This window comes from Pagrus pagrus (assembly GCF_965226575.1).
Source record: "Pagrus pagrus genome assembly, chromosome: 12".
Taxonomy (NCBI): Eukaryota; Metazoa; Chordata; class Actinopteri; order Spariformes; family Sparidae; genus Pagrus; species Pagrus pagrus.
Window position 1 is genome coordinate 26359591 of NC_140196.1, and position 72089 is coordinate 26431679.

Sequence of the window (72089 nt, forward strand, 5' to 3'; positions counted from 1 at the left end):
GGAGAGCCCACTCTATAATCAGCATTTCATTTTACAATGTTACAAGGTAAATATATTGTCATTTTTTAACACGCAACAGTTTAAAAAACTAAACTATGTTTGAGTCCTTTGTACTACAACTATTTTAGAAATTGGAGTGTTGTTGATAAATTAAGGGGAATGAAGCTGCTCTGCAGTCTGATGGTATGGCAGTGGATACTTCTGGCAGCAGGGTGAACGGACTGTGGCTGGGTGGGTGTTGTCTTTAAGTACCCTTGTGGTTCTGTGCAGACATCTCACTTCACCGATGTCACTGATGCTCTGTAATGGTACCAGTGATGTTCTGGTGGTTTTAATCACCTGCTGCAGAGCCTTCCCGTCTTGGGCCAATGCACAAACCATGCCAGTTTGTGATGTTTCAAGTCAGAATGTTTCTATTAAGAGCCTGAGAGAAGAGTCAACAATGATCTTGATTATCAGCACTCCTCCTCAAGAACATCACTTGGTGACCTTCATGATGTTCTTGAGGAGGAGAAGCTGAGACCAAACCACAGGACCTTATCTAAAACAAATCAGCGCCTGATAAAAATAAAAAAAGAAAGGCATGGTCAAAACTCGATTTGACTTTTTCCTACTTTCACTTTGATATTATTTCTGTAAGTTTACAATGTCACTGAATTTCTATGTCCTCAAAAATAAACAGCACAGAAGATTAGGATAAATGCTGGCTCAAGTTCTGACTAACAATGGAAACTAGCTGTACTGTTAAAAACATAACACTGAACATAAAAAACTCAACACAATGTGCAAACATTAAAGCTGCACTAATAAATATGTAACTTCTGACCATGTGTCCAGAGGCATCAGTAGATGTATGTACACAGTAATGTCAAAGAACTCACTGATGACTACGTGCCTCAAGTCAAATGCAGTTCATGTTGAGCTTGTCATCTGTTATCTGAAACTTGTCTGGCTCCACTTATGTTCATCACAACAGATATCTTTGACTGGGTGCTTGCAATTTTTGTATGACGGATGTCCTAATCCACTGCAACAAGGTCAGTATGGCCTCCTCTGTGTAGCAAATACATTATGTGTATATACTGTATTTATAAATTCCATCAGTTTGGACATAAGGAGAAAGGAAAAACACAATCATCATTCACACAGTTACCCTATCTACAGCATTCAGTGCTGTGTTGAATAGCTTTAGCTCCTGTCCAGCCAGTGTCACTTCCCATTTGTCAGTTAACCTTCTTTTTCAAATAGACAACGGGGAGCAGTTTACAGTCAGACATAATCCATTACCATTGCAACCTGACTGTCGTTCTAGCAAGATCAACATTATTAGCATGGATTTTACAAAGTTCGTTCATCATTTAACAATGCCAGGGTTGTAAAACAACGTTGTGTTGGAGTCCTTTTAAGCTACATCACAGAAAAATAAACTATTTTATATGTAGTATTGAGGATAGATCTTTAGGAGGAGCTGCTCTGTAGTCTGGTGGTACAGCAGCAGTACTTCTGTATTATTTGCCAATGGCAGCAGGGTGATCATACTACAGTGGGGTGGGTGTCTATGGGCTCTGTGCAGACAAAGCACATCACCGATGTCTTTCATAGTCTTGTCATTTAAGTTTCATTTTATGTGTGTTCTGTATGTTTTCTACATTTTTGGTTTTTTCAGTTGCTCTGTTTTGCCTCCTGTTTTCTTGGGCTCCTGATCAGCCTGATTTTCCTTCCACACCTGTCCTGTATCTGTTTAATTAGCCCAGTCCTATTACCTGAGTTCTTCCCCAGTCTGCCTTCCTTTCACACCTGCACTGCATGTCCTTCATCAGCCTTCCGTCTTCCCAGTGTTTTTCTAGCCCGTCAGCCCCTTCCTTGTTTCTGGTGTTTATCCATTCATTAACCTCACCTGTGTTTCTCTGCCTCACTCCATCTTTACCTCTTCCGCCCGTTAGTTTAGTTTATATTTAAGTTAGTTCAGTCTTTGCCGAGCCATCTGTTGAGTTTTCATGATCCTGCTGTAGTGTGTTCCTGATCCTCTTTCCTGTTCCATTGTTTGCACGGATACAAATAGCATGGATATTCACAGTGATAGCCGTCACTCAAATATGAGGAGCTGCAGAGTTTAGTCATGGTCAAAGTGTAACCTGTTCTGTACATTTACTGCCACTAGACAACTTCACTGCTAAAGTCTCCCATTATATACTGTTGTTCATCAAATGGAACTTTTAATAATACCTACACATGTAGCCTTTCATGTTATGTGAGTTTATGTTTAGTTATCAGAATATATATGGGTCATTACTGATGGTGAAATAGGTCTGGATTTGTTTACACTAAACTTAATCTGGACCACAACTGTCTGCTTTAGCATTCAACTTAGAACAAACAACATTAACTCCCCTGCTTATTTTTCCCTATGTAAGTCATAAACAATGACACATATTTCCCTGCACTTTAGCTTGTTGAATAAGTATCCAGCAAACACTGACTGCTAACATCAGTTTGCCAGTTAGCTTGTCATTCACAGCATATTAAAAACTCCCCTGCATACACAAAATCCTTCTAATACTCACATCCTACATAAATAAATGCATGAAATTAACTTTAGACTTTGGATTCAGCATAAGTCAGAAGAGATGTTTTGATGCCATAATGTTGCTTCTTATGCTCCAGTTTATTAAACTCTAACAGCAAACCTTGTGTCCTAATGTGGTCTCTGTGGAGGAGCTGCTCAATAACAAGACAGAGTGGGCAGATGGCTGTATTTCTAACTCGATATTTTGGTTATAGCTGCCAAAGAGATGCAGTAAAAACCCCATTGACACGCACACACACACATATATACAGTACACATACTGGAGCAGAAGCCAGCTCCGGCTGAGCCACAAACTAATAAGAGCGCATTTCCACTTGTTTCGACCCTTGCCTGCAGAGCTAAGTCGTCATGGTTTAGTGTACATTTTAGAGTAAGGTGTGTCATCTGGGACAGACACAGCGAGCAGGAGATTGTTCAGTGAAGAACAGCCTGCAGCAATCAGCTCAGTGTTCATTTATGAGACACTGAAAGGAGAGACGGATGAGAAAGAGAGAAAAAGTTCTGCTGAAACAAAAGTAGAGATGCAGAGATGTGTGCACAATAATTCATCTCCCCCCTTCTGAGTGTGTGTTTGTTAGTGTGTCTGGTGTCTGTCCAGCCTCAGGTGCCTTGAGGGAACAGCACAGCAGAACATATAGAGAGACTACTGGCATTTCACAGTCCACTGCCTCCACCCCTACCAAGCACAACCTCCGCCATGCACAAAAAACAAAAAACTATTTAACTTAAAATAGGTCAAGCCGCTCTCGTCCTGCGCTACTTGTCTATTTCGGGCGCATCTCAAAAGATTAGAATATCATTGACACTGAGTGATTATTGTGTTTATTTGTTGCTGATCTCTCTCCTCCTCAGTGTGGGTGTGTGTGAGCAGTCTCTCCCTGAGTGAGTGAGTGAGTGTGTGTGTGTGTGTGTGTGTGTGTGTGTGTGTGTGTGTGTGTGTGTGTGTGTGTGTGTGTGTGTGTGTGTGTGTGTGTGTGTGTGTTTGATTGAGAGCAGGTTGGACCTGCTGATGGGCTGCCTCAGCTTGATTACTGACACCAGCTTGGTCAGAGGGAGGAGAGGAGCCTTTTTGAACCGTGGATTGACTGCAATCTTCCTCTCCACCAAACTTCCACTTCCAACATGATCCAGTGTCTAGTGTGACTAGTGTTTTGTTTGTGATGTAAATCAGCTAGAGTAGTAGCATAGTAGAGTAGCAGAGAGGGAGAAGCCTTTTTCTTTGTTAACCCTTTTTTTCTCCTGTTTGTCCTCATTTAGGAGTTAGGTAAGATTTTGTCTGATGTTCATATTTTTGTTTTGTGGCAGGAAGATAGGGAAACAGATTATTTTGTTTGTTGTGTTGGCCTTGTTCTCCCTCTGAAGCAAAAATAAGTGCTACCTTGAATGTAACTCCTGCAACACTGGCTTTCTTGGGAGTGAAAAGAATGGGGAGGCAACACATCCTGCTGTGTCCCGGGTTCCCCGAGACCAGGGGCATAAAGTTCATTTTCTTCCGTAACTTGATTAAAAAAAGGGAAACTTTCATATATTCTAGATTCATTACACATAAAGTGAAATATTTCAGGCCCCTTTTTTTGTCGTGATTTATGCACTCAATACTTATATCAATACTTGGTTGGAGCTCCTTTTGCACAAATTACTGCATCAATGTGGCGTGGCATGGAGAGAATATACATGACAATATAAAAGTTTTACTTTTTGAATTGATTATGGAAAAAAATTAACTTTTCCATGATATTCTAATTTCCTGATGTGCATCTGTATATGATGTGGTTTAGTGGATGATACAGATGGTAATGATGACGGTGTAGGAATGTAATGTTAGAATATTTTAGGGGTTTTATTACAGTTAACTGACCATGTAACATGTGAAGGGACTACTTTAATTTTTACTCCCCAAGAGACATAACTAGACAACTAATAAGTCTCAAGAGCATGGAGGAGCTACCAGGAGACCAGCCGTTACATGAGGAGAGCTGGACAGGGTCGTAGAAGGGCATCAACCCAGCAGCAGGACCAGTATCTGCTCCTTTGTGCGAGGAGGAGGAACAGGAGGAGCACTGACGGAGCCCTATGACTTGATCTCCAGCAGGCTACTAGTGTGTATGATTCTGACCTGTCAGAAACAGACTCCATGAGGGTGGCATGAGGGCCCAACGTCCTCTTTGGGACCTGTGCTCACAGCCCAGCACTGTGCAGCTCGATTGGCATTTGCGAGGGAACACCAGAATTGGCAGGTCAGTCACTGGCATCCCGTTCTCTTTACAGATGAGAGTAGGTTAACACTGAGCACATGTGACAGGCTTGAAAGAGTCTGGAGACGCAGTGGTGAACATTATGCTGGCTGTAACATCATCCAGCACGACCGGTTTGGCGGCATGTCCTTGAAGGGTCACACAGACCTCCATGTCATAGCCAACGCTACCCTGACTGCTGTGAAGTACTGCGATGAAAAGAAAGTTGAACGGCCTGTGATTTCAATTTTTTATTTTGATTTTCGCTGTGATTTTGAAACCAGCCCTCAGTGGGTTGATGATTTTAGCTTCCACTGACCGCTGTTACGTCGTTTCGTTCTCAACCAATTATACGATGCACATCAGTAAAGATTTTCAACTACAATAATTCGTTCATCAAGGTCTGATGTGTGATGAGTGTTCCCTAATGTTTGTGTATGTGTACATAATTATTTCTTCTGAAAATGTTTCAGAGTAAGCTACTTAGTATTTTGACAAGTGGTCTCAGAGTGTTTGTCCCTACCGTCTGAACAAGAGGATATTGTATTAAGATAGACTTGAAAAATTACAGGCACATTTCTGCTACTTCCTCCTCTAAGTATAATTCCTCCACTCCAAAATAAAACATGTAATTCTGACTTAAACTACTACTTTCCTTCTTTTCCTTCCCTGGGCGCCGGATGGTTTCAGTCTTTTGGACATTGTGATTCTGCTACAGTATCAATAAATCTCTCTCTTGGTCTTGGGGTCAGGGTCCGGTCAGATTCAGGGAGCTCGACTCTCAACCCCGCCCTCCCCACCCTCACAGAGGGCAGGTACAGTGCAACGAGCCAGCCAGGAACCCAGGAAAAAGGCCTCGCCATTATTTAATAGGCTTTGCTACGAAGTAATTTTGCTGTGGGCTTATATAATATTTCAAAATAATAGAAGTAATAGCGCTGGTAAAAAATAGTAATTTCTCCCCCCGTTTGCGTCGCCCCTCGTGGATGATGGCGCCCTTAGCATTCGCCTATACAGCCTATGCCAAGGGCCGGCTCTGGTTGGCTTCATAAGCATCCTCATGTTTTGAAGCCATAAATTATTTAAGACAGTGTAAAAACTGAATGGATGACTGAAAATGAATGTGTCTCCCTCCCTGTTATTCTTTGACAGGCTGTAGCAGCTTTTTCATGCTTGAAGTAGAGTTAATCCACCAGACTACCAGGACATGCTCCCTGTGGTCCGTCTAAATGTCTTTAGCAATGGATAGGTGCTTTAAGCTCCCAATAGTATTCTGAAGCTCAACCTACATACGGATATATCACTGCAAAATGTATGGCTGCCTCTTGATGGATTTCCTTTGGGGAACATTTTTAAGTTCTTTGCAATCTTAGATTTCCAAAAACAGACCCTTAAAGTATATTGTTACCTGTTGTGAAACAGAAATGAAGACTCAGTCAGGGGAATTCTTTTTTTAAGGAAAACAGATTTTGGCACAAAATGAACCTTTTGTGTGAAGCATCCTCTCAAAATGTCCCTTTCAGTCTGCAGACACAGACACTGGGACACAACAGCTCCCAGGTAATATCCATGCATTTGTTTCTTGACAATACTACTCTTCAATATTCAGAATGCTTTTTATGGGTCTGGGATGGACGCTGATACATTTTGTCAGGCAAAATTAAGGTACCCTGTGGAGTTTTTGAATGGAGAAATGTTCTTCCAAGAAGAATACCTTTTGAAACTTAACTTTTATACCAGCGTTAAATATTAAAGATGAGTGTTTGAAATTCAGGGGAAGTGATTGTTTAGCCTATTGTAGAAACGTGTCACCATGGTTACCAACCATCATCACCATACTATCATCAGCACAAGAACACTATACCCTCTTTCCTGTAACAACAAAACATTTTTCCCCATTTCCTCTCATCTTACCTCGTAATTGATGTTGTAATTGTTGGTCGGTTTGATGCTTTTCTGATGTTTTGTGTTGCTGCTAGCCTGGAAGCCAAACTTCTTTGGCCTACCAGTGACCCAAATCCAGCACATCTGCTTACCAAACTCAAGGTAGACTATTCCACACATTTATAATTGCCAAGTTCTGCAGCTAAGTGGAGCTGATTCTCTGTTCAAACCTGCTCTTGTCTGCATCCCCTATATTTGGCTAGAGCACAGCTCAGTGCACCACTCAGCCTGAAATGGCTGAAACCCCAGGTTGAAGATAATGTCAGTAATAGTAATAGTTTTTTTTTAATTAGTTCAATTAATTTGATGGGTCAAAATGAGGGTAGACACTGCATTAAAAACATGAAAATAATTGTATTTAAAGTGGAAAAAGACACCTTAAGGCTGGCTCTAGGCTACATTATCCTAGCATAACATATTACAATTTCCAACCCACCTGTGAGTGGTTGAGTTGCACTTTGGACAATGTGGGCATCAGGTTTTCTAAAGGATGAGGTTAGGAACCAAAACGATATCTCTGGTTCTGCTGCATCTCTGGTTCTGCTGCATTGATTGGTTGTTACTCAAGAGTCAAACATTGTTGTCAGTGGAGTAGTCCAGTGTGTAGGATTGTATTTTGGATGCCCTGCTGGCGACCTGGACTCGTGCTGCCATTTGTGCCCAACTCTATCAAACCCCAAAGCTGCTTGAGGCTGAAGGGATTGCAATGGTTTCATGGTGTTCTTTATTATGGGGTGTGTACAATATATGTTATGTGCAATGTGTTTTACCATGGGGTGGGTGCAATATTTGTTATGTTCAATGTATTGCTGTGACTGACACAGCTGGTGCTGTTTTGTTTTATATTGTTTATTTTACTGCAACTTGGAGGCATTTATGTGTGCAGCATTTGAGTCCAAGACAAACTTCCCTAAGGGGACAAAGTATATCGTATGGTATCTAATCTATTTGTAGAAATGGAATACAATATTAGTAATGAATAATGTTTTCATTACTGTATAATAACCTAAACTGAAGAATCGTTGTGTTTTCTTTTCTTTGAATGAGCTCTTTAAATCTACAGAGGGAGCAGGTCGTCTTCCTCTGAGTCCACCATGTTGCACTGCCATGTTTCTACAGTAACCCAGAGCGGACAAATCAAACACTGGTTCTAGAGAGGGTTTATTCGTGAGGTGAGGGGTGTTCAGTTGTTTGCTATCATCAACCTCATGACTAGAGGCCAGTAAATTCTACACACTGTTGGGACCCACATGGTTACCATGAAAAAAGGAAGGAATCACATTAAGCTCGTCAGACGTTTCAGTTTCCTCAATATTAATGCGCCAAAAAAGAAAACATAATGATTGTTCACGAGTCCCAAAACACGAGTCCGAGTCGAGTCTGAAGTCTTTTGAGCACAAGTCCAAGTCAAGTCTGAAGTCTCTGTGTGTGCGACTCGAGTCCGAGTCACAAACTCGAGTCCCCATCTCTAACCCAGCTACCTGCAGTCTTAAAGTAAGATAAAAAAATGCTAATTTTATGGAATAATTGTTTAGTGTATTTAATTTAATTACTAGACAATTAACTACTGGTAGATGCCTTAAAGCAGAAACAGATAACTTAAAACAGAAAGACAGACAGCTTTCTATCTTTCCCCCTTATAACTGTTGGTGCCACTGTTCCAGACAGCGTTAGCAACATGGCTACAACTAGCTAGCTCCTGATTTGATCTAGAAACCCAGATCTCAGTGCTACGAAAAGACAGAATACTAGTATTAATAAGTAGGCAGGTTTTGTTACTTAAAGACATTACATGAAAAGTGGGATTTTCATCCCCGTAAACGGCCAGAATTCTCCCTAATTTTCTGCAGTTAATGACAATTTACAGCCTGTGAATGGCGCGTTTGTCTGTGCCACATATTGACGGAAACAAACCATGACGTATGTGGAGCCCGCGGAGGTGCGAATGGCTCCAATTAGCATATGAATAGCAGCGAAACCATGCCTGGCCAGAGAATGTGTGGCCTGACTTGTGGATGAAACCACCAGTGTTGGGGAAGCTCCACACTGTCACTCCTTCTGCTTGTCAAAACTATCTGCAACCTGCTAGTTGGACCGGCCGAGAGGCAGTGCATGTTATCTGCGAGTGTCAGTTGTCAACATGTTCGGCATTTGTTCTTCCTGGGTCACGCCAGCTAGATGGATTTTAATATCAGTGGTGTCATTTACATTTGTGTTTGTGTCTTTTTGCATGCGTGTACGTGTGTGTGTGTGCATGCGTGTGTGCTGTATAGGATTTGAAAGATGTCAAAGTAAAGAAGACTGGATATAAGAGACTTCTTTAGGAGTCAAAGTGTAATTTACCTCAAAGGTGTATAGGTAGAGGCTCAACAACACAGATATTGAATAAAAGAGAGTATTTAATGCCAAAGAGATACACTTTTTTAAAGTTATTTTTAATTCTTATTTTCAAGTATTTGTTACATGTATATATGTATATACATGTGTGTATATATACAGACCCTTTCCAAAAAATTTGAATATCATGGAAAGCTTATTTATTTCCATAATTCCATTCAAAAAGTTAAACTTTCATAGATTATAGATTCAGGGCCCACAATTTAAACGATTTCATTTATTTGTTTATTTGTACATAATTTGGGCTTCCAGCTCATAAAACCCACGAAAACAGGAATTCAAAAATTAGAATACTGTGAAGAAATCAGCCCAAATTTTGCAGGGCATAAATGTTTTAAACTGGGTGTCACACACTAATCATCTACTAAACTTTTTGAATGGAATTATGGAAATAATAAACTTTTCCATGATATTCTAATTTTTTGGAAAGGGTTTGTGTGTATGTATATACATATATATATATAAAAATTATTCATTCATTCACATTCATATGATATGCTATGCACTACACTATTATTACCATCAAGGACATGAATTAATTTATTGAGGAAAGGAAAATTTGCCAGGAACATGCTTATTCAAAGACAAAGCTTTATTAGCAGAAACACACACAACTATGTACAAATCTGCCCACACAACAAATGGGAAGCTCAGGAGAAGTCCTATCCTTCAGCACCGTGAAGTGTCCGTCTGCCACCTCAGAGCTGTGGGTAACTGGCAGCATTCTGTCCGAATTTGTTCCATTTTGCAGACATCTGTGGTGCGGTGGTTGCTCGGTGAGCTCCTGGCTACGAAAGGTCGCACAATCCATCCAGACACCCCGCCAACGATGCCGTCTTCCTCATCGGACATTTGGTCTGTGGTGGCGCACTTCCAAAGCTCCACCTCATTGTCTGCATACACACTCTGTCTCGCTTCCAGCAGCTGTAAAAACAATCAAGAAAGATAATCAGTACTGCGCAATGCAGTGTATGGGCACAATGCACCTGAAAAATAGTCACACTGACCAAAAACGGATCTAATCTAATAAGTCTTACCCTCTTTCTTCTCGATCAACTCCGAGCTCAACTCTTCACAGCTTCCGACTGTGAGACGAGATCTGGCTGTTTGTACCTCCTGCGTAGTGTCTCATAGTACGTCTTACAGGCAACTAAAAAACAATTAAATGAGAGTGGTATTAATAAAAGAACGTAAGTCACAGTAAAATTAAACAAGGAAGGAACAGGAACAAAACAAGAGGGGTCTGGCTGCAGACCTCCACTGTCAGGAACCTTTGTTGCAGACCTGCACTGTGAGGCCACCTCCACTGTGGGGACCGGAAGTTGATTCGAAGCTTTTCAATATAAAAGTGAGAATACCGGAAGCACGTATTTGTGAAGTGTGGAGACTACGAGGTGAGTAAAAGTCAAGTGACAACTTTTTGTCATACAAATAAACAGAAAGAGTCTTTATTCACTAGAACGTTACGTCCTACAATATATATAGCCCTGTCAAGTTGTATTAATTTGAAAGAATCGAGTTTTGGACTTTTGGGTAGTTTTTAGCATTGTTATCGTAGTTAGGCTAATGGTAGCTAGCGCTAACTAGGCCAACTTTAGGATTAGCCTCTAAAGGCACTAGGGATATATTATTTAGATATATCTATGGGATTAGCATGACATCAGGAGGCTTTCACTGTCGTTTGCAAACAGCATTTGTATAGAAATTATTCTGTCCCAGGCATTTTGATCCATATAAACGGTTGATCAGTATCCATGATCAATATAACATTAAAGCAGTTTCCACTGTACAATAACTTGTTGTTGAAGTCGTCTTGTGCACACGATAGTGCTCACTTAAATGTGTTATTTTCCAGCTCAAAGACCAAGAACACTGAGTCATATCATATAATTTTGTTTCACTTATTACGACATTATCTGTCTCTTACAGATGCTTATTAACTCCCGGTTTCGGGACGGCAGAGAGTTGATCACCCTCCAGCCCCAGCACATTCACGCAGCACCCAGCTCTCACCCAAGCTTGCTCAACATCTTGTTCAGCATCTCGGGGTTGGTCTCCATCGCAGTCCCAATTGCAAATTTTATTGGAAAATAAAGACATTTGAAAGTTTGTTTTGTGTCTACCGTTTTCTCCTGTAACAGAGGTTATTGGTTATCTGCGACATATAAGTAGGTATTCAGTAATTCACTTTAAATACACAAAGCTAAGTTAATTTAAAATCAACCCTCACATCCTCCATTGGCAAATCCATGTGGTCTGACAGCACATTATGCCATCGCACATTGAGGTGTATTTACAGTATTGTTTCAAAACGAATTTGTAGTGCAAACTAAACTAACAGCTGTCCTTTTTGCCAATTGAATAAAAACACTGGAGTACAATTATGCATGTTTTGAGTAATAATGTTTTAACAATAGCTGTACATCTAGTTTGCATTGATTATCTGTAGAATAACCCTAGAAGTGGCCATACTGGTTTGTATTTATATTCTTATATTTATATATATATATATATATATATATATATATATATATATATATATATAACATTATAAAGCCCCAAGAAATAAAGTATGTTCACATGGGAAACTAGAAAATATATAGGTTACTTCTGGTATACTCGCTTTTAAATTATATTCACCTACATTATATATATATAAAATAAAGCCCCAAGAAATAAAGTATATTCACATGGGGAACGAATAATACGTGCTTCCGGTATATTCGCTTTTATTTTGAAAAGCATCGAATCAACTTCCGGCCCCCGCAGTGGCGCGCAAGTCTGCAACAAAGGGTCCTGACAGTGGAGGTCTGCAGCCAGACTGTCTTGAACAAAACAGTAAAAGTTACTTACACACAATGGTTTCACCATCAGCGTCGTGTAGCTCTGGACGTGCAAACATAGCTCCGAGCAAATAGGAGGTCACGGCCTCGTTATGAGGCGAGTTTCGTCTGTGAAAACAAAATGAACGGTTAAGATCGGTATCGTATCGGTTTCCTTATACAGCAGGATGAAAGCATATTCTTTAAATCTTACCCTTGCTCCGGTTTGTAGCGCCTACAATTTGTCTCAGAGTTGTGAAGACGGCGCACTGCTTCCTGTAAAACATACACTTATAAATTAAAAAAAAAATAAAACAACTAACACTGGTTCTGCTCACTTGTTCTTTTACAAGGCTACTAGGCTACTTTTAGCTTAGCTAGCAGTCACCGAACATATTCTTACCGCAATCTTGGGATTGTGCACCCGTCTACACTTCTTACTCGTCTTTTGCACACGCTTTTGCGACTCCAAAGCGGCCAACCTATCGTCTATGGACAGCAACGTGGAGTTGACTGCGGTGAACTGCTCATTCACATCGGCAGTAAGCAGAGAAAGCTGACGAGACAGCCCACCGATAGCATTCAGCAGTCTCATCTCGGCGGTCTGCGGACTGGCTGAAAGGGGCTGATCGCGTCCATGCAGAGGAGGTACATGACTCCCGCCGGTCGGGTCATGACTGGATAGCAGCAGGCTCTGTCCGCTATCTGACTTAGCCATTGTGGAGTTTTTCTCCCAAACTCCATTTTTGAAATAGCGCTTTCTGTGGTCCAAATACTGTGTATCACTGAGCTCAGTGTTGCAATGTTCACAGAGGCGCCGAGGTCTCGGGACTTCCATCTTTCAACTGACTGCACTGTGTTTATATCACAGAGCTTCATAGGCACAGTATTTATATCACAAACACATGCGAGTTCGTCTCGCGAGTTCTTCCGTATAACAATAACCTCGCATGTGATTGGACGAGGTGCCCATGACCTCGCACGTGATTGGACGAGGTGCTTATGACCTCACATGTGATTGGACGAGGGTCAGATAACGTACAGAGCCTACAAAACATAAAATCAACATTGAGGGGAGGAAGATTATCACTTATTTTGAATTCAAAGAAAAGAAACTATGTACTATAGTCAACCTTTATATATATATTATATTTTATAAGGGAAATTTCAAATCCATAAATGTAAATTTCAAAATTCTTCCATCATTTAAATTGTTTTTGATTGAAGTTGATTATTATTTTAAGTCTCTTAAGTTAATTACAAATAAGAAATGTATATCAATAATGAATAAACACTCAGAAATGTTTAACCAATAATCTGTCACAATACTTATAATAATAAGAAATTTCTTTTTTTTTATTGCTAACTTGATTGTTTCCCTCCTTTGTTTAACTCTTATTATGCTATTTTATATGTATAACTGTACTGTTACTATTGTACGGAAATGTGAGCTGGAATGACTGATTTGTTTGTTATTGCTTTCAATAAAAAAACAAAATAAGGTACAGAGCCTGCTGCTATCCAGTCATGACCCAACCAGCAGTAGTTATGATAACTTGGTTGGAGAGATTGGTGAAAGTGAAATGCACTCCGAGGACCCAGAAAAAGAAGTGATGGAAGAATCTGAAGAAATGCACCCAGCGACTGACCATTCAGACAACGGTGAGCACCACAATTTACCTGTTACACCTGTACAGCTGTGGGCTAAAGATATTGTCCCCTTTAAATTGTCTAGTTAAAATGTGGTTGCTTTTCACTGTTATTGTAATAATAATAAATAATTAAATACGAATATCGCATTATAATGCATAACTGTATCGGCTTGTTTTCCAGACGAAACAGCAGATGACCAAAGCAGTCATCTTTTCCTGGACTCCAGCGATTCAGAGTCAGTGCAAGGTGATGAAGACATCTCCTGTTATGTGGTAAGCATGAAATTACCTTTGAATATTCAAGTATAAAGTTCCATACATGCTGATCCAGAGCTCAAACAGGAAAACCCAACATGTTTCACCCACATTATTGATTTCCACTCTCAGTACTACTACTGTTACTCTCAGTGTACAGTTTAAATTTCTGTTAGGGAACTATGAAAGCAACTAAAATAAACAATTGGATTATAAACAATTCCAAAACCCCCCTGAATGAAGTTCCCACAGAGTACTTTTAACAGGTTCATTGCACTAAAGCTGGCTGTTTGAGATGCACATGATCTTTTCAAACTACAGCTTTAAAATCTTTTCATACTCAAATGACCATATTCATGATGGTCTTTTCACTCTCAAATGACCATATTCATGATGGTCTTTTCACTCTCAAATGACCATATTCATGCTCTGAGTACGGTCGTTTGAGTGCTGAGTATGGGCATTGCATGCGTTTTAAATGTGTACTTTACATTTGCATAGGATGAGTTTGTGACTGAAGAGGATGAAGAGGGGGGAAGCCTTGCTGAGGAGCAGAGTGAAACCTATCCTCACATACAAGATGGGGAGGGGCATGGAAGTGATCAGTCCAGAAGAGAAAAGCCAGAAGACTTGTTGATGAAACTTCTGGCCATGATGCTTTTGTCATGGCAATCAACCTTTAAGATCTCTGACAATGCCATCACATCACTTCTTTTGTGCATCAAACAGTTCATGTGGATGATTGGAAATGTTCTCTGTGCTAATTCCCTCACTGCCTTTGCAAGCAATATTCCAAAGACTTTATTCTCCTTGAGGAAATGGACTGGTATTCTCCGTGACAACTTCTTACAGTATGTGGTTTGTCCAAAATGTATGACAGTATACATGCTTACTGAAACCTACGAGCTCAGACGGGATGGCACAAAGGTTTGCAAGACTTGTGGTCACATCCCATTCTACAATCACCCACAGCAGAGGTCTGCATTAAGGAAGAAAGGTGGCTCTGCCTTGTTAAGAAAGGCAAAATCTTCTAGCGGTAGAGAGTATGTCAAACCAATACATTCTGACTGTTACATCAGTGTTGTGCAGTCTCTGGAAGGACTTGTTAAAAGACCTGGATTTGGAGAGAAATGTGTTAGGAGACGTATATGATGGTCAAGTATGGCAATGGAGAGCCTTTTTTAGCAGAGCCAAATAATTTGGCCTTGATGCTGAATGTGGACTGGTTCCAACCTTTCAAACATGCACCTTATTCAGTTGGAGCCATCGACTTGGTCATTTTGAATCTACCTGGTGAAGACCGTTTTAAGGAAGAAAATATGATTCTTGTTGGACTAACACCTGGACCAGAAGAGCCATCACTAAACATAAATGCTTTCTTAGACCCCTTAGTTGATGAGCTTCAAGAACTTTGGCATGGCATGATTCTAGAAGACAGCTCTGTCTTAGGACATCAGGTTTACAGAGCAGCTCTGCTTTGTCTTTCATCTGTAGTAGACATAATGCTGCTTTTAAATCATCTGTCCCATTGGTTAGGGGAAACACATAAGTGGAACAGACTTCGACACAACACTGGAGCACTCTCAATCGAGTGAATGCTGCGATGTCTGTTCACTCTTGTTTTACCTCTGTTTCTATCAGTCTCCCTGTTCACCTTCTGTGCCTCCTCAATCAGCGGGGTTCTTTTCCTTTGTTGTTTCCACATTTTATTCCAAAAAGATGACGTTTAAAACACAAGTTGATTTTGTTTTTAAACTTCAGAGTTTAAAATAATTGGCCACAGGAGCTACATGGTGAACATAGTGTTCAGTCCTGTTAATGTACATTTTGGTTCAATACATGAGAAATTGACAGAGCTAACAAATAAGATCCCATGGCGGGAGCGAACACAGTGTTTGTGTAGCAGAGAGATGAGAAATCTACCACTTGTGTGTGCTATAATGACTGACAACTGAAAACAAACTTCCTTTGTCCTCACATAACAAAAACAGTTTTCCTCAAGAGTATCACTTTCAGAAAGCTCTGGCTCCAGTTGTAGTGAAGAAAACCTTTTCTGCTACTGAGCTGACTGACTGTGACTGAACATCCATCTTGTTTCTCCTCTGACATTTGGACAAAAATCCTTTCAGCAGCTTGGAAACAAAAAGCAAACTACTGATCTGTAACCAAATCAGAGTCCCCGAATATCGCTCCGTTCTGCTCAACAGAACAGAGAATCAATTTTGTGAGAGAAAAGTATCTATACACCAAAACTAAAGGAGCCTGAAGAGATTACAGGAGAGAGTTGCACTCTCAGCACTACACCGTTCGCGAACGAACCAGCTCTTGCGTCAGCATTCTGCAGCCTGTAGCTTAAACACTAAGTCTTGCAATAGTACTTTGTTTTATTATCACAGTATTTTGAGTTTTTCAGACTAATGTTAGACTGGTGTTATTTTTCTCAGATACTTTAAAGCATTTTCTGCACAAGCTGTAGTCTGCGATAACAGAATTAAGACAATGAAATACTATATTCCCGTTCCAATGTTTCATCTTTGATGTGAAAACTTTGAATGGAGTTTTGGGGATTAAAAAAAAACAGTTACTTGAAAGAATTAGACACATTTGTTCTGTTTTTCCAGGGAAAAAGTTTAATCCTTTTCATAGTGAACATGGTGAGTCCAGAGCTGAGAAATGGTTGACACATGAAGACTAACACCGGAGACCACAGCCATGTTTGGGTCACATATTAGACACACTGCAAAGAGGCTACTCAAAACAAGATATTTGAATGTCGGCTACTGACTGAGCTGGACTTCTCTTCATTTACTATTACAATGCATCATTAATAGCTTACATGATTAAAGGGAAAATCCACTCAGTTTGGGAAACCAGATACAGCATTACTGCTCCAAGACAGCCCAATAAATGTGTCATGGGCCTTTTAGTGGGTTGAAAACTGCTCTACCTTTTAAGAAACCATTTAAAAAATGCATTGTCACAAAGCTGAAAACATGATGCCATTTAACCATAAGAGGGCTTGTCCTGGATCAAAGTAACAACTTGTACGGATTCTTAAAGTGAGTGGGATTTCCTGGTGGCAGTGAAAAGTAGCAACATGTTATTGGGAGAGTTTCAAGACGCAGGTGTGCACAGCTGGACAAACTGCATCATTTCTTTGTTCAACAAACAGTAATTGTATATCTATTGGATGAAAACCACAGTCTATATGGACGATGTGTTAAAGAGCCAATGTCAACATTTCAGAATTGCGTGAAATGGTCAGATTTCTATTGAGCATCAGCACGTGTGACTCCAAAACGTTCATTTTAATGTAACTCTGCATGATCAGACAAACTGTGCTCCTGGCGCTTGAAATCTCCCAGCAAAGAAAACTCGAGCCAACAAAAATCTACAATTGCCATATTATTGGACATGAACACCAATTTCAGGTGAGGACCTGCTTGCTCAAGAAAATGTTGTTGAAATAATGCATAACAGCCTTGTTTGAGCCGTCACCAGCACGTCTTTACGAAGCATGTCTCACACACGTGATGTACTGTGATGAACCGTGTGTGAGACAAATCAAGTAACATGTGTTGCGTCTATGAAATAAATCCGTCATTCTCAGCGTCCCGCCTGAAATGTCTGATTCCCACGTTGACCTATGCTGATTTTTACATGTTTTCCCCATGTCTGGAAAGTTCAACACCCATATAAAATTTGATTTTAAAAGATAATCACAGTGCAATAAATTCTGAGAAGATTCATCAAAAACAATTTCCCCATCTATCTAATCTGTGTCCGTCCCGCTTCTGTTTCACACTGAGCTGAGATCAGTTATGTGACCAGGGACCACTTGGAAAAATGCAGAGCATCTTTTTATTATCCATATCAGTGCTGCACTAGAACCGTCCTCCAGCAGGTGGTGCCGTTACACTGCGCTGCATATGATGACACACAGAAACAAATGTGGGAGCTGTGAATACAGAACATGAAGGACCTGTGTCTCAAAACTTCATGATTGTGTTACAAAAACATATGAATCACCGACTAGGGGGAGGTTTTCCTTTATTAGTGCATATACAGTTTTAATTTATATTAGTGTGGTCCATTCTTTCAACGATAAACTGGGATACATAGAATTTACTGCATTTGTCATATTCCACTGTCGTGACTTTGTTGCAGGACAGAGGTCTGACTTTCTAAAGCATGTAACAGAAATCCAATTAGAGAAACAGGGTTTAATTCTCCTTTTTAAATGAGAAAATGGCTCCCTGATTCATCTTATCAGGTACTCAGTAAAAGCAAATATCCCCAGGTTTTCAAACAACGTGAAATACTCTACATTTCTGAGCTAAATTGGGCCTTGGTGCTGCCTAGTCTGTGATAAATCACCTGAAAAAGATCAGCAGCTGAAAATAATAGCTGAAAAACTGTTTATCAAATGTTGAATGTGACACTGAAGTTATTTCTTGCATAATGGGACTTAACCTTTCCAGGCTGTGCCTCCAACAGCTGCATTAAGAAAAAAACACTAAACCAGAGTTCTCTTCTAGACTGACTTTGGTAAAGGAACTTAGTTTACACAATGCATTATGTTATGAGACTTGTGCACTAAAATCATCTGTGTCCACAGTAGATCACTGGCTCCACTGCTCAGCCAAAACATTAACAAGTGTGATGGATTTTATGAACACACAAGTGCCCACTTTTTGTGGAAAAGGGGAAAGTTATGTAGTATTTCAAAGCAGTATATTTGCATAACGTTTCATCTTCCAATCTCCAGAATAATATGGATTGCATTTCGGGTAACTTTTAACCACTACAATGGACTTTAAAGGGCAAGATGATGTATATATCCTTATTATTGTCAACAAATGTCATGTGCAGAGCCAAACCAACAATGAATCATCACAAGTACTGTGTTGGTATCACAGCCTGATATCTTACTTTTGTGTCATACAGCTCCACTTTCAGTCCAAAAACCATTCAAATCCATCAGTGAGCCACATTGAACATACATGTTCTTTCTTCATCATGAACACACATACACACACACAGACACACACACAGACACACATACAGTTATTTTTTCCTTTCAAAATCAAATGAAATATATATATTTTTTAGATATAAAGTCTTGGTTTTGGTCTTTTCATGAGATTTGTTGACGATAGCAAAAATAGAATATCATTCCTACATCATTCCCACTTTTGAGGTAAATGCATTATATGACAGTGTTAAGGTCTCAGCATGTTTCAAAAGTGCTTAACAGAATCCAGGACAGTTTTTTTTAACTCTCTGGAACAGATAATGAGACAATCACTCCCTCTTGACACGAGGATTGATCAAGTGTGTGGATATGGAAAGTAGCCAGGTTTTTAACTTTCAAGCTCCCTTTTTTGTTAGAGTGTACAATTGAGTGCGACATCATGAATGCCTTTGTAGGAGACAGAATGTCCGAAGATGTACCCCATTATACACATTTGTGCATTTACTTCATCATGTCGAGACCTTGTAGTCTAAGGCCTTTACTTTCTGCTCTGAAAACATTGGGGTGAAGTGATTTTATTGAAGCTGTAATAACCTGTTTGAAAGGTTATTACAGTAAGGGCCATTTGTTGTAGTTTGCCTTTGGCTGCAGCAGAGGGCGCTCTTTGGAAAAAGTGACAGCCATTCTAAAGACTTTTCCAAATTCTTGGAGCGCTTGTTGCCATTTGCAAATGGTATAAACTAGGAATGCAGTGTATGTCATTGGCAAATAACCAAGAAAATTGAGTCATTGTTTCGATAATTACAACAAATAATTATGTATAATAATGTGAAGCCTTGAGTTAATTTGAAGCATACTGAGAACTTAAGATTCAGCACTGGAGCCAGAAATTAGAGACACCATTAGATGATTTTGGTGTCCAAGTTCTTTCCACTGTGGGGTTCAGCTGACTAACAGGCCATGTAGTGTATTCCTTTAACCACACTGCTGTGATTTGAACTGAAACCTTTAAAAACACCCGAGGCAACAAACAGCGGCCGCAGCCTCCTGTAAAGTGCAGCAGCAGAGCTCCATTCAACAACAGTAAGTCTGGAATTCAGTTTTAAGTAGCAGTAATTTCCTCATACACATCCACATCTAATGCTGCCCACCTTCCCGGGTGAAATTATGTTTCCGTGTGTCCAGCCTCAACATACAGATGCCATCAGAAGAGAACTGCCTGACAGCCGTCTACTGTTGCTACACATGAGGCCCAGAGACATAACAGCTACAGCTGAGGTGTATGCTTCAAAGCCTAAAGCAAAGTAGAAAAAGAAGGAGAGATTTACCTCTGACAGGCAGAATGCAATGCTGCATCTCCAGGAAATAATCAGTCTCACACAATGAACAGAAGGTTTGCTGCTCCACGCGTTGTTTTTTTAACTCCTTGTGGGTGTTGGTCAGTACACAAAATTTGGGGGCTGTGTTTTGATGGACTTCTTAAACCTCTAATCTCCCCAAGTTGAGTTCCAGTCATCACGCACATCCAATCGATCGTCTCAAACTGAGAGGGCTTGGAGGATGAAACCTTGGAGAGGTCAAAGGAGAAGGACTGTCCTCTCCAAACTGGAAGCTTCATGGTTCATGGTAGACTTCTGTTCTCAGTGCATTTCATTCGATGAAGACGACTAGGATATTCCAAAGTTAAACAGCTCAGAGTGAGTTTGGGGATGAGCCAGAGTTTAAAGTTTGTTCCTCTTTTCATCTCGTCTCCCCCCACATAGTCCTCATCCTCGTGTGAATCACAGCGTCTCTTTTGGAGGCACGAGAGTTGGTGAAAAGAGGCATCCATTGTGTGTGTGTGTGTGTGTGTGTGTCTGTGTGTCTGTGTGTGTGGGGGGGTTAATGTTACCATATGTGGGATTCACAGTGAGTCATTTTAATGACGCCCACCCCTCCACCTAGCCGGCGGTAGTTCATTCCTCCATACAACCTGGAAATAGTGAGTGAGAGTCAAATTATGAAGAAGGAAACATACAAATGTTCTTTTGTGCAGTAGAGAGAATATGTTTCAAAGTTCTGGTGCGACAACTCGAACCTGCCCTTTGCTATTTTGGATGACCTATAGATCTCAGTGTGAACTGTGAGTTTATAAAGAAAGTCCTTCTTCTGAAACAAGTGTTGACAGTGAGGTTATCAGAGAAATGTGGCCATGGATGTTGCTGTTGAATGCAGTTTTTCTCTGTTGCCAATTTGGACATAGTGATAAACTCACTAACATGCTGCAACTTTAGATTTTAAACACACAGTAAAAGTAAAAATATGTTTCAAGTTCAATAGGTAAACTGGCTGTTTCCAATATTTCTAGGTAGAAAGGTCTGAATCATGTTGAACAGGTTGTGATCATACAAAGCACTGCGATATTGTGTTGCCTTATGTCTAATTAACTTTCTTTCTTATTATTCAAATCCTCGTTTTTATTTGTTTCACAATTGTACTTAGTATTTTGTAACATCATCTTTACCTCCATGTGTTGGCATCCGGGTCATAGACTTCTATAGTTTTGAGATATGTCGTCCCATCAAAGCCTCCCACTGCCATCAGCTGACCGTTCACCACAGCCAGGCCCACCTACAGACACACAAGTATACTTCAGCCATGTACACAGATTAATGCCCAGTGCCAATTCCCCCCCTTGGCCCTACCACTTTGTTTTGTGTTTTCACTTCTAGGTGTAGGGTGTCCTGATTATGTTGGGGCATAGGGTTAGGGCGGAGTGTTACTCCAGAATTCCACTGGTTGCATGTGCATTGTGGAACACTTGTCCGTCAACATCTGCCGGCTGTGTTTTGAGTGCAGTACAGCGCAGCACTGCCGGACAGCTGGAGTGGCAAGACCAAGAAGTTCCCACGGCAATTACATTTTTAAACAGAATTCTTTGCTTGGATAAAACTGCACCACAAAATCATTAACTAAAAACGCTTTCCTGTCTCGCTCAATCTGAATTTGGCTGCATTGACGTGCTGTGCTCCGGCAAAAATAGAATAGAAAAGAAAAATAGCGCATCTGCTGCAGAAGGGTCTGGACTGCCGGAGCCAACTTCAAACTGAGGGTTACGAGAACGATCTGCCATTTTAATGTATTATGGTCCTTTTCTTTATAAGGGTCTGTGTCAACATAGCATTATATGTAGCATAACATAGCATTGTTTGCTCAGGGGCGCTGGGATGAAGTGTGTGCACTGAGCGAAAAAAACACTGCACGTGCGTCTCGTCTCTATGGCAACCATATCTTGACAACAGCTGTATGATCGACACTGTCCCTGGTTTACTATCCATTTGTTTTTTATCTGACACTGGGAGGGTGTGCAGCATGACACGATTCATAAGAGACAAAAATACAGTGAATATTATCGCCTAAGTCAGGAAAAAGAAAAAGAACGATGGTGCCGCGGATACTCGCTCCTCATCTGGAACAACTGAAAAAAGATTCTGTAAGCCAGTTTGCTGATGTCTCAATAGCTAACCAACTGGCTAGGTGATGCTACATTGTTATTGCTTATGTGTACATAACAGTCCTGCATTTTGACATATTTCAATGTTGCATTACCCCTTTGATGGCATATGAGACTCAGATTTGAACTGATGTCCAGCAGCAAAGTTGCTGCAATTGGAACCGCTCGTCTAATATCAGTGGAGACTGGCAGGGTAGCAGCACGGGTTGCTAATATTAGCCTATAAAGCACCGCTAACATTAGCGACCAGTAACAAAGCAGCGTTCTTTTTATTTGGTTGATAACGTGAAGTTGTAGATGAATTGCAAGCGTCCATGCTTTTCTTTCTCCATCAGATAAATGGCAAATGGTACTGTGACAAAACAGGATTAACGCAGGAGAAATCAGCGCTGTGGAAGACGTCATACTGGAAAGTCCAGTTGTAACGTAAACACCGTCAACGTCAACTGATGACGTACGAGGGTAGAATGGTTGTCCCATTTCATAGGGGGAGATTTCAACCACTACACCCATTGTAACTTGGTTCTGAGGGGCAGGGGCACACACACACACACATACACACACACACACACACACACCCCGCTCCGTCTGGACGTCATGGCCACAACGGGGGACCACTGATTGGTCCTGGGGTTGTATCGCTCTGCACTGCTCAGCTCTGTGGTGTCGTCTCTCCCTCCAACAGAGTAAATCATGTCCTGGTAGACCGCACAGCCCAGGTGCTTCCTCCTGGTGCCCATGGGGGACACTGTGTGCCAGCGGTTCTCTTGAGGGTTGTAGCGCTCCACTGTAAAGGACAGAGTGATTCAAAGAAACAAAGGAAAGGAGGAGACAAATTAAAGGACAGAAAAAATAAAAGATCACAGTGAGCATTTTGACAATGAACCAGCTGTGTCGTGGATACATAGCTGGTAACTTTTACTTTCTACTAACGACTGGTGTAATGGAACATAGCTGATCCGTGATCCTTACGGTCAATTTAGGATTTTACTTATCACATGACTGAGAACAATACCTGTATTTAACGGTGACGTCCCATCAGACCCTCCTACAGCATACAGGAACCCCCCCAGCACAGCCACAGCTACACCCAGTCGCCTGGTGCTCATGGAGGCCACACGAGTCCATTTGTTCTCCTTAGGATCATACCTATAGTAAAAGGAAGGATGCCATTTTATCATTTCATATTTAGCATTACAGAGAAAAAATCAAAACAAGGTTATCTTCCATATTCGTCAACTATTTATGATTCACGGTTGTTGATACGTGAAGTGTCAATGGACTCATCCCACCGAGGGGGATGAAGGTAAGACATGATGTACTGAACTAGCTCAAGGCTGAAGGTTTAAATTTGTCAGTTTAATTTCAGATCTAAAACAACAAACATAATATAAGATGGTTTTGACAGATACCTTTCTACAATGTTGAGACAGGAAACCCCATCCTGCCCCCCTACAGCGTACAGATAACCACCGAGGACAGCCACTCCCACACTGGTACGACAAGTGCTAGTGGGGGCCACATCACTGCTCCACTGATTGGTCTTTGGATCATATCTGGACAGGAGAGAGGGAAAAAAGATAATCTATAATTTTATTTCCAGATCTTTTCGTGGAAAAGACAAGGGAATGACACATAAAAAAGTAGAGGAAAATCTCCAGACAGAGCCTGAGTGATCACCTCTCTACAGAATTGAGGTACGATGAGCCGTCATGACCTCCCACTGCATACAGCAAGTCATCCAGAACACTGACACCGACTCCACATCGTCGTTTACTCATCGACGCCACCATCCGCCACTCGTTGGTCTGGGGGTCGTATCGCTCCACACTGGAGATAGCGTCACCACTGCACCAGCCACCAACTACAGACAAAGGAGGTCACAATACTTGATAAGGACGCGATCATTGATAATGATGCGAGGTCAGTAAGATGGTGGCAGTGGTGTCTACACACATATACATTTTTGCAAGTTTTTAGTCTATTGCCTAAAAGGTACTGACCTGCAAAGAGCACCTCGCCACAGCGAATAGGTTTCCTTGGCCGAGTTCTAGGACCCTGCATCAGCGGCCTCTCCTGCGGCAGCAGCAGATAATTCTTCGCTTCATCAACCAGGTCTCTGAAACAGTATATGATGTAGAATGACCATTAAATGTTGCTCCTGTCAGTATTTGCAATTCAAAAACAAGAAGAACTCCCGGATCCAGATCAGCACCAACAGCGTTTTCCCACCAGAATCATTCAAATGGTTGACGAACAAACAGCACACACCTGCACTCCTCGTCACTCTTAATGAGAGGGTCCGACCCGACGGTGCCCACCAGGAACTTGGGGCTGAGTAGTGGCAGGCGGACGTGCTGCAGAACCTACAGAACACATGAAACCCACACCAGTCCCAAAGTACTCTTCTGCTGCAACGGCAGTCTCAAGTGTTTAATATGACTGGTTTGTATAACAGAAGCAGAAACTATTGTGGTATGTTCATCCACAAACCTGCGGCAGCTGCGGTCTGCGTTCCTGGATGCTGTACTTCACCCAGGCCATCACGGCGTTGAAAACCTGCTCCTCGCTCCGCACATTGAGCTCATCACTGGAAATGATGTCTATCAACTGGTTGGCAGGCAGTAGCATAAATTCTTCACTTTCCATTACCTGAGACAGTGAACAGTGAGTGAGTGAGGGAGAGCAGTGAGTCAGCAGTTCTGCTACAAAGAGAGAGCAGTAAATTCTAATTCTCCTCAATGTTGATGAAGGTTCTCAGTCATCCAGGTCATGGTACATCCGACACTCTCTTACTCCTGGGCTCACCTAGCCTTAGCAACCAACATGAAGGCCAGCTGAGTCAACCACCCACAAGTGGCCCTAACGACTCTGAAACTCAGAGCTTACACGTGTCCTTAACGACTCTGTAAGGACACTCCCACACAGAGTGTAAAAGCCTGCAACTCCTCCAGTTAGTTAGAACTGAAGAAGCCTCTTTGATGAGAGGTGAAACATCTTCAAGAAACTGAAACAAGTCCAGTGCCTACGATACAGCACTTAGATTCTCCTCAATCCACTACATCAGAACCACTCCATCATTACATTATCAGAAGTATAACTGCCTTCCTCAGCATTACGTTTTCATCACAACACAAGCACCTGAAAAAAATCTTCAACAAAGCGATACTTTATTGATCCCTGAGGGGGAAATTGAGTAGAAAATCGAGCAGGAGCACACATAACAGGCAGCATGTACCTAGACACATGCACACTTGAACTCAGCATACTGGCTGCATCCTATTTTGATTGACCTGTTGCAGGGCTTTGGCATAAAGCAGGATGACACACTGGTAGGACTGCCTGGAACCCTCAAACAGAACACATGTGTAATGTTCAAAGTTCCACCCATTCTGTGGAAAGTGTCAGAATGTCTGTCTGGAAAAAGGTCTATTACAAGGTCAGCAATCAAAATGATCCGTTGTATTTGTAGTATTTGTACTGCACACTCCTTGACAGAAATTAAATTATAGTTGTATTATTGCAGTGTAGTTTCACATGTTTCAGGCAGTCTGACAAATGCTGCATTCTCACTGAACTTACAATGAATGCAGAATGTTGCTGCAGACTAACACATCTCTACCAAGCCTGTATGAACAGGAACATTCAGGCTACCACTGCTACATCTGTAACTGCATTACAACTAAAATAAATCAGTGTTCATATTCACCCACCACCAATATATACAACAATATATACGCAACAATACGCTGATGCACCAGTCTGAGAGGTCTAATTAGACAATAGAAGTAAAAACACCTGTGTGGACAGAACATGGCTGAGGAGGTCCTATCAAGCTACGTTGATTACGTCACCATTTTACTTCATTTATATGCACAAAAAAATCCAAAAGAAAAGCCACATGTAAGTTACTAATCCATGTTTTCAAAATAATCTTTACATAAAATTACTATGAACACTATACAGATGCCAAAAGACTCACATTCCATGGATCTGTTCCTCTGCACAGTCACAGAATCTGTTGTTTGTCAGAGATGTCATGAATGTCTCAATTATTACCCGAGGCAGCAAACACAAGTCAGATGCAGGACGAGGAGAGAGTCTTTGTGTCTGTTGCGCTGCAGCCCACACAACTTAACAGCCTGAAGCCTGGTTCCCCTTCTATTGACCCACAAGCTGCAAAGAAACTAAATCTTTCTGGCTGTCTAAATTAAAATCTCTGGATGAGGGATTACTGATGCAAGATTAAGGAAGTTTGTCTTTATGCTTGCTTATTAGTATTGCTATCATACAACTGCACAAGGCAAAATCTTAGTCTGTGTTTCAGTTCCACTCTAGTTTTATACACCCACTTTTTCCAAGTGTACATAGTCTTGCTTACTCTTTGACTGCATACCAGTATTCTGATAGGCAGTGTGCTGTGAAGCTACATGTGACAGCTTCCCTCTTCTGTGCTGTCTTAGCACACGTCTCTTAAGTGTCACTATAGTCATGAGTCGATAAGACTGTCTGGGCTTCTTCCATGTTTACAATCAATGTGACACTATGCTGTCAAACAGATAATCATACCAATAACTGTATTAGTAACTGCTGGCACACAGCCTGACAAAAAACCAACTGAGCAGTGCGCATGTGACAAGATTTCCTGCTGATTACACTATGTAGCATGTAAACACAGAGCTTGGTTCCACATGCTTTCCATAAGAAGTAGTTGGTTGCATACATGCAAAGGATCCATGTTATTGCTAATTTTCATGCAATAACCAGATTCCAAAGTTTTTAACTATGTTTTTATATGCACATGTGCACGGCAATGACTAAAGACACAGTTTGCAAAGCTTTAAAAGACATTAAGTTTAAAACACAGATGTGTGAGTGGTAAAGAATAACTATTCTTGTTACTGAGCGTTTCCCTGTCTGCACCTTCAGTCTAAATGTAAAATAAAGATTATGTGACTTCTTACCTCTTGAAAATTGTGCTGGGTAAACTTGTCTGCAATGCGGAGCAGCTCGCGACAGGAGTGTGTGTCTGCGAAGGCCCTGATGCCCAGACAGTTGGACGGGTCCAGCTGTCTCTTGAGGAACTCACAGCAGGCCTCCTGGATCTCAGCCAGCTGGAGAAGGCAGGCAGCAGGGAGCAGTGTCTGCACGTTTCCCTCCTCTACAGTCACCTAGGAGCAGGGAGGAGAGGATGTCATATAGCCATACAGCTGCAGAGTGTTAAGGCCCCTGAACCAGAGATTCTCTCATTTTAACTGTGGTTCTCTCATCTTTTCAGTCTCCTCAGGCCTCTTGATCGGGTGGTACCGCCCCCTGGGGAGAGTTAGGAGAGTGTCGGGGGACGTTGGAAGCGATACTTTATTCTTGGGGGCGTTTGCAAATTCACGACAAAACATTTATTCAATGTTTTTATTGCTTTTTTTATTGCTGTATTTCTGCTGCTTTCACTCCAGAAGAGAGATCTCTCCTACGTTATTAAGGATCACACTCGCTTCACAAGACCTGTCCTACTCCACCTCTGATTGGTTTTCTTCATTAGCTGTGTTCTCTAAGTTCGACTCAAACTTTTACCTCACACAGAAGCCACGCTCTACTGTGTCGCTGGGCTAGTTAAATAGAGCTGCCGCCGGCCGCTGCTCCACTACCCGGCCTGTCCACTCTTCCTAACGAGCGAACTAGTTTACTTCACAACTACAAATTAATCAGGTTATAAATAAACTTCAAACAAAAAAGTTAATCGAAAAGTAAATCTAAAATGTAAAATCTGAACATGAAGGCTAGAGTGAGTAAATGAAAGGAGTCAAATATAAAATGCAAAAGGTGAAATAGAAATGTTCAAACTAAAAGCATTTAAAAGGTGAAATTGTAAATGGCAAAGGAAATAAGACAGGGAGACATGAAATGTGAACTCAAAATGGGGAACAGTTAAGCTTAATGGAATTTTAAAAAATTCAATTAAGGGTAAATAATCAGAAGATCTCAGCATTATATATTGTTTAGGCTAGAACTGCAGTTTTTATTTGGTGTTATTATCCTCAAGGAAAAACTGTTTCCTGCTCCTGTTACCTGTGAGGTGTAGGCGAAGTCAATGAGCAGCTCCATGGCTCGCTCATCGATGTCACGGATAACCACTTCAGTCTGCCTGCTCTCTGCCAGCTCTCCAGTGAACATCGCCCTGAGGAGAACATGGAAATCAAGAGCTATTACTCAAAGTCCTCCACCTGCTCTATTATATTTATTCATTAGCCAGTGGATTCATATTCTTTAGATGTGAGCTGAATATGTTTGGGTCTTTGTACCTGAAGTAGGGGCTGCATGCAGACAGGATCACACGGTGAGCATAGATCTTCTTGGCGCCTACCACCAGCACCACGTCACAGAGCTCACGGTGTTTCCTCAACAAGTTGATCACCTCCAGGGTCTGTCGTGGGTGTTTGTCCGACACATAGGGCATGCGTGCAGGCTGGGGGACCCCTTCAGGGAGCTTGTTGGGGTCCCCCAGAGTACAGCGGCTGGTGATGTCCATTCCAGTGGCGTCTTGGCGTGCGCTGGTGGCCCTACACGTCAACCAGACAGGTAGTTTAGACATGTTTAGGTTGTTGATGAAGGTTCTCAGTCATCCAGGTCATGGTAATTCTAGGTGCTGTATTGTAGGCAACTGGAGTTCACTTCAGTTCTAACTAACCGGAGGGGAGTTGCAGGCTTTTAAACTCTGTGTCGGTGCGTCCTCAAGCAGTTGCCCACGATACAGCACCTAGAACATGTTTGGGTTCTTGTAAATTCAATATATGTTGATATATGCAGTTAAAGCCCCCTCATCATCACACACACCTGATCTACTGTCTCAGTCTGTGGGTATCAGCTGAACCAGATATAGTTGGGTCACTGGCCACTAGATAGCCAGTGTAAACTTATCTACAGCAGTCAGTTCAATCAGCGTTGCCCTACATGTTTGTAGCTGTGGGCATAGGACCATTTTGGTTCTGGGACAGGGCTTCACTTCAGATCATGTTCCCAGTCCCAGCCAACAACCCCTGTCATCTGGACACATCTAACAAAACACATGGCATAATCATCATAAGTGAGACAGATAATGTTCACTTGAAAACTGATATCTGGAAAGGGCTACCCATAATGCTTAAGGCTCTAACCATTTTATAAACATGTAGGGGTCTACTGTGAATATTTACCCTTAAAGGTTGCTTGTTGAAGTTCTTAATATTTAAACTATTATCACAGATCTTAATTGTTTACATTTCTCTGGGACGCTTTAAGCACTTTAAATGTGGTGAATAAATATTAATTCACTGGCCAAATAATTAGAGACCACTTTACAGTATAATGTTATCATATACAGCAGACATCAACATTTGTGTCTAACAGGTTGTAAGGCAACTCTGTGGTGATATTAAAGATGCACTCCACCGATTTTACACATGAGCATCAGTTTAGTCATCACAAGGAGAACTATTCAGCCTGTGAAAAATGTTGTATAATGTGTTCTGCAGCTATGGAGAGAGCTTGTTGAAATTAAAATAAATAACTATAAGGGTCATCTTGAGTTTGGTTTGACACTTAAAAATAAGTGTGTATTTATCAGGCAGAGGATCGACTGAAAGATGATATCTATTGACATGATACGACTTGTAAGATCTTGCCTCTATGGAGTTTAATTCATACTATCGTTAAAAAAAAAAATCTGGTAATGTCAGCCTCTGACCATTCATTTTAATTCATTTCTATTGAGTCCTCCAATTCTGTGAAAGTGCGACACTAAATTGCTGAAGTGACCTTTTAAAAGCTGGACTTTATGGGACTTATGTGTTGTTTTGAAAGATGTATCCACAAGGAGGACAGGCAATAAATTAGCAACACATTAGCACGAGCAATGCTGCTATAATGGCTATCATATTGAACTATACCGAAAAATTTAAATTGTTTCGCAGTTTAACAAAAAAACATATTTTACTATTTTAGGAAAGTTTTCTTCTTCAGTTAGCACGATGTATTTACATTAGGGCAGCCCCTAAAAGTAGACTTGCACGTGGTCAGCGAATCACTGCACATATTTTCTAGTTTCGTCAGAGCAATGCAGGAGCAGAAGCAGGGCAGGATTTAAACTTTACAAACTGTGTCTTGCCCCGAAATCACTGAACCACAAAACTAACTATAATGGAAGAAGAGAGGGGCAATTGAAACAAGGAGCAGTATGACTGTCTGTTGACTGGCTGCTCTGAGGTTCTCACCTTGGTGCTGACTGGCTGTAAAGTCAACTAAGCTAATTTTAAACCAGATGCTGGTAGAACCTCCTCTACTGCTGCCCAGAGTGACTGAGTGTTCAAATGACAGAGTGTGTGGTGAGCTAGGAGTTTATAACTGGATATGAACAGGTTGCCTGAACTATGACCTGTTTCAGACTGTGGAAATGTGATGTTTTCACCTCACAGATGATGAACAAATGCATTCAAATGTGGGTCTCGCAGGTAAAACATAAGACTTGTGTAGGCTAATAAAGGGGTTGAGCATGCTGCTGTATTTTCTTTTTGTTTTCAAGAAACAATGGCAGATATTTACATATTCATTTCACAGCATGGAGCATGCTGTCCTCCAGCTAACTAAAAGTCAAGGACAAATTAAATACACAAGCAGAAGGGAGTCTCATCCCTTACAGTTACTCTATTCAAAACTGTCAAGGTAGGTTCTGTGTGAAGTCTAAAATGATTAGCCTTTGATCAAGAGCAGGGATTTGTCTGCCTTGTAGACAAGCTTATGTGGTGACATAACAGGATGGGTGACACAGAGTCATGGGGGTTCACACAAGTTCTCTAAATAAGACTCATTTCAAAGCATTTTTTTCCCTACTTGTTACAAAATATATATATATTATTAATAATATAATATAAAACTATTCATGTCTAACAGTGAAGGCCCTCAACAGTAGAAAGAGTTTGGCAGAATAAAAAGTCTGTGGGTATTATGTTCAAAGGATCATCTCACTTTGATGCCACACCTACCTGCGCATTGGCTTCGCGTCCATGCACTGGAAAAACAATGTTTGGTCCCACACCTTGAGGTTAACCTACAAAGACAACAAAACAAACCACACTCGGTTTGTTAGTCTGCTCTCAACACAAATGTAACAGGACTTCAGAAATAGCATGTGAACGCAGCAGTGTTCACCAGAGAGCCCTTTCACAAATGTTTTGTTTTACATTTAGTTTCTGATGTGTTCATTATATATTCATTATGTGTCATTATAACGTATTAATTTTTAACCAATTCTAGAAAAAAAAGGCATTAAAAAAATAACGCAGAATAATCGCACTTCTCATGCCCCTTGACCTTACGTCACTGAACACATTCCCTTCACATTCCACAGTAGCTTTGTAAACATGACGGACGCAGATGACTAAACACTGCTGAGCAGTGGCATACTGAATGGAAGTCTCACTCCAATGGTTAACATTCTTTCTCAAACTGAGAATGGGTTGTGGTTAATAGTCAGATATTATACAGACTGCCATTTCAGCATGTTTAACATTCTTTGCATGGATAGCAACAGCATAGAAATAAGCATGGATACAAATAGCATGGATACCGCAGTGATAGCGATAGCTGTCACTCAAACATGAGGACTTCTTGTGTAGTAAGGAGCTGCAGAGTTTATTCATGGTCAAACTGTAGCCTGTACTGTACATTTACTGCCACTAGACAACTTCACTGCTAAACTTTCTTCTGCTCCATCGGCTAACAGCTGTCTGCTGACATAAAAGTCCCAGAGTCTACTGTAGTCCATTCAATAGTAGCATCAGCTTCAATTCTCTGTTCAAGTTTATACGCAAAATTGAGTTATTTGTCAAAAATTATAAAACATTGTCAGGGAAGATCATGATTTTTTTTTTTTAAATACACACACACTGGAGTGGGGCTTCAAAACCAACCCTGATGGAGCTGTTGACTGGAGCACTGTTGTGTGCAATTTATGCAGCAAGGAATTTTCATGCCATTCAAACTTGAAATATCGCTTCCTTTTAAAGCTTTGAATGTCCATTCATTCATTGATTCACCCATCTACCAATTGAAATATTTTTTAAATGCTTGCAACAAATACTGGTACATACAATTAATTTCAATTAATTAATCACAAAGCTGGTTATTAATGTGATTCATTTATTTAGTCACTTGACATCCCATCCATTTTTTGGGAAACCTAAATCCTTTACTGTCGAAAAGGCTCGACATCCTCTGTGAGGGCACACACACTGTCCTGTCACCTTCCTAATTTGATCTGCAGCCATTTCTCGAGGCCGGACTGAGATCAGATTGATTGCTTGCTTACGCTGAGTGACCAGTTTATTAGACACACTTGTGCAATTACTTTGTACACCTGTTGCACTGCAATCAATGAGCATCGCCATGCCTTTGCAAAGTTTATGATGTACAGTTTTTGTTGACACTGACGCAGATGTTTTATTATCTCTGTGGTCATTTGTAGAAGTTTCTGCCTTTACCTTTGGTATGGTGAAACACATTTTAATATAATGTAGTACCATACAACACTACCACAATAGCCATACATTAAAACCATCTGCTTTATGTTCAGCTTCCCTTTGTGACGCCAAAGCTCTGTCACATCGAGGCAGACACACAAGATTTCTGGGGTTGTCCTCGGATGTCTGGCATTTTAATATCCTGTGGGTTCAGGGTTGGGGCCTCCATGGATCGGACTTATGCTTGTCAGATTGGGAAATGGGGAATTTGGGGATCAGATCAAGGCTTTGGGCTCTTTGTCAGATTTCCTTGGGTCATTCCTGAGCAGTTTTTGTGGTGTGGCATGGCACATCGCCCTACTGGGCGGCCACTGCAATTGGGGAGTGCCATGGCCAGGAGGTTGTTTACGTGGTCTACATCAGTGTTTGGGTGGGTGATGCAGTAGCATCCACATGAATACCAGGACCCAAGGGTGCCCAGGAGAACACTTCACCTGTCAGTGGTCTAATGTTGTGGCTCATCGGTGTCTGTCTAAGTAGTCACATGCACAGAACAGAAATTGTGCGAACTTTACCAGGAAAGTTTTGGCATTGCTCTAGTTTTTGTCTATCAGCTGTAGCATGCTAGACAGTTTAGCCCCATTAATTAAGTGCTGGCTGCCATCCAAATCGCAAACATAAATAAGAGATCAGAGCTGAGGGATCGTCCCTTTTCATCCCATGATCACTGTATGGAATCGTTACAGTTTCTGTTAGCCACAGAGAAAACAGAACACAATAAGTGTATGAAGCTGTAGACGGCCATCGTTCAACTGAAGTCAAATGTGTCTGTGGAAACACTGCATACATCTTGAGTGATTTAAGACAACATCACCCAAATGTATCCATTAGCTGAACGAGACAATAAAGACCTGAGGTCGAGTGCTTTTGTCCACAGTGTTCAAGCAGCCGCTTACTGCAGATTCAGACGCTGACAAAGCAATAACTAATGCTATCAGAGTGTTTATTCTGTGGACATGATGAGACTATACTTGGTCCCAGAGAATACAGGATGTAAGTATATGGTCAAAGTGCTTGAACCACAATACAATGTGCCGTCACATGTGCATGTTAGTCTGTTGTGTCTGCCCAGTATAAACAAGCACAAGCAGCAGGTCAGTTACAATGGAGCGTTACTTCTGTGTTACACTCGTGTCATTTATATTTTCATATTGACAATTTGACAATATTTAAGTGCCTCAACTGTTACAGTAAGAATTACAGCCAAGAAGCCACTGTTGACTGTTCACACATTTTAAAATGACTGATGAGAATGTTATTTTCTCTTATTGCAGGTTATTGTATTGAGCTGCAATAGTCTTTACTGATACAACTATTGCACAGGACATTTACTGAGTCCCCTAATTACACTCAGGTGTTAAATCTGCTGTGATTCGTTATATTGTGTTCAAAACATTGGAGTGCAGCATTTGCATACAAGTGATATGTAGTTGTCATATTGAGCTAATCAGTGAGGTTAAGACAGGTAGAAGACATTACTTAGCTCCACTGTGGGTGTGTGAAAGGGTTCATTAGAATCCTGTTTCCTGTTCAACCTTTAGCATCTTCATCTGTTGCTTAAATAATCAACAATCTAATAGTTCAGCCTGCTGGGTGGCTTCAGCTGTCACAGAAAGCCCCGGCCACAGTTTTCAGATAACAGATATAGATATAAGTCAATGCACGGTCGCCTCTTGTGAGTTATTTGTCTCTACTACATTCTTAACATAACTAACAAGTAGTTAGGACTTGGGGTAACTGTTTGTTGTTCGCAGTTTTCAGTAGTTAGACTGATCCGGGTGCGAATTCAACTAACATTAGCTAGCTAGTTAGCTAATCACAATTTCCAGTTGTGTGGTGAGAATTAGGTTCCAGAGGTTGATCAATGGTTGAGGCAAAAACAAATGAGCCAGCTAGAAACATTGTGTTCTTCCGTGACTATTTTTATTCCCGCAGAACTACACAGATCAATGAGCTAGCTAACGAGTTGGATCATTTCCCGAGGATATCTGGAAACGCTATGTGCTATCGCTAGCACCTGGGAGCAGAATCCACAGGCGATTCACAGGACAGTAACTTAACTAACGTAGAACAATTAGGTTAATAGGTACCACCAAGGAAAATGTAATGGAAATGAAGACATCCCGTTGTTAGCCAGCATGTAGGACATCTGTGGCCGCTTGAGAGTCTGTCTCAGTATCATGTCAGACTCCACGGAAAGGATGTTATTAACTCGAATGCTAACGATTACTAAGTTACAGACAGCGCTTCCGAAACTGCATGTGTTGACACTGTTAACACTGACAATCATCCGATAAAAAATAAGACAAGTTTAAGGCAGGCTTTACCTTATGTTTCCATCCCAGCTACACGGACAAGTTGCCTAGGTTGTTAATGTTTACAATTTTATGCCGACGGTGAAACGCTGCTGCTTTTCTTCCTTGGTATTCTTATGCGCATGCCAACTACTAAGCGCCACTTCCGGACAGTGTGTTTTCAAAATAAAGTATGAGATTACGTCATTGTGTTTCATTTATACATGTCAGCAACATTATACAGTTTGCACAGATCCACAATTTATGAAATAGTAGAATTAAGACAAAGGGAATTTGCACAGTGTTCTGTAACACCAAGTATGTAATCATGTTTGCTACCACATAAAGGTAGCACCTCCTGTCCCCCAGAGAGCGCTGCAGGCTGTGTGCAGGTAATCCAAGGTGTTTATTACTACCTTGCTTTTGGGGAAACATAACGCGCTTTCTTGAAGAACAATATTTTACAAACGTTTTTAAGATGAATTGCAGCACAGAAGTGACACATATGACACAATCACACACAGACTAATTCAAATATTACCACTGAGCTTCAAAAAGCCAATGTTCAGTTTCAGGACTACTGTAACATTATATGGAGTCGGTGTTAATTTTGTGTCCACCATGGAAACAGCACCTGCTAGCATGCCAAATTATATTTAATATACTTTAAAGTCAGAGCCACTATTCTGTCACTATTTTGTTGTTAATTCTGGGAGGAGAGATTCTCAGACCAAGGGTGTCTTGACTGTTTATTCAATAAAGCACACAGGTGACCAATCCTAACTACTTGTCAAAAATACATAAGAACTAACAAAGAACTAATGACTGACTACATTCTCTTGAAGTTTGTTTATCTCAGCTGAGTCATTACTCTATAAAATATCAACAAACAATCAACAAACATAGACGCTAGTAAGTTGCAAACAATAGAATGGAATAGTAACTTGAGGCTCGTGGTTTTTTTTTTTGGTTGTTGGGATTAGAGATTCGTGGTTATCTTGAAGGTGCCAGTGTCCACTGTGAGGTGGGCAGCATAAGATCAGCACCATCAATAGCTTTTGTTACGGAGAAACAAATGAAGCCATGGATCCCTTTAACCCTCCAAGAATCTCAGCCTTTACCAGCACCAAGGCACCCCTGACCATCACATATCCTCCACGATGCCTGACAGATGGTGTCAAGCACTCCATCTTTTTCATTTTGTTCTGCTTCTCACTGATGTTATTCTATGTGAAACAAACACCTCAAACTTAGATTCATCTATTCATAACACTTTTTTCCCAGTCATCCTCTGTACAATGTCTGTGTTCTTTTGCCCATCTTAATCTTTTCCTTCATGCGACTTTACCTTTGCTCTCTGAAGACCAGCATCCTGGAGTCGCCCATCACCTTTTACATTGAGACTGGTGTTTTGTGGGTACCATTTAATGAAGCTGCAAGTTCTTTTAATTTGAGTCATCTGTGTCTTTTCCTGTTTTCTATTGATACTTTTCCTCATGTGTGCACCAGAACCTCACACTCCTTTTCTATTCTGGTCAGAGCCAGTTTGTGCTGTTATTTGAAGGGATTTTTACACACCGTTGTATGAGGTCTTCAGTTTCTTGGCAATTCCTCACATGGGATAACCTTCATTTGTCAAAAGAGTCATAGACTGATGAGTTAAAGATTAAAGTTATTTTGAGACTATAATCAAACCCACAAATGCTGATGCTTGAGATACATGCAACCCAGTCTCACATTAAAATGTAGTAGTTTCACAATAACGGCTCTTAAATTGTGGGACGTCTACATTTTTTTTGGCCTATTCTTTTCTGTTGCCTGCGTCCACGTCACGTGACCGTCAACTTTCTGGCTGCAAGAACAAAAAAAACATGATTCCATTCCCATTCCTTTTATTTAGAGTGAAAAATTCAGTATTTTAAGATAAGTTTTATATTAAAATGTGTTTTGATGACATTTTCATCGAGAAATATGCACTTTATTTTCATAAAATAACAAAACTGCACAAAAGGTTTTCCAATGATTAATTAGCCTTTTAACCCAATTAACTTGGGTTAGCTAACACCATGTGCAATTGGACCACCAGAGTGATGGTTACTGAAAATGGTTCTATGCACACCTACTTAGATATTCAATTAAAAATCATCCAGTTCCAGCTAAACAGTCATTTTCCTAATTATTAATGTCTAGACAGTTTCTGATCAATCCAAAGTTATTTAAATTAAAAATAAGTGTGCTTTCCAAAGATAAGGACATTATTTCTCAGTGACCCCTAACTTTAGGGAGTATGTGTGTATAAAATATCAGTAAAAATAGCAATACCACACTGCAAAAAATACTGCCAAAAGTATTAATGTGCTGTTGGGCAGTTTAATCTCTAACAATGCATCATAATTAATTAACTGATCATATGTATGGTCTTACCAAGGTAACTAGTAACTATAACTGTCAGACAAATGTAGCCGAGTAAAAAGTACATTTCCTACTAAAATTTATGGATGTATTAGGAACAGAAAAAATACTCCTAAATTGTGTTCAAGTACTCAGAAGACCACAACTGATTCCAGGAAACCAAGTAGATTTTAATCAAGAAATAACCAAAGCTTTGTGGTGCAGCCATGAACATTAATTCCCAGTATCTCAAACATTGTGAAAGTCCATATTTTCCCAGTGTGCATTTCATACATGGCTTCTATTGTCATCTAACACTTACAATATAAGGCAACATTTACACATTGTACTGCTTTGTCTTTGTATGTGCTACTGAAAAGCATCTTAAGAAATGTTTATGCAAAATTAAACATTAAACAGACCTGGGCACTCACAGTGGAAAACAGTCTGAATTAAGTGTTTCTACACATTTGTCGTCAAAACACAGCAAGGAACAGACTCTATGGATGATTTGTAGTGGGTTTAATTTGCTGTATAAACTCCTGAATTTTATATAGATTATTTTGTAAGTGGGCAAACTGTCATTTCTCTCATCCTCAAACACATTTTTAAATAAACTCTAAAATCTAACTGAAAACCAGATCTATACTCCGCTTTATCATCATTTTCCAACAAAGTGCCATATTTTCATCATATTCTCCAAATAAATTAAACAAAGAAATTCATTTCACATACATATTAACAAAAGTTTCATCTCACATATGCCCATATTTTACCTGACGCTCTCACCTGTGAATCTGTGTATGATTGAATGAAATGAATTGAGTGACTAAACAGGCTGACTTTAAAGTGATATTTAGAGTCTTCTGATGTGGGATTGTAGGAAGTGCTTCTCCCTAGCTGATGTATTGCCTGCAGTAGATGACTGTCCGCTTGCCCGCAGCGTGGGAAAGCAGCATGTAGTGCCGGCAGGGAACAGGAGCATTGTACTTCTGTAAACTTTACCAGCAGCAAGACATGAAGCCACATTAATTTTTGGCACTTTAAATTGCTATCAGACAGCTGATGAAAGTCCGACTGAAACAGCTGATCTGTTGCGCAATACAGTGTGCAGCAGGCACAACTGCGCCTGTGTGTAGGAATACAGACGTTGTAGTGTTGTGGGAATGTACTGCCAAAGGAAAAGTGTGACGGCAAAGTAAAGTGCCAAAAAATATATTTAATATAGCGTATACATATTTTTTATGTGGGCCTTCTTTTAGGTGGCTAAAATATGTATTGCTGCCGGTACCGTTTACAGCAGCGCAATGCTCTGCTTCCTGCTGGTGCCATGTGCTGCTTCTTCACACAGGGGCCGAGCTGACAGTCATCTACTGCAGGTAACACACTGACTAGGGATAAGAACCACATACAACCCCACATCAAAAGACCCAAACTATTCCTTTAAGTCTCCACTCGCATAAGGCAGTGAAACAAAATGAGTTAATTGCAGTTATTTGACATTTCATGAATTAAAGTCATCCAGTCCTCCAAGGATTTTACATTCATGAGTAATGGTTTTGCTCTTCATTTTCCCCTCGAGGTAATCACTGACTATTGTCTTTCAGGAGGCGGGCTGTAGCTCAGGCATGGCTGACTGGCAGTTGTGTCAATGAATGAGAAATGAGCGGCTGCAGCAAAAGTGGGTCTGGAGTGTGGACTGGGGAGAAAAAAGAAATAGTGAATAAACCACAAAGATTAAAAGTCAGATTTTGGATTTAATAAACACTCATTTATTTACTGCAGTAAAAATGTGATTCCTGCAGGTATGGGCAAGACACTGATTTTCCTGGCAGACAAAGCTTTTACCATTGAATCATAATTCATCATTGAGTTAGCTGTGTATAGTCAGTGGGGGTGAGGCGTATTCTCTGTATCAGCAGTGTGCTGGTGTGTTTTCATGTGTCTTACCATCCATATAAGTCAGTGCAGTGAGGAGGGGTGCATCTGAGGAAATATAGGTGTATTGCAGATCCTCCATTAATGGTGGTGTCAGCTGACCAGGAGCAAGAGATGTAATCATAGTGGAGGAAGCAGGATTTGGGCTGATATATTTCTTTTGACGAGCTCGACAGTTCTGAAACCAAACCTGGATGAAGGGAGAATTACTTTCATAACTAGTCTGAAGTCATATTATTCACTTACAGGTGCTGAAGCAGTGTCTGCTGGTTCCACAACACTTCCCTTCTCAGACAGGGAATAATCAGACATAAAGGGAAGTCAGAGCCATTTTCATTATGGTGAACGTGAACACACTAAATACAAACTTAATTTAAGAACCCTGATGGTATTACAATATAAAAAAAGATTCTAGGCATTTGTCCAACAACAAGTGGATCTAAATTGGCCGAGCATGTATATTTAAAGTTTTTCTGCACTGATGGACAAAATATGAGTGGCTTATCATATCGTGCCTATTTACAGGACTTCACTTGAGACCTACAGCTTCACTGTACAGAGCTATCCATCTATCAAGAGAGCTTATCCTGACCCAACTGCTGAAGTCAAATCCTTTATCAAACATTTGTGTTCACTAGAGCAGCTCTTCTAGAGGGAGTAACATTTGCTTTACCTGAATGACCCTGCGGCTGAGCCCAGTCCTCTCTGCCAGTTTCTGGAGAGTCTGAGCATCTGGGTTGTTATCTTTAGCAAACTGAGTTTGCATCACCTGCATATGTAGAGATAGTAGAAGGGGATATGATTACATGGTTGAAAGTTGATGGTGTTTGAAGTTTGATAACGTTATTCTCAAATTATATAGAGGAGTCAGCAGAAAAGTCAGAGTGCACACAGTCCGTGTTCAAATACACTGTATTAACTACCAGTGCCACTAGAGGGCAGAAAACATCAGATGAACGTGACCAAATGTCACAGGCCTATACTGTACATATACATGAGCTTATTTACACACTGAGCAGATCCACAGCAGCATTAGCATTCACAGGTCATGTTTCTGACCACCTGACAAATGTAAGTCAAACATTCATTCTCTTTTAAACTCTGTTTTGGATTCTAATAAGTCTTTAGCTTGTCAAGATGTAATCAAATAAGACTATTCATTTAGTAGCCACAGTAAATCAATGGCACTGCTGAATATTTGAATTTGGTTGTGTTTAAGTGTTTGGCTATTAAAAATGTAAACAGAACAAGTTATCCTATCAGGTGGCAGCAGCTCACACTTCTGGGAAATTTAATACATAGTGAGAAGGAAGGCCCAGTAATCACAGAAGCCACACTCACACACACTCACAGTACCTGTAACTGGTCCACAGTGAAGCTGGTCCTGGCCCTCTTAGCAGGTCTGGGCATGGGGCTGGAGTCTTCTTTGTCTGCCCCCTCTTCATCTTCTTTTGGTTCCTCTTTAAGACAGGACACATAACATTTATAGAAGACCTTTAAATTATCTTTCTGAGTGTCCTGCTATTGATCTGCCTGTCAAAATTAACAGCATCGTCCACCCTGTCACAGTGCTATGCTGCGCATTGGCCCCGGCACCTGAGGAGTTACATGACACACCAACCACCATTGCAGACCAAGCACACACTATGACTTACTGGCCAGACTCATGACCACCTGGACTGTACATGGCTTAACCCTTACAGTCTCTATTGACAAAGGTATATAACAATCACTGCAAAGATTTTCTTCATTAATAGATAGAGGTATATGGGAAAGCAGTTTTCTCAATGATTTGTCTGATCTGACACTAAACACCCCAGAGTTACCAGAGGCAAATGTTACTCACCTTACCATTTCATCTTGTGCTGTATTGTTTTTATAAATCAATTTACTGACTGTTGCTTGCCATCATTCACTTTGATCATTGTCACCCATCCCATCCATATACTCACCATTTTCCTTAGCACGTTTGATATTCTCCACCATGATGTCATAATGTGGCCGGCAGAAGACCCTATTCTCTAGTAGTCCACATTCCTCTCCAGTGGACAGCTGGCGCCTACAAGAGGTGCAGGAGAAACATGCCAGGTGGAAGGTGCTTCCTCTAGCCCGACGAACCCAGTCACTGGAGTGGATGTTACGGCCACAGCGAGCACAACGGGTCCCATATCTCCTGAAGAAATACAGGAAATGGGGAGAGGTGAGTATGAGGAGAAATAGTCAAGTTTAGTTTGAGGTTAGATGAGTTGTGATTAGGTGATTGATGATCAGCAATAGTTTCCCCCCTAGTGTTTCCACGTGGTATTTCCTCAGTCACAAATAAAAACAACAGGACAAAACATGAGTTTATTCAATCATTTAGTCTATAATAGAAAGGGACTGCCAGTTAACCTTCCTCTTCCTGGTCACTTCGTGCCCGGTGGGAGATAAAATTGTAAATTAATAGCAAGGTTTATATGGAACCAATGTAAATGCCGATGGTTTCATTATTATATCCATTACACTGTGTAATCAACATTTACTTAATTCATTACTGATACGTTGAAGCAGAAAACTTGTCTATTGTCAGTTTAAGCAATCGGCATATAAGGGTAAGCTCTGATGACAACTTACCAGGTCGGTTTCATTTGGCCTCTAATCACACTGACCCCCAGTCTGTGCTGATATATAATTCTTTAAAACCTCTTACACCTTCTGTGCCAATATGAGCCTACATGTGTTGCATGTGAAACTATCAATGCACAAACTCTCAGTCTGGATTGGTTCAGAACAGGACGCGATCATATAGTAGACTAATTATAATGTGTCTCGAATTAAACTATGCAATAGGGTTGTACCTGAATGCAGAAAAGTATATGAACAGACCATCATATGTGAACAAACATCTATTTTGGAGTAACAACATACATTTAGCCTTAGGACAAAGCTGCACTACAGCCCTTATTCCCTACTCACAGACACATACATGTGTGGTTGATCCACATTTGGAATTGTTTGTTATTCAAAAAAAAAAACCCAATTGAAAATCTTCACAACTTTAGCAAATTAAAAGAAAAAGAGGCAGCCCTGCTGATACTGTTTTAGAACATAAGATTTTGCTAAATGTGCAGAGGCATGCTTAATCCAACATTTAAAATCAAGTTTGTTTGTCACCCCCGAGAATCCATTAAAAAATAGTCTGACAATCATTCATCACAGTTAATGTTTGAATTCTGTCATTCAGTAATCATGAACAGAAGCACACATGCAGCAGGACAGTCCTCATGTTCCATTGTTAACTGGACAGGTATTATAATAATTAAAGACAAGAAGGCTACACAAACAAAACTACTGAACACTATCGATAGAAAAACCATAAACCCATCAAACTTCTGCTTTTCTTTTGATTATCTAAAATCTGGGTGTTTTGTAATTTCTAAAACAAGGAGACAGCCCCACCCACAGAAAGGTTGGGCCCCTGAAAAGGCCCAGTGAACAGGCCCTACCCAATCTGCTATCATGTGTTTACAGCGGACAGGCTGGAAGCAGAGGATGCCAGCTTCCTCTTGAAAGTTATTTTGGTCGATTGAGTGTTAGGGTGATTGGTGGTTGATTTGATAGTTGGAAACCTATCAACCAATCGATTAAAGGTTGCAGCTCTAATGTAACTAGTACTTTGACAATGAGCACCTGGATAATAGGCCAATGTTTCACGTAAATATAGGATCATAACGTCATTCAGTACCAAAGACTGCTATATTATTTGACTTAATTTTTAGTTTTGTACCATACCAGAAAGCTGAAATACAAAAAAATATATAAAATATGTTGTTGTTGTTGTGATGAGTATTTTGGGTCAAAATAAAATGGGTTATTGTTGCTTATGTTTAGTATGGACATGATTACACTGGCCTACATGGGCCCCGCACCCCCGATTTACCTGAAGTAGTCAAGTTTGCAGAAAACTTGTTTATCCTTGATGTAGCAGCTCACATGTCGTCCCAGTGATGTATTACACACACTGCATGAGAGGCAGCGCACATGCCAGCACAAGTCATTCACCTGATATGGGAGGGGAAAACATTTATTTTTTTTAACTAAATATGGCTTGCAACTGCCATGTTTTTAAAAAAACACCCCCTAATAGTATATTTAATACTAGCCTAAAGGCAATAGAGATTACCCAAATTCTTGACAATACATTCATTATACTGGAATTTGAAGTAGCAGTTAGAATTTTAGGATATCCTAAATATGTGTTATTCACTGCAACTTCTTATGGGCTACTTGTGCCATTATACACTTTTACCATCAGGAAAAGAGAAAAAATCTACAGTCAAGAAATGTAATTATGAATATACTGTAATCCAATATTCACAAAAATCATTTGAGCTCAGAGAGTACTGCGGTGCATTGGTTTGCAGTATAAAATCCAGGTAGCCAGTGTCCTCAATTACAGGCTGTAAAGGAGTCATTTTTAAAAACACACAGCAAACTTACATTTACTAAGTAAATGTGTTTGAGAACAGATTCGTTTTGAAAAGGATTTAAAATGGTCACCTTTTAGCAGGAGCCACAAACCACATGAATGTTAAAGTGCAGTAGGGACTCGGCTGAGAGGAGTCTGTCTACAGGCTGCCTGAACACACCAGAGGAAATAAAGGCAAGTGGCACTTGATAGAAATTGCCTCAAGCCGTGGGAAGGACATTATAATGGCTCTGTGGTCGCTCCCTCTTTTGGCTTTTGTTTACCCTAATTGTCCGTTTTGTTCTACACGGGCCTTATTCTGCACTTGTGTGAATGACATCTCGCCATTACAGCCTTCTGACCTTGAGCAGGTATCTGTCCACTATCTCCAGGCCGCAGGAGGTGCACGCAGACCTCCCCGGCAGGGAGGCCACAGGCGGGACGGACGAGGAGGAAGAGAGGGAGGACGGAGAGTAGCAGTCCTCCTCGAAAATATCTTCAGGCCCAGAGGAACCCTGTCAGAAGATAGTGGAACAGCAGCTTATAAAAAAAACTTTTTCATAAAAATTCTTTCACAAAATGTAGCGACCGACGTCCCGTCAACGAAAGCGAAGCGGGTGACCGAGTTTTTACAGTGCAGGCGACAAAAACTGCTCTCAAACAAGGCCGTTGAGTTAGCGCGGGCTAATATCTGAGTTTTAAATGTCACCGTTAATGTTTGGATTCATTTAGCTGCTCTAAAGCGCAAACACACACATGAACTACATGTTGTCCTAACCTTTCACACTTTGCCTTAACTCTTCACCCCACGACTATAAGCAGGTCAAAAGGGGTTCATTCGACATTGGGAACACCTACTGTGTCGACAAAAAAGTGTCCCTGCTGCAGCGGAGTGAAAACAGCGTCCGTCGGTCCTATGTGTCCCTCCGACATGGTGTGAGCGACGAGTCCGGCCGATGCGCAGCTCGCACTGAGGACTCGGTGCTGCCCCGTTCATATTCCACTGACCGCGGTCAGTAAGACGAGGCTCAAACCTAAGTTAAATATCCGCTCTAACCTTTTTAATTGTGGCGCCTTATTTTATTTATGTGTGGTAATAATTCAGTTTGCGCCTGCAGCGGCCCATGTTCTCATTTGACAGAGGTATGCATGCAGTTTGACGTGTGCCTTCGGTCACAGAGAGAGAACCACTGTGTGAGTACAACGAGCTGATCAGACCTCAGCCTCCTCACAGCTGGATCTATTCTGACTGATCAGACCTCAGCTGAATCACATTCTGACTGATTGTGTCAAGCCGCGCACGAGCACATGATAAGGAGCCTTCAGCAGACGCACGACACGGTGGTGACGCTGCAGGCCCTGAGTCTGCACCTCACATCACTCACACAATGACCAAAATGCACACATTTAAATAAAACCATCTATTCCTTTATTTAGTTTTTATTATTATTTACTCTTCACGTTAGGTAATATTTTGAAATGAATGAATTTTATTACAATGATCAGCCTTGGCTGCTTATTTTTATGTTGGGTGGATAATGGATATAGGCCTTTACTGAGCACGGCCAAGACCATTCAGGCTCATCTGCCTCTCATTGAGAGACAAGGGAATTTAATGCTTAATCCAAATAGTAAATCAAATAAGAAATCCTGAAAACATTTGCGCTGATTTCCTGATATTACTTTGGTTTTGACCTCTATATCACTGCCTGTAAATAAAGGCTATGTCAGATTATACTTTCTGAATACAGTCATTTATACAGGGTTAGTGCCACTTTCACTTTCAGCCACTTTAGGCCCTTCTTTTCGGTTAGACTATACGACACGTACAGTAATACGCCATTCCCACTTAGATTTCCTGTTCTTTATTAGTGCAAAAAAATGTATTTCATTGTATCAAACTGCTGAAACATTTCATCTCCTCCAAAATAACTCAAATATATGCTAAAAGTTAATGTGTGTTCCTCTGGACGAAAACACGTATAGTGTTATTAATTCTGCAATATAAAATCTGTAACAGTGACATGAGGACATGTTTGGTTTGCTCCTGGACTGTCAAATTAATCAAGTGTGCAATGCAAATCATGCATTAGTTTAGATAAACTGGAGAAATATTAGACTACTTGAGGAAACCTACTGGTAATTCTAGTAAACATCTTTGTGAAGCTGTGGCTTTATGAACTATTGATCTACAATATACTCACCACGCTGTTGGAGACCGTCTTAAACATCTCAGTGAAACATCTGTCGGGTCCTCCCGTACACCCCCTTCAAGCCAGATGTTTTTATTCCACAGCAGCAGCCAGGAGCCTGGCGTCTGACCCCGCTGATTCTCTGCTTGCTCCAGCTAGTCAGCCCGCTCGCTTCTGCTTCTGTTCCAGCTCTTCTGAAGACTTTGTTCACTGAGCACACACTTATATCTTTGTTCTGGTCATTTGAAGCAGCGCATTGGACCGCCTACTGACGGCCCGGACCCGCCCGGACCCGCCCGCTGCAGAGTCACCAAGGACTTCAACTGGAAGGGATGATGATTCTGATTCGGACTTTTTCTTTCTTTCTTTCTTTCTTTCTTTCTTTCTTTCTTTCTTTCTTTCTTAAATATCTGGAGGGTAGGCTACTGACTCCACGTAGATGTAATCCAGATTTAAAGCACCACAAAAAAAGTAGATTATGTAAAGCAGCAAACTCTTCTCACTGCTATCAATGTGAAAACTTCAATTCAGGCTAATTAATTATGAAATCACTCAGCAATTTTTAATTTTTTTTTAAAAGGCTACTCAACAAGATTTCTGTTTATTTGTATTAAATTCTCCACAGCCCACTAATTCTGCCATGCTTTAAGAAAACCTAATCTTCTTAAGAAGTCCAACATCTTTTCCTGTGAGAGGCATTCAGATTGTTAGCCCAGTCTGACATTATCAGTATCCTCATCTTTTCCTGTCTTGCCACCAGGGACATTATGAACACAGCACAGGTCAGTCTTGGGGACTGAATTCTATTTATTTAGACATCCACACTGTCTGACAGCAGCACACTCAGGGCAGCACACCAACACAGAACAACTTGTTCATTTAATTCCCCAAACCTCATCAGTATATAGTATGTTAGATCAGAGTTTCATGGAATGAATTACCTGAAGGTGAAATTCAGTTTTTTTCATGTTACTCTGAAGTATCTTTACCTTCATAAGCATAAATAAATGCACTCATTCTCGTTGTAAAATGTCCATAGGCCTCATGGTTAAAGACTTTTGAACTAACATTTTTATCTATTGAGAAATTGTTTTTTGCCTATTTTAACCTCTCCAGCTTTAAGGAACTGTTTCATAAACAATGAAGCAGGGGGGGTCTGGTATTAACAAGTGCCCCCCACACTTTAGAAAAGAGAAAATGCTCTTGATTCTACAAGCTCACCTCCTCATCCATGATTACCTTGTCAGACTTTAAGTGAAGCCGACGGCTAACCAAACACTGGGGTCAAAAAGGCAAGAATGAAAACATTCTCTGAGGGCACTTTAGTGAATGGCAAATCTAGAATCCCTTTGGTATTATCTGCATATGTCTGCAACCTGATATCTCGGTTCCCCAGCCATCTAAACTGGGTCTTTAGGACATAATTTAATGGTGTAACGTCGACTGGGTTTAACCTCTGACAGAAAAGTGCAAAGCTGACCACTAACTAGTCTGAAAACTGAAATAATCAGCACGACAAAAAATATGTCATTTGTTATTTTACAGATCTTATTTTGCAATTATATCTGCATCAAGATGATTTTTTACATATATATATATTTAATATTAATGGATAATTTCAAATTAAATGTACATTTTGGATGTCAAATCTTTGAGAGTCTTCACAAGACAGAGCATTATAATTGTAAAATGCAAGTGTGTCTCAGTCACCAATATTTTTGGCTTACAAAATGTGCCTTTTATTTTTGGGACTTTAAACAAATGTAAACACATACACATTCCCCTGGCTGCTGTAAGAAGAAATTCAGAATACAGTAATACCTTTGTTTTTGTCTGAGCATGACAAAAACAGTCTGGTCTTTAAGAAAAGATAAGATGTACCTTTATTGGTCCCCGTAGGAACAAACAGTGTGCAAACAGTACAACGCACAGAGTAACAGTGTTAGGTAGGAGTTGACTAAGAGAAATCTAAAACTGGATAAAATAAAAAAATACTCAAATAAATTGATAAAGTACAATAGAGTAGAAATGCTTTATACATGGATGGATCTGTGTGCATATATCTGTGCAATGTTCATATAAATGTGCAATGTGCAAAAAGATCTGAGATAAAAATACAGTGGTAGCAGGCTCAATTGATCCTCAGCACTATACCATAAAAACCACTTTAAAAGGTTAACTTATCAGACCTGGATAAAACACACTGGCTACAGATATTAAAAATAACTAGAATAATTATACAGAAATAGTCAATCTTCTTGCTTATGTAGGTCATACAGAGGCATCAGTATTAAATTGAGACTGTTTCATAACCAGTTCAAAGTTGGATGTTTAACTAATGTAAAAAAAAAAAAATCTCAGAGGCCTCTGAATGAAATGAAAATAGAAGATTAACAGAAAAAGGTGAGGACTATCTTTAATTTAAATGTTTTGACATGACCATGTGCTAACCTTCTGCACTGAGGTCGGCAGAGTGGTTATCACTGTCCCGTCACAGCAGGCAGGTCCATGGGTTCAGTTCACATCCCTGTTCAGTGGGGATTCTGATCATGAGTTCTGAGTTTGCAAGCATATCATGATCATTGGTAGTAACGGCCACAGTGATTGTTGTGCCTTTTGCGCAGCCCTTCCAACACTTTTCAGTAAAACAGTGAAAATGTGGGTCACAACATTGTTACACTGAAATGGGCCTGACTTTTAGCCATGTTGATGAATGTAGCCAGAACTGAATTACTGTTGTGCAAATACTGTATACTAAATTGGCATTGTTGAGTTTGTCCACATTTGCTTCCTAATCAGTTCTTGTGTATGTAACATTATTGGCAAATGTAAACTCAGAGGATTTGTTATAATATCGTGGCATATTTGAGTATGTACGTTTAGGGAATGGGTGTTCTGTTGTCTATATTTAGAAAGATACAAACATGCATTGATAATATGATAATATGCAATACAACGATGGAAAAGTGTAGTCGCATTTCACATCCTGATCATTTAATCCTGTTTCAGGGAAAATGCCCTGGTACCAGCCCTGGTGCCTGTAATATATATAATAGACAATACAAGTCAAAGTAAGTAGGTAAAAGTGAGTAAAAGTAAGTTTGTGGTATTTTCCGCAACGAAGCAACCAACCACCTGTTAACCTCCAAGCCATCCTGTGAACACCAACATGCACAAGCTTAGCGTACGTAAATGGTCATCTGAAATGCATTTTCAGCCTTGTTAGTATGGATAGAGATTATTTCTGAAACGGTGCTAAATCGTTCGTCTGGACCACATGTTAGTGTATGTTTGGATTAGGCCTTAGACCGGAAATATAATCTTTCCCTATTGTGGCAGACTCGTCCACTCCACTGCTCCCTAATCCAGCACTCTTCACAGGGGTGGAGGATTTAGGACAGCACTCTTGTAGACAGCATCTGCTGATTTATTTTGAAAAAAAAAGAAGAGGGGTGTTTGCTGGGGTGGGGCGATCAGCTCTGGTGGCAGCAAGACTTCATGTTGAAAGGACTCTTGGCCTTTTGTTGAGACCACTTAGTTTTCTCTCACATAATTGCCCGATACAATGTGGATTATAAACCTGTCAGTGCTGCTGGAGACTTTGACAGGTAACCAACTCAAGTTAATTGACAGCTGAAAAATAAAAATGGCTGCTAAATTAATTAACCTGCCTGGCCAGTAAACATGCATTATTTACATTACCAATTGCACAAGTTGAATGATATTACGTGGTTGCTTTCATTACCTTTTGTTAAAAAACGTATTGAGTGAGTTAAGAAGGTCTAAGAGCTCTGGACAACACACACACACACACACACACACACACACACACACACACACACACACACACACACAGCAGACACCTGCTCCTGCTTCATGAGAGGTAGATACTTTAGCTGTCAAATAAACCTTTTATTGTAAGCGCTCGTCAAACAGTCATTCAAAGCAGGATTAATTAATGACATCTTCCACAACAGGAAAAAAAACATCTGCCAATCTTAGGTTTGATGAAGTCGATCAAGAATCTATAATACTGTATTTCAAACTTTGTGTTTAGTTAGTTTGATCATGCAGAACAAAACTGACCACTAGTGCTAGTCGGTAACAATTGATCTTGTGTGTGTGTGTGTGTGTGTGTGTGTGTGTGTGTGTGTGTGTGTGTGTGTGTGTATCTTATAACAAAAGGTCATTGCCCCTTTCTACTTTCTGAATTGCACTGTGACACGTTTATCGTCATGATGTCAGGGTTCGTGAGCAGTGGCAGTGTTTGTCACTGGGCTTGGTTTCCCCCCTCAGCCGAAAACATCCCAGAATCCTACAAACACACAGTTGTTTTTGGTTTAAAGCAGCAGTTGCTTTTGGTCTGGCAGTGACATGCCAGGCTTATCTCACTGCCTGAAGGGTCACAGTATGGGTGTGTCACCATTCATGAATCTGTGTGTGTGTGTGTGTGTGTGTGTGTGTGTGTGTGTGTGTGTGTGTGTGTGTGTGTGTGTGTGTGTGTGTGTGTGTGTGTGTGTCTGTGTGTGTGTGTGTGTGTGTGTGTTTGCGTGTGTGCATGCGTGCGTGCATGCATGTGTGCATGTGTATGTTTTCTTGACAAATACATTAATTGTAAATGATTTTCCAGCACTGAAGCTGATCACATGCCACAGTAGATACTGACCATCCTGGCTGAAGGAATAAAGACCTATAAGATTAGACTTCTATGAAAAACTTCCCAAGAGTTTTTTATAGGTGTGGCCAGATAGGGTCCCTGAAAAATTTTGGGGTGCCAACCAAAATCAACAGGCCGAGGGGGGACAGCAGCTGGTTTGTTATGCAGGAGTAATGCAGCAGCTCATGTGATGATGGAGGCTGTGGCACACTTGCTGTAGGAACATGAATACTTTGCATTGAGATAAAACAAAAGCAGAAAAATTAGTCCGGATCAGAAAAAGTTTTGGGAGACAAGGCTGGATTTTACTTAATACAGAATTGCATTGCATGCTGAGCTGATGTCAACAAATAGCATTATGTTGCAGCTGTTCTTACTTTCAAGGTGTGTGAAGACTGAGTGGATAGCAGTAGATATGGCATCCTCTGCGGATCACTTGGTTCTGAATTAGGTAACTAATAACCAGTACTGACAATAACCGTGATATTCAAAAAATTAAATCTTGATATTGTGTTAATGATAGACATATAATAATACCATGTCAGCGCCTCTTAAATCGTTCCTGTTTCTTTCTGTACTCGCTTTGTTATCGTAGAAGGCATTGGTTGCCAGCCACTATACAACGGAAAAAGAAGAAGAAAAAGCTGTAGTAATAGTTAACTGTTAGCTAGTGTGGGAATCTAGGTCATACGTGTAGAGTAGAGTCCCCTAACTAACTAATCACACGAAAACTCAATATGACATCAGACTGGACCTGTACTCCAACTGACGGTCAGTTACTGATTGCCTACCAACCAGCCAATAAGGTAAATAGTGTGTGTACATGGACGTACACATGAGTATATTTGTTTCTGTCTTCCCCATCATCTCCACCTCCTCTTTCATCTCAGTTACAGTACCCCATCACGAGGACAACCAAAATAAACAGCTGGATTCTGGGTAGTGTATTGAATTGTGGATAAGGAAGCCTGGCCCAATGGAACCAGAGGAGTGCCACATCTGGGTTTCATTAGAATCACAGGCCAATGACAGATGACTTGAATTCTGTGCGGCATTCAGCTGGATGGTGGCCTACTCTGAAAGAGAGGTAAATTACATCATCAACGGAAACTGATGTTTCCTGGGACTCGGGGAGCCATTTCTGGACCTGCAGGGATTTCCTTGAGCTGAGTTTGATTAGAATTGCCATTAACTGATACAGTAGTGACAGTTGTCCTGTGGTCCAGAACGATCTTGGTGAGGTCAGTAAGTTGAAGTGTGTGTTTGTGTGTGTACCAATCGTTCACACAGTGTCGGTTGTCGTATGAATATGGTATAAATGTAAATACGTTTCCTTTGTTTTGTCTATCCCTCTCTTATTTTTCTTTGCCAGTTTCGTCCTCATCATCTCCAGCTATTGCCACACATGGAATATTTAACATTGCTGGTTTCTTAGACAATATATGTTAAAGAAATGTAATGTCTAACCCGCTCTGCTGTTGATTTATTGGCTCTCTGATATGCTCTATGTAAGTGACACGGAGCAGATGGATGGAAGGAGTGATTAAGGAAGGGCTTAAAGAGGAGGGTAAAGGAGGCAGTTGCACTTTGACCCTGTCCTCTAGAGTCATCAGGACTTCGTAAACAGGATCAGCAGTAGGTTGAGGAAGATGATGAGGGAACATTACATTTGAAGCTTAAGAGTCAAAGCAAAATAAGTTAAGTTATGGCAGGTAACCAATAACTTTGGTACAGATAAATATCTGTACGCATGTGATCTTCCACTGATTAGATTCCAGATTTAGCTGTGATATTATCATGTTCTATTGTGTTTTCTTTACCCTCCATCTGCAGTCAAAACTCACTGGATCTCTATTTCAGTCGGTGGGTTTTTCAGGTTCCCTCACTGCTCCAAAGGAAACAGTGTTTTCTCCTCAGAGGCTAGCTAGCGTGCTAGTGCTCTACTGAGATTGCTGTGGCCAGTCAGCGCCTCTGGATTTCAGTGGTTCTATTGCAACACAAATGGCCTTTAGAGTCCCTTTGATGTGGGCACTCAAATACTCACATCATGAATTATGGATAGAGCTGTCATTTGTCTGGTGAAGCTCAAAAACTGAGATTTCTTGTTTTTACATTAGTCACATATAAGCCATTGGACCTGTAAGCTAAAGGTTTTGCAGTCACAACATCCACAGGGTAATATATGTTTCACACTGAAAGTGAGACTCAGGCAACAGGCGTCAGCCAGTAAATGACTTGGAGAAATTCTAAGACCACTTTTGAAGCGCAACAGATGATGTGTGTCAAATACATGCAATGTTTTTTATGGAATCCCACCAGCCCGGTCTCATTCCCAATGCATCAAATACTGACATTTTTTCACCCCCTTTGGGGTCTCATACACTCACACAACATACCCTTTAGTGTCAATATGAGACGCACAAGGCTTTAACTAACTCCAGTGTAAACCCATCCACCACAATATGGGACAATCAGAGCAACTGCTGTACCTGAGGCAGTGTACAGAATGACAAAGTCCACAGGACTTTCACCCAGGAGATGGGATGCTTGTCTTGTGTGAAACCAACATTATCAATCTTTGCCAAAACCTGACCAAATGATCTTCTCCTAAACTTATCCAAACAATCTTTTTCTAAACCTAACCAAACAATCTTTCCCAAAATCTAACATATTTTCTTAAATCTAACTAAACAATCTTTTCCTAAACCCAAAGAAACAATCTTTTCTTCAGCCTTACAAAGTATATTTTTCAGAAGCCTAACCAACCGCTCTTTTCTTAAACCTAACCAAGTAGTTTTTGTGCCTAAACCTAACCAAACTAGTTCTGTGGCAGAAAGGGTCACACAGATGCTAAAGCAGGGGTGAGGAACCTTTTTCCTATCGAGGGCCATTTCAATTTCATACCATCCCTCAGGGGCCATAACAAAATGATAAGGTACGCAGCTCACAACATATTTTTATGGCCTTTTTAACTTAATTGTAATAACATAAATATCATGACCATTAATTAATGTTTTAACCAATTTTAATTTTATCCATCTCAGTGTTTCTTATTGTTTTAATGCAATTCATTTTTTTTATAAACTGTTCCTTTTGGTTTTAAATTCACTGATGTTAAGTAGTTTTAGCAGCATTTAATATTATGACATGATATATATATATTTTTAAAAATCTTACTTATTAGTATCATTATTATATCAGACTGATCTAATGCCATGGCTGGAACTGCTTCTCCTTGGTGAGACGTCTGATGTCAGGTGGCAGTGATGACGATGCTACTCTCAGCTGGTTTTCCAGGTTTGGGTCTTGAGCAATTTGCTCAAACAGATCCTCACCTTTAGTAGAATCCCCTTGCACAAAAATGGCTAGTTGAGCTGTGTTTGTTATGTCAGTTGTCTCATCACAGGCCAAAGAGAAAAACTGGAAATCTCTTGCAGTATCCTTCAATGATTTCTCAATGTCTTGTGCCATGTCAGTAATCCGATCTGAGACGGTTCTCCGAGACAAACTGACACTTCGGCGCGAGCAGCTCCACAGCAGCAACGAGGCACTCCTTCATAGATTCACTGTTGGCATGAGGTTTCAGCTTCTTAGCAATTAGCTCACTCACCACGAAGCTAGCGTGCATCACTTTGTCCTGGTTTGCTCGCGGTTTGGATCAAACTACGTCGAAGAGCGGCAACTTTATCCACACGCGCTTTTCCTTTCAACACATCCAATTTGACATGTCTCGCGCTGTAATGACGCTCAAGGTTTGCCTTTTTCATTACCACCAGCGCGTCCCCACAAACCAGGCACACAGGCTTGCCTTTCACTTCCACAAAGAAGGGGCATTTAATTGCACATTGGAAATCATTTTTCCTGAATTTTTTTTTTTTTGGGTGTACTTATGGGTTGCCTTTCAAGCTGGACCAAACAGTCTTGTGGGCCATATACGGCCCGGAGGCCGGAGGTTCCCCACCCCTGTGCTACAGGGTGCCCTGTGCATCTGTATTAGACACCATGGGGCATGACAAAGTGGTGTTGGTATTTGACAGCCTGGGATGAGATTTTGTTGAAGTATCAGGATACACTACCCATCTCACTTCCTAGAATTGGCAGGCATAAACTCTCCAGAAAAGCTGTAATTTTAACACAAGGCTACCCTTTTACTACTGTGCATTGACTCACATGTCAATGTAAATGTTAATGATATATGACAGCCAAATTAGGATTACATGTGCAGATATAGGAAGAGTTTTCATGTTAGTTATGTGTTTTGTTTTATGATAAAAAAAAAAAAAAAACAGTTCAAGTAGAACTCCAAGCAACAGAGTTTTTTTGTAAAATCTCTTTCCAAATAGGGCTGGAGGCCTCACTGTGGTGCTTGGTGCTGAAGTCACAGCTTCAAAGCTCTGTCTGTCAGCTGGTTGGCTAACACAGCTAAAAATCAGACTCCAAGCTCACTGAGAGCTTGTTGTTGGTGATGACAGACCACTTTCATCCCATTTCTGTATGCCTCTACTGGCACACGCAGATATGTTACAATACATCTGAGAGCTAAGAGCAAAAATTCCACTAAATGTCTGTGTGTATTGGCTAGCATGCTTGATACCCATCAAGATACTTCCTACCTCTGTCACTCGGTGTTACAAAACACAGAGTGCACTTCAAACAAGCCATAGAAAGTATTTGAACTTCAGTATGTCAGCATGCGATACAGAGGCTTTCTAATTGTCTGGAGACACACAGTAAAGCTAAGTAAACCTTAAAGACGCTATTATAGTCATTGGAAAACATTATCTTTTCACTTAAGGCTACATTTGCATGGTCACATTCTCTTTTATGCTCCCTACATCTGTGAGTCTGAAATGTGTGTAGCCTGTAAAGCACATTTTCCATTTGCACAGACTGCAAATACGCCTGCCTTTGAATTACACTTTTCTGAAACCATGAAAAAAAGGGAATTTTTAACAAGAATACTGCTTGTTGTTTCTTTCATGGAGTCTTTCAGATATGTCTTTGCCTTGTCTTAGTCTCATTTAGTCACAACAATGTTATATGTTGAAAACTTGTATCTTGAAGTGAACATGTATGTAACACTGTGATCCTACTGAAGTTGCTGTACATGGTGCAGTACTCTGGAGGCCAGAGTGGCTGAGACAGAAACACCATTCACCTGACTACAAGACACTGTACTTGTCAAAATAATATGAAAGCTGTTGTTTGAAGATAAGAAAACAAACAAAAACAAATGTTTGCTTTAAGTTGACATGTTAAATATTCTCATGTTTGTTTCCTCCTGATGAATGCTAGTCCAATAGTCCCCCGCTTTTAGCTCTGTCTTGGTCTCTACCTGAGGGAACTATCTGACTCTTTAGCTGCTAAACGCTCCACTATGCTCACCAGCTAGTCTCTGACAGTGTCTGGGATCACAATGATGAGGTTCTTCTGGTGCCCCAGGACCAACAAGCTTCACTGGTCAGATGTTGTCTTTATTGTGATCCCGAGACTGTAGGTCAGAGTGCTACTTCATTTTGGTCTTTGAATACTTCAGATCTTGTAATTCATTATAAAGTGAATTTCACAATATGTTTTTTTTTTTCAATAATTAGATGAATGTAATATTCTTCAGACGCTGAGATTCAAAGTTGCAGATCAAAGCTGTGTCTGTCAATCTGCTGACTAACGCTGTTAAAAACCAAAAGCTTTGACTCACTTGTGTTATTAGAAAGCTTTCATCACTTGGTCTGTCAGGGCACTCTCAGCAAGCCACCACTGTTTATCAAATCATATCACCATCACAACAAACCACTCTCTATCTAAAAGTGGACTTCAAAGCTGAAGTCGGAATGTTTTTTCTTTATTTTGTTTCATTTCTTTCTTCATTACTCCATCTGTACTTTTTTGTTCTGTTGTTCCAGCTTTCTTCCTCCTCCGTCTCACTCTTTCTTCCTCGCCTCTCTTTAAGCCCCCCCATCTCTCCTCCTTCTATCTCCCTCCATCTCTCCCTCCTGTTCTCTTTGACATGTCTCTGTGTTTCCTGTCCTTTGTGAAACCCTCCTCTCCGTCACATCTTGTTTTCCTCATTCTATCCTGTTTTAATCCAGTTCCCGCCCCCTTGTCCAACAGAGTCACGCTATTGGAGGAAATGGGTGAATAGTGACTGCTGAGTGACAGGTTATTCTGGGCTGACTGTGGAGGTAAACACAGCGAGGTAATGGAGGTAAACGTCCGGTCAGTTGGCCGGGTGGTACACAAACAATAGGCCAGTAGGTTCCAACTGGGCAGTCAGAAAACCAAACCAAATCAAGACATGAAGGTTTTCTCTTGTTATTATTATTATTATTACTATTATTATTATTATTATTATTATTATGATTCTATTATTATTATTATTATTATTATTATTATTATTATTTTTATTGATGTGTCTAACAAAACCTACCTTACCTTGTATTTGACTTTCTGGATTTTTCTGCAGCTATGCACATGGACAAATCTTGAATTTGGTGCTGCCTTCTTAAAGGTGCATTAGGTTCTTCATTCTTTGACTGTTTAACCAACGAGCACTTGTTCACTGTTTTCAACCATGAAGTATATAACTTTGCTTGTTTGGCAAAGCTCCATTTCCACCCAACATGTCTACCAATTTCCAAAAACAAATGTCTGATGGAAACAATGCTGACCAAAATATATTTTCAAGCAGTATATTGGGTCATTTTGTTCATTGACCAGCCCAGTTTACCTTGCCAGGAAGCTGGATTTGCAAGATTATGTGGTTATTTTATCTCGAAACACTAAAATGTGTTAGGATTACATCTTTAATAGAAAAAATTAAAAAACTATGAATGGATGATGATGTATGACTTGTCAACCTTGTTTTTACAGTCTTCTGTTAATATGTCAGTATGCATTATCATAATAATAATAATAATAATAAGGCTCTTTATACAAAGTAAGATTATTTTCCTGTATTATGACTTCAAGTTCACAGTCCGTAAAATTATGCTTCACCTTCTTCAACTGCTTCTTTTCTTCTGGCATTCTCTCCTCAAAACTAAACTAAATTCTTGCTATTTATATGCAAACCAGGTAATTGGGGGGGTGTTTAAAGCCATTAAAGCCAGTAAATTGTGCTGATGGTCAGGTGGCTTGTGTACGTCGATACTATAGGTATGTCTCATTTCTCTTCTCTTTCTACTGTGTGCTGTGTATTTCTACTGTGTGTTGTCTATTTCTACTGTGTATTTCTACTGTGTGCTGTGTTTCTACTGTGTATTTCTACTGTTTATTTCTACTGTGTTGTCTATTTCTACTGTGTATTTCTACTGTGTGCTGTGTTTCTACTGTGTGTTGTCTATTTCTACTGTGTATTTCTACTGTTTATTTCTACTGTGTGCTGTGTTTCTACTGTGTATTTCTACTGTTTATTTCTACTGTGTGCTGTGTTTCTACTGTGTGTTGTCTATTTCTACTGTGTATTTCTACTGTTTATTTCTACTGTGTGCTGTGTCTTTCTACTGTGTATTTCTACTGTGTGCTGTGTATTTCTATTGTGTGTTTCTACTGTGTGCTGTGTATTTCTGTTGTGTGTTTCTATTGTGTGCTGTGTATTTCGACTATGTATTTCTACTGTGTGCTGTGTATTTCTATTGTGTGTTTCTACTGTGTGCTGTGTATTTCGACTGTGTATTTCTACTGTGTGCTGTGTATTTCTATTGTGTGTTTCTACTGTGTGCTGTGTATTTCTATTGTGTGTTTCTACTGTGTGCTGTGTTTCTACTGTGTATTTCTACTGTATATTTTTACTGTGTGCTGTTTCTACTGTGTATTTCTACTGTGTGCTGTGTATTTCTCCTGTGTGCTGTGTATTTCTACTGTGTATTTCTACTGTGTGTTTCTACTGTGTGCTGTGTTTCTACTGTGTATTTCTACTGTGTATTTCTACTGTGTGCTGTGTGTTTCTACTGTGTATTTCTACTGTGTGCTGTGTATTTCTGCTTTGTATTTGTACTGTGTATTTCTACTGTGTGCTGTGTATTTCTATTGTGTGTTTCTACTGTGTGCTGTGTATTTCTACTGTGTATTTCTACTGTGTATTTCTACTGTGTGCTGTGTATTTCTACTGTTTATTTCTACTGTGTGCTGTGTGTTTCTACTGTGTATTTCTACTGTGTGCTGTGTGTTTCTACTGTGTATTTCTACTGTGTATTTCTACTGTGTGCTGTGTATTTCTGCTTTGTATTTGTACTGTGTATTTCTACTGTGTGCTGTGTATTTCTATTGTGTGTTTCTACTGTGTGCTGTGTATTTCTACTGTGTATTTCTACTGTGTATTTCTACTGTGTGCTGTGTATTTCTGCTTTGTATTTGTACTGTGTATTTCTACTGTGTGCTGTGTATTTCTATTGTGTGTTTCTACTGTGTGCTGTGTTTCTACTGTGTATTTCTACTGTGTATTTCTACTGTATATTTTTACTGTGTGCTGTTTCTACTGTGTATTTCTACTGTGTGCTGTGTATTTCTCCTGTGTGCTGTGTATTTCTACTGTGTATTTCTACTGTGTGTTTCTACTGTGTGCTGTGTTTCTACTGTGTATTTCTACTGTGTATTTCTACTGTGTGCTGTGTGTTTCTACTGTGTATTTCTACTGTGTGCTGTGTATTTCTGCTTTGTATTTGTACTGTGTATTTCTACTGTGTGCTGTGTATTTCTATTGTGTGTTTCTACTGTGTGCTGTGTATTTCTACTGTGTATTTCTACTGTGTATTTCTACTGTGTGCTGTGTATTTCTACTGTTTATTTCTACTGTGTGCTGTGTGTTTCTACTGTGTATTTCTACTGTGTGCTGTGTGTTTCTACTGTGTATTTCTACTGTGTGCTGTGTATTTCTGCTTTGTATTTGTACTGTGTATTTCTACTGTGTGCTGTGTATTTCTATTGTGTGTTTCTACTGTGTGCTGTGTATTTCTACTGTGTATTTCTACTGTGTATTTCTACTGTGTGCTGTGTATTTCTGCTTTGTATTTGTACTGTGTATTTCTACTGTGTGCTGTGTATTTCTATTGTGTGTTTCTACTGTGTGCTGTGTATTTCTGCTTTGTATTTGTACTGTGTATTTCTACTGTGTGCTGTGTATTTCTACTGTTTATTTCTACTGTGGGCTGTGTCTTTCTACTGTGCATTTCTACTGTGTGCTGTGTATTTCTACTGTGTGCTGTGTATTTCTACTGTGTTGTCTATTTCTACTGTGTATTTCTACTGTGTGCTGTGTTTCTACTGTGTGTTGTCTATTTCTACTGTGTATTTCTACTGTTTATTTCTACTGTGTGCTGTGTCTTTCTACTGTGTATTTATACTGTGTGCTGTGTATTTCTATTGTGTGTTTCTACTGTGTGCTGTGTATTTCTGTTGTGTGTTTCTATTGTGTGCTGTGTATTTCGACTATGTATTTCTACTGTGTGCTGTGTATTTCTATTGTGTGTTTCTACTGTGTGCTGTGTATTTCGACTGTGTATTTCTACTGTGTGCTGTGTATTTCTATTGTGTGTTTCTACTGTGTGCTGTGTATTTCTATTGTGTGTTTCTACTGTGTGCTGTGTTTCTACTGTGTATTTCTACTGTATATTTTTACTGTGTGCTGTTTCTACTGTGTATTTCTACTGTGTGCTGTGTATTTCTCCTGTGTGCTGTGTATTTCTACTGTGTATTTCTACTGTGTGTTTCTACTGTGTGCTGTGTTTCTACTGTGTATTTCTACTGTGTATTTCTACTGTGTGCTGTGTGTTTCTACTGTGTATTTCTACTGTGTGCTGTGTATTTCTGCTTTGTATTTGTACTGTGTATTTCTACTGTGTGCTGTGTATTTCTATTGTGTGTTTTTACTGTGTGCTGTGTATTTCTACTGTGTATTTCTACTGTGTGCTGTGTATTTCTACTGTTTATTTCTACTGTGTGCTGTGTGTTTCTACTGTGTATTTCTACTGTGTGCTGTGTGTTTCTACTGTGTATTTCTACTGTGTATTTCTACTGTGTGCTGTGTATTTCTGCTTTGTATTTGTACTGTGTATTTCTACTGTGTGCTGTGTATTTCTATTGTGTGTTTCTACTGTGTGCTGTGTATTTCTACTGTGTATTTCTACTGTGTATTTCTACTGTGTGCTGTGTATTTCTGCTTTGTATTTGTACTGTGTATTTCTACTGTGTGCTGTGTATTTCTATTGTGTGTTTCTACTGTGTGCTGTGTATTTCTGCTTTGTATTTGTACTGTGTATTTCTACTGTGTGCTGTGTATTTCTACTGTTTATTTCTACTGTGGGCTGTGTCTTTCTACTGTGCATTTCTACTGTGTGCTGTGTATTTCTACTGTATGCTGCGTATTTCTACTGTGTATTTCCACTGTGTGCTGTGTATTTATACTGTATGCTGTGCATTTCTACTGTGTATTTCTGCTGTGTGCTTTGTATTTCTACTTGAAATGTAAAAACGGTAACATTGTTATGTGAAGTAATTCACATTCGGTTAGTTTGCAAGCTGAGCTGTCCCGCACTCCATCGGCCGTGACCGACTCGAGTGCGGCTCTGCCTGGCCACTGCCATGGACGCGGTTATGGTCAGCAACAAGTTACCAAAAAAAAAAAAAAGTGTCACCTAACGTTGGTCGCTGTCCTGTCCTTCTTGACAGGAAGTAGCAGCACTCTATTAAATTAATGGAGCTAGCAAATTAATAGTATTAATTTGCTAGCTATTAGGGTAGAAGAAAGTAAATAAGCAAACTTATGTTCTAAACAAATCTTTGCTTGGGCCCCAACAGACTCTAGAATCGCCTCTGGAGACAGGTGCACTTCTCTGCTGCAGCAGACACCACCGCCACCCCACAGACACACACACAGGGAAAGGAGCAGGTGAGGGAGAAGGGAGGGGGGAAAGGCAAAAAAGGGGAAAAAACACAGAACAACAGAAAAACAACCTGACTGCCACAGTAGCACTGTGACAATAAATACACAGTATAAATACACAGTACACAGTATAGATACACATTACACAGTATAGATACAATGTACACAGTATAAATTCACAATAGAGTTTAAAGACAGAGCACACAGTATAAGTAAACAGCATAGATATACAGTACACAATATAACTACACAGCACACAGTATAAATACACATTACCCAATATAAAAACACAGTACACATTATAAATACACACTACACAGTGTTAGCAAAGTTTCTAGGAACTGAAGACACATGCCTTTGTCGGGGGATGTGGTTTCTGACTCGCCACTCTTTGTTTAGAACAATCACGGAGATCTGTTGCATGTTACATTGCATCACATCCATTTATTTTTGTGATGCACCGCGTTCAGTCTCATGAACATAAACTTTCTCCGTACAACAAAAAGTTTGCCTGGGTGTGTGCGGTCATAAGACAATACCGAGCTCCCCTTCTCACCATGAATTCAACACCTGTCTCCAATTAAGCCAAACATTTAGACGATTTGTCACTCCGACCTGGCTACCACAGATGCAATACCTATTAAAGGACAGCAGGGGGAGACCTTCAACCATACACATCCATAAATAATATCAAAATAATCAAGTAAATACTCCAAAATATTATCATAATAGTATAATAGAATAAATCAGAATGAAGTAAAATGGCTCTAACACACAGTATAAATACATATTACACAGTATACATACACAGCACACAGCATAAGTACACATTACACAGTATAAATACACAGTACACAGTATAAATATACAGTACACAATATGAATGCACAGTACACAGTATAAATACACAGTACACAGTATGAATACACAGTACACAGTATAAATATACAGTACACAGCATAAATACACAGTACAAAGTATGAATACACAGTTCACAGTATACATAGAGACTGCAGCTTGTTCTTCATGTGCAGCTGTTTGTTAAACAGGTAACAGAGAAAATCACAGGCGCAGTTTGAACTGTAAGGTTGTGGGTTCACAAAAAGAAGAAGTTTAATGTGTATAACAGAAGCTTCGTTTGCAGACAATGAATAATCAGGATATCAGCAGGAACTTTATAATACTTTGAAAACCAATTAAAAAAAACAACTGACTTTGAGACAAGGGAACCGGAAGTACAACACTGCTAACCGATTTCCAGGCTCCAGGACTCATTACTTCAATATTCTATAGCCAGGGGCTCGAAGGAAAACGCAAATAGCATAGGCGATAGGGGAAAACCTTGTCTTGCGCCCCGCTGCAGAGGAAAGTGTTTTGACCTAAAGGTATTAGTCTGAATGGAAGCCAGTGGCACGACATAAAGGAGACTGATCCAAGAAATAAATTAAGAGTCAGACTTCTTGCCTGGGAAATAAGTCATACCTTGTTTATTGTTCATACATGGTAAAAAGGCTAACATTAAACGTCACTCTAATTCAATGAACATTACAGATTCACCCAAAGTTAATGTGATTGCAAGGGAGACTTGAAGACGTGAATTTCCATTACTATCTACAATTTAATCTACAAATCCGATGGAAGTTCAAAGGAAAGGCATTGTTTTATCTGGTTAACTGACATATAGACATATATTGCTTTCCAGAATTGCATTTTAAACTGTCACAGAACACAGACACAAATATAGAGTAAAAATGGATGCCTTCAGTCAGTCCCATTCAGAAACTAAACTGACTGAATAAATATCCTCTCACTGTGTGGAGGTGTCAGGCCAACTGGGACACACACTCACAAACAGAGGGAGAGAGAGAGAGGAAGTGTGTGAGGCCCTGCCTGTCTGGCAGAGTGGAAGACGGTTCTCTGGGTGGAATGAGACCTCTCAGTAATTTATTGTAATTTATTCACATTGTTGGCCAAGACAAACCAACTCCTAAAATTACACTGTCTGATGCCACAGACACACAACATGTCTGTGAGATCCCCATACACACACGCACACACACACACACACACACACACACACACACATACACACACACACACACACACACACACACACTGTGTGAATGATCATGAGTCATAATGTGTTTGCAGAAAAAGAACATAATTACTTCAGTAACGTTGCTACAGTTAACTTGTTGAGACTGAGAGTGTGACTGGCCCTGGTAGATGCAAGAAATCACACTGAAGCCTGTCATTGTTTGAGACTCGACAATAGTGTAATTATTGGCCACTTTACATACAGCATGTAAAACACCAACTCATACAGGAGGTTGACTTTATGTTTGCAGTGTAGAAGCTTAAATAAGTTCCAGTTGTACTGGTTTCAGAGCCGGATCTGACCTCCCTTGGGCCCTAAGCAAAATTCTGATAAGGGGCCCTCCTACCTGACCTTTTAGCAATGTGAACCTTCGCCATGGCCGTAGTCATTTGTGACACCCGAGTGCTTCTACTACAATCCTCCCTCTTTTTAAACAGTATTCTTTATCCGACAGATTTTTACTGGACCTATACAGAAGAGAATGATGTACAAACCAGCAGTATGTATTGAATAGAATATTTTCTTTTGAATCTTAAGATACATGAATAATAAAATTGACACAAATAAGACATTTTTGAAAACAGTAAATGCAGAAAATAAAATATAAAAGTGAGCTTTGGCTCTGCTGCCTGGTAATTGTCAAGTTCTCACAATAATATACAAATAGCTTTAACTATACAATGTAAACATAAGCCTATAGGCTGTGTCTGCAGCGTTATGTCTCAAAATAGTCAAATAAAACCTTTATAGCCTGCAGGGCTGTCATCTACTGACATATTCCAGATGTGTGAGCAGTGGTGGAATGTAACTAACTACATTTACATCAAGCACTGTGCTTAAGTACATATTTGAGGAACTTGTACCTTACTTGAGTATTTCTATTGTATCCATCTTTATACTCCACTGCATCCCAGTGGCAAATATAGTTATGTTAACACCACAACATTTGTTGACAACTCAGATTACAATTTTCCCTCCTTTATGGGTTCAGAATATTCTACCTTTTAAGCTAAATAAACATTTTAAAAATCATCTTGGATTAGCAGAAAAATACATTTGTCAAAAAGCTAAAAAGTTGACTTTTTTTGATAAATCAACATGTGATGATTTTATAGAATATGATACATTGCTGTAGATTAAACTACCCAGCAGTGTATAAAGTAGTTAAAATGAGCTCAACCTTAAATATCATTAATGCTGCAGTAATATTAATCCAAAAACAACGTTCTTTAACCATCGGTACTTAAACTACATTTTGCTGACAATCTATAGGCCTACTTTTACTTAAGGTTTTGAATGCAGGACCTTTACTTGTAGTGGACTATTTTCACAGTGTTGTATTAGTATTTTCACTGAAGTAAAGGATGTTAATGTTTTTTCCACCCTGACTAAACCTTGACTGAGAGACTTAATAATCATTGTTTGTCTTGTGCATAGAAGAGGATTGTCATCACGCCCACATGTTGTCTGGACTGGAGTCCACAGAGTGTGCTGCTGGAAAATGAGTTTTATTTTGTGCAGGCGCCTATGAGCACATGTTCACAGGGTGTGGTTATCCTTCCCAAGCTGCAGTTCATGAACAACATCGCCCATTTATCAAACGCAATAAATGGTTGTATTTCACTCTAACTTCGGTCAGGCACAAAGTCACAGAACACAGAGAGCAAGACACAGACAGAGAAGAGATGCTCCGCCCAGCAGTAGTGAATGTGATTTTTTTTATCAGGGCCGATCGGTCAACCTCTAGTGTATTCCTCCAGAAGGTCTTGCTTTGCACCTGACTCAGAGCTGGCTGATCTGAGCAGCTGAACAGCAGCTCTACCCCTCAGCTCCGCCTGGCTCTCCCCACTCAACACTTGGCAAAAGTCTTTTCTTTTGTTTTGGTAGCGAGAACCCTAGCGGCAGAAATGACAAATTGTTTAACTTACCAATTTAACCAGTCTTCCTGGATAGTATTTAATCATCTCACCAGTACCTGCCACAAAACACTCAATCAATCAATTTTAGAACCTTCCATTTTGCTAACACATCGTTTTCAGTTTGTGCCTGGTGACAGGGGACTAACATGAAATGCTTAATGCTTCAGCAAATTGCTCTCTGGTGTCACAGTTTCTTTTGTTAATATTGATAGCGCACTCATTCAAGCTCCCTTTGTTCCATGACCTACATTAAAGGTAAAATAACTTGTAGGGTTGTCAGACTGCTGCTGTCGTGTTTTAAACCAAACGTAACCTGGGTCCAGAGTGTAAAGGAGACAAGGGGAGACTGACTGAAGGAGAAAATGATACAGGGAAGAAGGAAGTAAGGAGAGACCCTTGGACCCTCTGTGAGTGTTTATATTGTGATGGTAGGATATCCTGCTACATGATGAAATTATTACAGACCTGTGGAGTCTTGTTTCTCGGTGTGTGTGTGTGTGTGTGTGTGTGTGTGTGTGTGTGTGTGTGTGTGTGTGTGTGTGTGTGCGCGCGCGTGTGTGTGTGTGTGTGTGTGTGTGTGTGTGTGTGTGTGTGTGTGTGTGTGCCACATCCACTCCTATCTTTTAATTATCTTATCATGCCTCCTCCAAATTTGTATTTTTATTCAGTCTGAACTCACTTTTAAGTCCAGTACAAACCAATACATATGTTTATGAGTCATCACAATTAGCTTTAGCATTGCAGCATTGAGTTAAATGCCTGGCTAAATAGCTAGAAAGTTCACTAACTCACCAACTACAGAAAAGCAGTAAACAGTTACAGAGTCAAATAATTATAACTGTTGTATAACTGATTGTAAACCATCCACCTTTTGCGTTTATCTTATTAAAAATGGGTTTTTATTGTAAGATGTTCTGTGCTCTAACAATGTGACTGAATGTGTTGACAGACTGCTTTTGACAAAGGAATCATCACGTTTTCGTTGTAACTTGATACTTTTGTTTAAAAAAGTTAAAACCGACACACAGCACAGATCTAAAATTTAAAATGGTACAGTGAAAATAGAAAAAAGGAATTAGCACAATTGTTTTGGTAAATTAAGCTTTTCAGCAATTCAGAATATTGTACTACTCACTCTATTCTATATTAACTGATAAATCAAATGTATGCAAGCCCAAATCCAAATCCAACAAAAGGCAATAAATATTATCAGACAAGAAAGAAATATAACTGAACACATCAATAAATAATACAGTTAGTTCAACAATTACAATGGTGTGTGAAAAGAATTGTCAGGCTTTATTCTTAATCAGCTGGTTAAAAATATTTATTTTTATCTTATTTTCTTATTTAATGTCATTTTTTTCCATTACCTCCAATCAGTTGATTCAGAAAAAAAAACTGCATGGGGAAGATATAAATAGAAGATAAATAGATGTTATTCTGATATGTAGATTGTGCTAAGGCGAGAAGACAAGAAAACTACAGTGTACTAAATAGAGTAAAATATTTTTTTTTTTGTTAGTTTATAAAAGTCATTCTCTTTTGGCAGTTTTGGGCTCCATACAAAAAACCACACAGACTGGTGATCCAGCACAGATCACCTTTCACCAGCGCTGCCTATCAGCAAGCATGTGTGCTAATTTATATGTGTGGATTGTGTGTGCATTTGTGTATGTCTGCCTGTCTGTGTGGTGATACTAAGCCGTGTGTGCTAATGGACACATGAAAGGGTTGAAAGTAAGTTGAGTGATAGAGATAAGCAGGACATGAGAAAACATAAGAGGCTGAGATGGAGAGAGGGAGGGAACGTGAACAATGGAGAATCAGGATGTGTAAGATGAGTGAAGTGAAAGATATATCATTATCGTCATCATCCTATTATTATCATAGGCTGGATGTAACAGTCTGACAGAAATGCTGTCAATCAATGAACTGGAGCTCTGGTGAAAGTTCAGCCATGAAGACTAGTTTTTTGCTTGCTTAAGCCCTATTTTATTCCTCATGCCATCCTGTCTTCTTCTCCTCTCACACATGTTCACTTATCATTTTCTGCCTCTATATCCAGGGATGTCAATTGATATCAGCTGTTATCATCAACCACCGACAACATTGTAGATGTAGTCCTCTCGCTCTAGAAGATAACTTCAGTTCTGTGAATTCTGCACTAGGAAATTCCTGTTGTTTTGTGAATTGTACCCATTAATATTAGACCATGCTTCCTAGTGGTCTGGATTACTTACTTACCTACTATCTTTGATGAGATTTACCTTTTTTTATAGCCAGTTTCCCAAAGTGCATTTCTTTGATAATTTTTTTCCTCATAAGTAATGTAATCTAGTCTCTTGAAGACACATTAAACTCTAACCTACTTTTGTATTACATTTCTACTGTTATTCTATTTCTATTGTGTACATATGTGCATTGATTGACATATGAACTTTTCCTGTAATGATGTTTTTTTTTGTTTTTTTTTAAATGGTTTTCATTCAGTGGTGTAGATTTGTTGGTCCTGGTGTGTTTGATGGGATTTTGAGGGGTGTCTGTCTGCGTTGTGGCCTGATTGGGCCACACTTTCCACAACCCTACTTATGACAGCCTCCCCCATTGTCTTGTAAGATAACCTGATGAAGGTCTGAATACTGAAAGTGTTGTCAATGAACTTAATTGCAAGTGAAGTGAACAGTGTGTGGGAGTCTTTTTCCTGATTTTTTCAGCCTTCAGTCTTCTCCTGTGCATCTGTTGACCTAAAGGTGTGCAAAAGCTGCACTCAGATGTAGAGTCCTGAAAGTTCCAAGCACATTCTGTCAAGACTGTTTGTTTTTTGCATGTTTGTTTTTGGCTGTAATAAATGTCTTTATTCACCTGTCTCTCCTCATTGAAACTTTCCCTGACAATACATTTTCTTTGGCAAAATAGGCAATCTTGCAATACACTATCCACTCGCATTGAATACAGAACTTTGTATGTCTGTCGTCCTCCCCAACCACCTCCCTGTGACTACAGCACGGTACATAAATGCAGTGTTTCATTCACTCAAAGAACTGTTATGTCTAATCCAGGCAGTGATTTCATTTGTCGCAAAAACATAATTATGAAAACAATTCAGTAATACACAAATGTAATTGCTAGGAGCCAGGGTTATGTCTTTTGCTTTCTGGCTGAGATTTGATGATGATATGATCGAAACCACTCATGTCTACAAACCAATACAAAGCTTGAGCTGGCAATAGTTAGCTTAGCTTAGCATAAAGGCGGAGGAAACAGTCAACCTGGCTCTGTCCAAAGCAAACAAAGTCCATTCCCATTGTTTCCAGCCTTTGGATAAAGATAAGCTAATTAACTGCTACCATATTTACTGTACAGACACCAGAATGATATCGATCTTATTATGTAACTCTTGATAAGGAAGCATTTTTCCCCAAATTTTTAACTGTTCCTTTAAAATTGTGAGCTAGGGCATTTTTACATTTTAACAATATGATGCTTAATAATTCTGCTGTTTTTAATTACATTTTAGATTTTAGATCCAGATTTGTATAGATTTATTGTAAAGACTCTCATAAATCAAAGCTAAATGAACATATTATGAATTAAACTTAAATATTTATATAGAGAGTAATAAAAGGAACAGTGGAATATTGCATAGCCTTCTTTATTATGTATTTACTGTATGTAATTTGTCTCAAGGCAGCGTAATTTACAAAAACACACTCTGCATGCTTCTGACGTATACCTGCTGCAGGTAAGTTTGCTTCCATCCCCTCATCTCATCCACCCTCAGCAGCACTGTCTTTTAATCAGTTAAAAATATGTCAAGTGATGGAGTCATCAGATGAGGTAATAATTCATGCAGCTATTTTCACAGGAAAGTTTGTTTCCAGCAAAACAGTGTAGGTTGTTATAAACTGCTAAGCTACTAATTTATAACTGACAGGTTATTATTGCAGACATATTGGAATCTGGTGTAATGATTCATTCTATCTATGAGTACTATGTTTTAAGATGCTTGCCAAGTGACTTTCATGTTATGTCTCATGAACATTCAGCATTGTGTGCCTTTATACACAGGCACAGATACTCACACACAACTCAGAAGTGTTACAGATCGTGTAATAGGCTGCATGTGTTCTTTATCAACCTTCACATACAGAAAAACAAAAGCACGGTTTCCTGCATCTGTCTGTGTCTCTCTGTGTTTCATTCAGTCAGTGAGACCCTTTGAAGCTAGTCGTAATGTTCTCTTTCTTTCACTAAAGTGTGTTTGTTGTTCACATAATGACACACACACATCAGTTTCCTTCTCCCAGAGGAAATTTGACATTTGTCAAACTCATGTCCATCTGTGTGTGTGTGTGTGTGTGTGTGCGTGTCTCATTTGCTTTCTACTAGCATAAAGTAATGTAACCAGTAGAAAGGTGCTGAAAAGCAGAGAGCAACATTCAACAATGAGACATGCATCACCCGGAGGCTTGCTCATACAAACATGGAGGTGAAAGAGGAAACCAGAATGAATGGAACGATGAAAGAAAGAGAAAGTACGAGGCTGTGAGGGAAGGAATGTGTGAGTAAGTGAGTCCTGTGTGTCTCAAAGCCTCTGAGGGCATCACAATGAAGAAAAAGGATTGTTTTCTCTTTATACCCATTAAATCAGTTTCGAGTTGTAAAGTAAGGGACGAACGCAGCCTGTAAGACATTGGTGTGTTGTAGTATCTCTTTCTGCATTGGCCCTGGATTTTGATCAATCTGTAATAAAGTAGCAGCTGATACAGTCCTCCCTGATCCGCCAGTCTTTAGTTGGACTACCATATGAACAGAACATTTGTCAGTGCATGACGGTTTTATTTGAACTGCTTTGATTATCGTTCACTCAAGACTTTAAAATATGGAACTTTTTCAAATGTGTCTTGTTCATGTCAGCGTCGAGAGAGCATTTCTTGGTTGCAGGACTCCTCATATTTGAGTGAATGCATTTTCAAACACCAGACAGGGCAGAGATGTGTTATTGTGCAGCCATGCTTAAGAGTCAGCAGCATCAAGATGAATTATTAAGAGCAACCTTTTGACCCTGGTGGAATATAACTGCAAAGGACATTTACTCAGGTACCGTCTTGTTTACCGCAGGTCTAGTTTTGAGGTGTTTGACTCGAGTATATCCATTTTCTGCTACTTTATACTTCAACTTTATTACCATTAAGAGCTAAATATTGTGCCTTTTACTCCACTCGACTTAATACTTACTTTGCAGATAAAGATATTAAAAACAACATGAGACAGTTTGGTAAAGATTAAACCAGTGGTCCCGGATGTTTTTGAGTTGTGGCCCCTCACAAAAACTTTTAGATGTCTATGGGAGACACTCTCCTTTTTAACTTCTCAGACGTCATTTCAACTGGCAATAGACAAGTTGTTTGCTTTAATGTATCGTTATGACACAAATGTTGATTTTAAAATGTGATGACTGTAATGACACAATCAGGATTCAGATTTGTTTCCTATTAAATTTGCTCCTACTATGCTATTTAATCAGCCACTGGCCATAAAATCTCAGTGGAAAATGAAGGCTAAGTGGCGGTGCAGTCTGACTGACAGCCTGGCACCAGCTTTTTCTGCTTTCAAATCTCCAGTTTTGGATTAAATAAATGAATAAATTCACATTTTAGGGGGGAGTTGTCTGTTTAAATAACAGGCCCAGAGTGCTTTTAATAATCCAGTATTTTACAAATGACAGCAAAAAGCACAATTATATTTTTTTACTTTCTTTATCTCGTGACCATTAGGAGAAGGCCGAGCCCTAAGTTGGAAACCACTGGACTAAACCACATAACTGTTTATTGAGTAGTTCAAACTAGCTACACCTCGACCAGCTACAAGAGTAAAATGCTGCTAATGCAGAGATGCACCTGTGTGAATTATCTAATAGTATTAGCTATAATGACATCAGCCACAGGGTGATTTTCTTTTTTAAAATAATTTTTCTGTGCCAACGTGACAGCCATGTTGGTGTTGGTGACATGCACTGGATAAGACAATTGTTCACAGTTTTACACAAAACTAAATGGCATTTTACTATCTTTAGACCAAACTAACTTCTATATAGCCTTTGTAGCCAACACTAAAAGAAACTGAACTGTCTCTTTGCGTACCTTCAAATAATCCAGTATACTTCCCAGAAGGCATAATAGTGGGTTATGGAGCAGTTTTTCCCTATCACCTACTTATTGATTTTACGTATCACCTTCCAAATTAATTGAATTTCTTTACATTCCCAAAGGCAATGTAATCTGGTTCTGACAAATCTTTTATTTCACCTTAGTATCAGTGATCACATCTTAATGTAATTACCTTATGTTATGTGTAGTGAT

The 72089-nt window shown here is 39.9% G+C and overlaps 3 protein-coding genes across 4 annotated transcripts; all 3 read right to left on the bottom strand.

The window, feature by feature from the left end:
* Positions 1-9659: 9659 nt before the first annotated feature.
* On the bottom strand, positions 9660-12894 carry LOC311266097 (uncharacterized protein). The gene is made up of 5 exons (XM_084368283.1): positions 12388-12894; positions 12199-12260; positions 12016-12113; positions 10200-10312; positions 9660-10086 (listed from the first exon to the last, which is right to left on the bottom strand). The coding sequence occupies exons 1-4, from the start codon at positions 12820-12822 to the stop codon at positions 10227-10229; spliced, it is 681 nt and encodes a 226-aa protein (XP_084224409.1). The 5' UTR covers positions 12823-12894; the 3' UTR covers positions 9660-10086; positions 10200-10226.
* Positions 12895-17924: 5030 nt separating this feature from the next.
* klhl20 (kelch-like family member 20) lies at positions 17925-35369 on the bottom strand. Its single transcript, XM_084369265.1, has 14 exons — positions 35237-35369; positions 31374-31438; positions 28659-28916; positions 28426-28534; positions 27324-27530; positions 24853-25011; positions 24631-24725; positions 24363-24478; positions 24040-24223; positions 23772-23915; positions 23375-23508; positions 22938-23146; positions 21370-21476; positions 17925-20838 (listed from the first exon to the last, which is right to left on the bottom strand). Exons 2-14 carry the CDS (start codon positions 31394-31396, stop codon positions 20754-20756), a joined length of 1830 nt encoding a protein of 609 aa, XP_084225391.1. The 5' UTR covers positions 31397-31438; positions 35237-35369; the 3' UTR covers positions 17925-20753.
* Positions 35370-37764: 2395 nt separating this feature from the next.
* LOC311266385 (LIM/homeobox protein Lhx8-like) lies at positions 37765-46337 on the bottom strand. Of its 2 annotated transcripts, none has more exons than XM_084368734.1 (8): positions 46184-46337; positions 44342-44494; positions 43452-43573; positions 41485-41705; positions 40889-40992; positions 40206-40301; positions 39545-39722; positions 37765-39293 (listed from the first exon to the last, which is right to left on the bottom strand). In XM_084368734.1, the coding sequence occupies exons 1-8, from the start codon at positions 46208-46210 to the stop codon at positions 39217-39219; spliced, it is 978 nt and encodes a 325-aa protein (XP_084224860.1). In that variant the 5' UTR covers positions 46211-46337; the 3' UTR covers positions 37765-39216. The 2 variants fall into 2 exon arrangements, with proteins under 2 accessions (XP_084224860.1, XP_084224859.1); XM_084368733.1 differs by lacking the exon at positions 46184-46337 and adding an exon at positions 44838-45195.
* Positions 46338-72089: the final 25752 nt, after the last annotated feature.

Excerpts from the sequence above, each read along its gene's own strand:
- LOC311266097 (XM_084368283.1), bottom strand. The coding sequence starts at position 12,822 with ATGGAAGTCCCGAGACCTCGGCGCCTCTGTGAACATTGCAACACTGAG. Across the intron at positions 12,114-12,198 it reads CGCTACAAACCGGAGCAAGG|ACGAAACTCGCCTCATAACG; the intron begins GTAAGATTTAAA and ends TTGTTTTCACAG. Across the intron at positions 10,313-12,015 it reads TGATGGTGAAACCATTGTGT|TTGCCTGTAAGACGTACTAT; the intron begins GTAAGTAACTTT and ends ATTGTTTTTTAG.
- klhl20 (XM_084369265.1), bottom strand. The coding sequence starts at position 31,396 with ATGGACGCGAAGCCAATGCGCAG. Across the intron at positions 24,224-24,362 it reads TGGCGAGGTGCTCTTTGCAG|TTGGTGGCTGGTGCAGTGGT; the intron begins GTCAGTACCTTT and ends CTTTGTCTGTAG. Across the intron at positions 21,477-22,937 it reads TGACGTCCAGACGGAGCGGG|GTGGGCCTGGCTGTGGTGAA; the intron begins GTGTGTGTGTGT and ends GTGTGTCTGTAG.
- LOC311266385 (XM_084368733.1), bottom strand. The coding sequence starts at position 44,912 with ATGTCGGAGGGACACATAGGACCGACGGACGCTGTTTTCACTCCGCTG. Across the intron at positions 40,993-41,484 it reads CAAACGTGCTAAGGAAAATG|AGGAACCAAAAGAAGATGAA; the intron begins GTGAGTATATGG and ends CCTGTCTTAAAG. Across the intron at positions 39,723-40,205 it reads TCAGCCGCAGGGTCATTCAG|GTTTGGTTTCAGAACTGTCG; the intron begins GTAAAGCAAATG and ends CCCTTCATCCAG.